The sequence below is a fragment of the Thermobia domestica genome, chromosome 5 (genome assembly GCF_964235325.1).
Source record: "Thermobia domestica chromosome 5, izTheDome1.hap1.1, whole genome shotgun sequence".
Lineage (NCBI taxonomy): Eukaryota > Metazoa > Arthropoda > Insecta > Zygentoma > Lepismatidae > Thermobia > Thermobia domestica.
This window is the reverse complement of record NC_137458.1, coordinates 212546143-212618231: the sequence shown is the minus strand read 5'-3', so window position 1 is coordinate 212618231 and position 72089 is coordinate 212546143. Positions and strand designations below refer to the sequence as shown.

The window sequence follows — 72089 nt, the reverse complement described above, 5'->3', positions numbered from 1 at the left end:
AGAGTGCTCACCTCTGATGTGTGGGGTCCCCGGCTTGATCCAGACCGCACCAAGTGGGTTTTGTGGTGAATAAACACTATGTTCGTCGGATTTTTCGGGGTTCTGTCGTTTCCTTCCACTTTCTTCATTCCACCATTTTATTTATTCTCATAATCACCGTGACCTTTAGCCTAGCCGGCATAACCGTGGGACATAAAACACAAAGATTTCATTTCATTTCTAAATAATAGCATAATGCATTCTACAGTGTTCTGTTCTTCGCTAATGTCTCAATAATAGCGTACAGATTGATGATACGCTTGCAGATTGATATACCATAAAATCGATTATTCATGCCCCCCCCCAAAAAAAATGCACCAATATCTGCCAGGTAGTCACTACAAGCAAGATGCTATTTATTTCGTTCAGATAGTGTTCCCCATAAGACGAGACGAGACGAGAAGTAAGGTTTTCTCGTCTCGCCTTCTAAATTTAATAGGTCTCGTCTCATCTCGATCCTCGAAAACTTCTTTCACTCTTGTCTCGAAATTTTATTGTTCCGTTTTGACAATTTATGTTAAAAAAAATATGCCCTATTTTTTCCTTAAATTCATCTGGAAGTTATCATGATCGTTCCGCGTCTCGATTGGTCCACGAATAGTGTGATATAACAACCTTTAAACCATACTTATTATTGGAGTAAACTGTGTAATGACTTACATATTTTAAACGTGGATAAATACTCTTTATTGCTTTCGTACCATCATTTTATCACTTTATAGTTTTTTACATATGAACCATGTAACATCAGTGGCGTATTTAGGGGGGCTTCCGGGCTTAAGTTCCCCCCGAAATCTTACTTACTATAGTAAAGTATATGGAATATCTTGCAGAATTTTCACATTTTCAGACAAAGCCCCCCCCTCCCCGAAAGTTAGCAAAGTCCCTCCCGAAACAAAATCGTAAATACGCCACTGTGTATTTTCTAACATTAAAATTGTGTTTGAGATCAAGACTTGGGTGAATTAGTGCTGATCACGCCACGAGACTCGAGAAATTTCTCGTCTCAAAAGCGAGACGATAATTGTTATATTTCTTGCCTCGTGTCGAATTTAGAAAGCTATTTCTCGTGTGGTTTTCGATTTTATAATCAAGACGAGACGAGAAATTTCTGGATAAACATCTGAAAGTATTTAACTTGCTTATCCTTGGAATACCAATATCGGGTCCAAATGATCTAGACCCTCAGAAATATTGTAACATTTATTCATTTATTTATTTTGTATATTACTGTTACGAACACGCATGAAATGCCATGTTTTATTCTTTCATCTTCCCAGATATTTCTTTTAAAGTTTTATTTTTTAAAGTTACATTCCTTATTTTGGAAAGTAAAATATTGGGTTTAGTTTTGCGTTTCCTCTGACGTGTCCCCTTTCTTCACCGCGCAAGAATCAAGATTTAGGATCAAAGATTCCTTACTGTTTTGCCTATTCCTGTTTCGCCTTCTTGCCTCTCAGCAATATTTATCAAGATTTCTACGGTACTAAGATTGTAGGCGAAATAGGAATTCCTGTTCCGCTTATTCCTGTTTCGCCTACTGTTAGAATAAAGGGAAATTCTTCAGTTGAGGATTTTTCTTGGGGATTTTAGCTTTATATGAATCCAGGTATTGATTTAATGCAAGTCACCGAAAGGAAGTTGAAACCAGTAGACGATCTGATCCAACATTATCGTCTGCTAGAAGAATTCTTTTTCCATTTAATGTTCGTGTCCATCTTCCTTCTAAAACAAGATCATCTAATGAATGTGGAGTAGGTGGACCTTGTTTAGCGCGTGTGTTGCATAATTTACACTTAACACCATTAAATGTTGGGAAACAGCAGCACTTCTTCACTTAATCCGGCTTGGACAATTACCTCCCTGTAATGTAATTTAAGTTGATAAGTTTCAATCAATATCTAGTTTACATTGTTATGAAGTTACCTTTTAAATATTATAGTTTTTATTTTAAGTCACATTTGTTAATATTTCATATAATACAGAAGTTGTTTCCAATCTATGGTGACGATTTCAACCTGCACTTACCTTAAGAGAAACCATGTCACTACCATCGAGAGTGCTTTATTTGGTAGCCCTACATCTGTGCAATTGCCCAACAGCGAAGTTTCCACTGAAGGTGACTGACACGTTATGTAATCATGTCAAACCACAACCACTCTCTCTGACAGACTTTCCGTAGCCCTTCAACGGTGTGGGCTCTCCTGTGAGACAAAGCCCATTTCAGGAGATCGAAGGCGCAAAAGTCAATCGGTGACACATCACGAGATTTCACTAGAATGTCTGTGAGTGGAGTGGCACGAATTCCAGTTTCTGCTGTCATTTGTTGCGGCGCTGAGGATGAGACGGGTTGAGCGAGATGTGTGACTTGACGCCTTGTCTTGATGCACCCACACATGATTCTTGTCCCTCCCGTTGAGATGCGGAATGTCATGGCAATAAACGGATATCAGGATGTTAGTCTCGTAATATGCCGAATTCACCTTCGTATGTTTGGCTGCACGATGTATGGTCAGCTTGCCCTGGTACGAGTATCTAGCAATGATCATGAAACCTGTGCCGAAACTTCCCTTGCATTCAGTGAACAATCTTTGAAAGTCCCTCGCACCAGTCGATCGATTAAAAAAAAAAAAAAAAAAAAAAAAAAAAAAGTTAGCTTGTGACAGTCATCCAGATAAACACATCGCTCGTCCAGTGTAAAAAAAAATCCACTTTTCACTGGCCACGTACTTCTCATACAGCTTTGGACAGTTGGTGCGACGTTCCTGGATGTGTTTGGGCAAGAGCTTATGAACACCCCCCTTCCGTCGCTTTACAAATCTCAAATCGTGGTGAACGATGGTGTGCACTATCTTCAGTGATGTCTGTGGCCGGCTCGCGATACTTCTCTTTGTGGGTGGATTATCCCAGGTGACCAGAGACCCGAATTCTGGCTCGTGTGCGGCTAGTGGCAGGCCGGGGGTTGACCTGTTTTTCCCCATAGGAAGCGTCTCACACCTCGCTTCACCTGCTCCTTTAAACACCCGTGATATGCCATTTCGGACACAGTGAATCCACGCTCCTTGCACAATTTGATAATGGCACTATAACTGTAGTTCACGTCGAAAAACACATTTATGTAACCCTCCCAAGATGATCTTATTTTCGGCGGGATTTGTCCCGATAAGCTCTTATCACACCTGTGACACACAGCCAATGATTCAAGGTGCCCATACGACTGGCTCCTTCCTTCTCTTCCCTCTTGGTAGTGCTGCACAGTGTGTAATTTCGTCAGCATAGATATGAAAGAATCTCTGTGCAACAAAAATAAATGGGTGAGTAGGGTAACTATGAAATTCTCATCACTCTTACACTTGGCTATTCCACTGTTCGTTGGTGAAATCTGACAAATCAACTCTACACTTATTATATACGAAGGTCTGTGGCTTGCATTACGATAGCAATAACCCCCCGAAATAAGAAAAAATGCCACTGTGGTGTGCTTTACAACAAAGAAATGAACGTACGTGTAAATCTTTGGAGGTGGTTGAATTGGATTCTCGAGTACTCTGTTCGTCATTTTATCCATTAAACGTCTGGCTTCAATTGACGTTCTTCGCGGCACGTGCAAAGTTTATGGGCTCATCTCCATAAAAAACAACAGTGACTTTGCATCCGAGTGCACAATTCATATAAGTCTTCTCACCATTATGCCTATTAATCCGATATAAATAACCTTCATATTCAAACAGTTTGCCTCCACGCTTAGTGTTAACAAAGTTCGACATATCTTTGAGGATAAACACACTTGTTACAAAAATATTTTCACAAAACAATCAGAAGACAATCCTATCAATAATTTTAAAAGACGTGCGACACGGGTCCAGGAAAAAGCATAGGGAATTTCTGAGCTTCCACAATTATACGACACACACAAAGTTCAACCCAAGACTAACACATACATTATATTCTTGGTGGCTCCTTAAAAGTTTCGATTCAAAGGTAGACATAATCTGAGATTCTGATTTGTTCTCTCCCCAATGAAACACCAATCAGAGTGCAGTATTAGTTTCGACTAACTAAGATGATTTTTGGTAAAAGTGGAAGTATGTACATCTACTTACCCCTTTGTTCATATTGTAGTTGTTTTAAAAATCGTGACTACTGATGCATTTTCGTTAATATTAAATTATTTTACTAAATAACTTAATTTACATTAAAAATAAAATTCCCAAGAAAAATCCCAAACCCAAAAACATCCCTTCGTCTTAACAGTGGGTAAAACAGGAATTCCTGTTTCGCCTACAATCTTGATAACGTAGAAATCTTGATACATTTTGATGAGAGGCTAGTAGGCGAAACAGGAATAGGCAAAACAAGAAGACGCCAGGATCAAAAATGATTGAAATAGGAAAATAGGGAAAGTACACTCTGTTTGACAAGAAGGCTTGTTATAAAATACAAGTAAAAAGATGTGTAGATAGATAAGTTTGTTTCATTTCTGACAATAGCCAATCTTGCCTCTCGCAATCCTTTCTTCTTCCGACCATATGATCAGGGTGTCAACTAATATAACTTGGAAGATATGCATTCTCCGCATTTTTAGATTAACAATCTTATCTCATTAACTTGTTTCCCTCCCCTACCAACTTTTTGAAGATCAGTGGAGAACAATGGTGTGAATGGATCAGGTATCTGCACCTCCACGAGCAAGAAAAGATACCCTGCTGATTCTCCAATACCCGAATTTGTGTATACATTTACAGCGCTGTCACATTTCTTTGTAAAAAAGTAATATTAATGAACTATAAGAGCTAGATTAAAAATAAAAAAAGTAGTATTGGGGTAGGTTAACATCTGGAGAAATTTTGAACTGCATAAGACAAATAGTTTTCATAATACTTTGGAAAGAAGTTCACCATGTTATTACATAGGGATTGATGATCTCAGCTGAAAACGTTAGACACGGCCTTAAATTGTATCCACAATTCTCATACTCTAATGGTGCCCCCTTCCCCCCATTCCCATCCTTACTTTCATACTAGTGATGCTGTGCACTCTACGAGAAAGTTTTTTGTCCTATTGTTATTGGAGACTTTTATCAGCTTATCCTTTAAAACTAATGATTACATTTTATTAAAAATCAGAGAAGCTCACGATCTTGAAGAAGCATATTTTGTTCTTTAATCGTAGTTAAATACATTCCCTTACTATTTTGTTCTTTAATCGTAGGTAAATTCACTTCTTACTATTTTGTTCTTTAATTGTAGGTAAATTCACTCCTTACTATTTTGTTCTTTAATCGTAAGTAAATTCACTCCTTACTATTTTGTTCTTTAATTGTAGGTAAATTCACTCCCTTACTATTTTGTTCTTTAAAAATAGGTAAATTCATTCCCTTACAATTTTGTTCTTAATCGTAGGTGAATTCACTCGCTTTTTATTTTGTTCTTTAATCGTATGTAAATTCACTCCCTTACCATTGTCTGATTTCAATCCAGCCGTACATTCCGTGTAGAAAAGTCTCATAGAATATATATCCACCATATTCAATCAAAATCGAATAACTTTTATAAAACAATTGTGCAACATATTTTCTAATTTTCAGAAAGAGAGGAGGGGGAAATTCCTTCCTCCCGACTTATTCTAAATCCAAGTATTATGGATGATTGCGAAGCCTCAAAAAATTTATAGTATCACATTCAAATCGAATATTTTTCTTTAACGAAAGTTAACGTGAAACCTATTTCATTTTAATTCGAAAGGGGGCGGAAATTAACCCCAGTATTTATTCTTTATTGATTATTATTCCATGTAGAGGGATCATTGGGAAGCCTTAAAGGAAATATGCTCAATATTACTACAAAATCAAATATATTTATTATGAAAAATATCGCAGAATACACATTTTGATTAAATTTGTCGAGGAAAATTATTTTTGTATGATATTAAAATAGGGACACTTCAAAGTTTACGGGAACTTACTCGTTTTACCAGGGTGTACTTAGTCAAATTTCAACCACAATCAATAGGCATGACTGGGATGACGGAAGAAAATATAGTGTTTTATCAAAATTAAATAATTTTTACTTGGCTTATAGTGGAAAATTGTTTTGCATGTATATGTGCAAACGATAGGGTTATTTCTGCAAGTCGAAGGACAATACACACCAAGCTTCATTAAAATCAAATAATTTTTGCGAGAATTGTCGTGAAACAGACGAACAGACACACAAATACAATGAGAGAATGGTAGAAACTCAGCTACATTTTACTTCAATTAAAAAAGTACTACTTGGTGAAATATTTTTATTGTATATTGAATATATGTAGTAAGTCCGGTAAAGATGAACCACTTTTTATCTGCCTCCAATAACTCGAATAATTGTGCATAGAGTACGTTTTTCCGCACGAAATCCAAGAAAGGACTTTCTGTAATCATAACTAAAGGTTTTTAGGATGAAAAAAGACATATTTCTACCCGACATTTAAACTTGAAAAAATGGCTGACTGGTTCATCTATCCCATATTACTATGGGTTAGATGGACCGTGCACTGTGGAAGTGATGAATCATATACAGAACATAAACAATAAATAAATAAATAATTTGAAACAGTTTTGCGTTTAAATATGTTATATTAATAAAGTAGATATTATACAGCTGCCAAGTTTTTACTGAAATCTAATATTGATATCATATATTTTAATATTGATTAAACTAAGATAGAAAACCTAAAAATGAACTTTCTTTTTAACATGGACTCTTAAAAAATGCAGATGGCAAGAATACATAAGTTTCATGTTTTAAGAAGAAAAATAAGTGCCATTATCGTACATCGTACCGTACATTACATCTTGTTTTGTATAGTTAAAAATTGTGCCACACAAATCACAAACATTCTCACATTTCGAGCAGCCATCATGTAACCAGCGTTCACACAGAATACGTTGTATCCAGTCACCTTCTCTTCTTGCTTCATTATAATTTTCGCAGTATCCAACACACACGTTTTCATGATACTCCTCCATATAATCATTTTCAGCATGTATTATCGATTAATCATCATCACTGAATGAAGATAAAGATATGATCGGAATTTTCTTCTTGTTTTTTGTTTCTTGTCTTTTGTGATCAATTCGGTGCATTTAAAATTCCCCTTCCTGTTTCTTAGTAAGCTGACGTGTTCCTATGAGGCCCATCTCTCCCACAATAGCAATGGTTCATCTATCCCAAGAAGGAGAGGAAGAAAGGTAGTTTACTTGTTGTAGTTTTTGCACGCGGGAAACTTCATTGTTTTCATTAACACATCATTCTTTCATGGGAAAATGAGCTAGTAAGAAACAAAACCGAAGAAATCTACATCAAGAACGTTGAATATTGCTTTCAATGAAATGTGGTCAAAGAAATTTTGACATATCTGAAATAAGAAAAAAAATCTTGTCTACTGAAGAAATGTGTAGACTTCTGCTTCAGAAAAACACACGGTGTCTTGCATATATCCGCCACGATACTACACCAATATTTCCGCTCCACTCTGGTGGATAATTTATGGTCCTGGTTGGTCTCACTCAGAAAGTCCATCTCTACTGGACTTACTCTACATAAACCCTCACAACTACGATATTGTGTAGTTAGATAACGGGTTGCGTAAGTATGGAAACCACCTTAAATAGTCGTACATTGGTTAGTTTACTAAATTGTAATTTTGTACGTTCTAGAAAATGAGCAGAGAAATTACGGGGCAGAAGTATATTTAAGAGGCCGTGGACGCATGCTTTTCTTTCTTTCTTTTGACACTCATGGAACATTAAGTCTTTTTTAAAAAAAAACGTATATACACCACCAAAATTTGAGTTCCCTAACGGTGAAGTACTTAGGAAATGTCATGAATAGAAGTATTTGCGACAATTTTATTGCTTCGTAATTTGACGACTTCCTGTTGCATTAGGTAACTATTGACAGGCTGTCAATTCACACAGTGATAAACAGTGTCTCAGTGCACTGAATACTTGGTTTTATTGTACTTCCTGACTACCACACCTCAGAACTAGTATTTTGAAAGAAACGTGAAGAAAGAAATAAAAGACACAAGTCTTTTGCTGGAATAAGATTTCTAGTATTTAATTACCTAAATTATGTAACTAAATAAAGTGTGTTTCACTATCATGTACGGAACAAACGTACAACTGTTGCAAGATGTTTATGTCATTTACGTCACTGTGAGTCACAGACGACACAAATGAAATAATAAACTATCTGAGGCAAGTTATACCATATTCAGCCGAGTCCTAATTTACAGGGTGGCCAAAAAGTATGTATACAGCCCTGCATTGATCAAGTATGACATTTTAGTTTATTAAGTGAGTCAAGATGGCGGAAGATGGTTGTGTTGGTGTCGTATCTGCTGAAGATTTAACAAGAAACCTGGTGATCTTGTGTAAAAGGTGTCGAAAAAAATGCTGTAGAAACGTTGATAATATTCCTAGTTTGTGTGATACCTGTGTTATAAAGATTAATAACAAAACAGAGACAGTAACAAGGTCAAAAACGAAACGAGGGATGGGTACAAATATTCCAGTAGAAAATGCTATAGCAGAACGATCTTGCGTAAGCTGTGTACAAACAAAACAGGAAGTTTCTTCTCTACAAGAAATAATAAATATTTTGATGAATGATGTAGAGTCGTTGAAAGGCAAATTAAACGAACTTCGAAAACAACGAGATGATAAAAGTGCTGAAGTGCAAGGTCAAATTCATAGAAATGGCCAGTGGTCAGAAGTAGTAAGAAATAATCGACTTTCTGCATGTGTATCAAATGTAGAAACTAGTAATAGGTTTGCTATTCTCGATGAAGAACAATGCATAAACAGTAACAGTGACGTAATTGAAACAGTAAATTATGGCAAGTGTGAACATTCAAAGAAGTGCAAGTGTTGTCAACAGTCTAACTTACATACGAATTGTAAAACAGCAGTAGCTCCACTAAGTTCATCACCAAAGAACATACAATGTAAAGTAAAGAAAAACAGTGAAAGGAAGTTTAACTCAGTTACAAGGGTACAGGAGAACATTAAGGGAGCACATGTGAAATCCGTTAGCAATATTAGTGCATCCAATAGAACACAACAAAACATTCTTTCACAGAGTGACAGTCAAGAACAATGTACCGGTACTAGAAGTTTCAATAAGTCAACAGGAATCTCCTCTCGATCAGAAGAAAAGAACAGGCAAAAAATGCTACTATTGGGGGACAGTCATTTAAGAAACTGTGCATCTATTATCCAAGATTGTGCAAATACTGGCCTTAGTGTGAGCAGCATTGTGAAACCAAGTGCACCCTACGAATCTATCGTTGAGAACGTTCATAAACTAACTAGTAATCTCAATGAAGACGATTGTGTTGTGTTGACTGGTGGAACTAATAATAACCTAAGCCATCCACTAGAAACCCAGAATGTGTTAGTATCTTTAGAAAGAGCACTTGAAAGCACAGGTAAAAGAAATATTAGAACAGTAGTATTGTCAACACCCTATAGGTATGATTTTCCGCATAGGCCGAATGGTAGTGTAAACAGATCAATATTTGAATTTAATATGCAGGTGAAAGAAATAATCTCTAGAAAGTACAGCCATGTTAAATTTGTTAGTTTAGGTGCATTGCGTAGACAGGATTACACTAGTCACGGCTTACATCTAAATGCAAAAGGAAAGAAAAGGGTCTGTGATTGGATTATTGAGGCAGCAAATGCTTTTTTATAGGTTACGAGTTCTGCAGAAAAACGAAATTTATGACGTGTACTTCACTTCCTCAAAGTAAACATAGAGAAGTTTCCTGTAATTGTTATGACAAAAAAAGTAATATAGGTTATGTGTGTTGTGGTATGTCCTCTTGTATCTCGGATCTAAATGTTGTAGATAATGTAAGTTGCCAAAGTAATACTCCCCTACTAAAAGCAGTAGATATAACTACCGGTAATGTTCCTAATCAAAAAGTAGAAGACGTAAGTGAGTCAAAAAATACCAGTCTCCGAATCCTGCACCACAACGTCCAAGGATTAGGAAATAAAATAATCGAATTAAAAATTATTTTGGAAAATGAATTAAGTAAAATTGATGTCTTGTGTATATCGGAGCACTGGCTGAATAAAGAAGAAATAGAAACAATTTCACTCACAGGTTTTAAACTATCTGCGTACTATTGTAGGAAAAATATATCCCATGGCGGTATTGCCATATTCGTCAAAGAGGACTTTCGTATCAAAATTCTAAGAAATACCCTTACATTGAACGTTGAGAAAACTTTCGAATCTGTAGCACTTGAATTTTGCGATCATAATTTAATACTTATCTGTCTCTATCGCACGCCAGACAGTAATGTCAATGACTTTTTGAATAAATTAGAAAGGCTTATATCGGAATTCTCGTCCTCTAAAAAGTCGTTAGTAATTTGTGGTGATATTAATATTGATTTTTTACTAAATAATAGCAAAGAAAAAGAAGATCTCATTTCGCTCTGCACATCATTTAATCTGAAACCTATCGTCAATACTCCTACCAGAATAGGCAAAACAAGAATCTCTGCTCTTGACCAAATTATAATTCCACGTGATGATTTCGTATCTCATGTTGATGTACTAAACCTAGGCTATTCTGATCATAATGCTCAACTTCTCTATTTTTACACAGAAATAATTAATAAGAATACAAACGTGGGCGTGGAATGGTCTGAACGGCGTTCATTTACACCCACTAACGTAGCATATTTCAGATACTTGTTGAAAACTGAGTTGTGGGAGGATGTTTATATTGAATGTAATGTTAACGACCAATTTAATTCCTTTTTATGTATATTTACTCATTATTTTAATATTGCTTTTCCTAAACAAAAATTTAAGATAAATAAATCGGTAAATGTCAGTTCGAAGTGGAAGACTTTTGGAATAAAGGTTTCTCTAGAAAAAATGCGCTATTTACATCAACTATCCCGACGGTGCCGTACTCCCGTGTTTAAACGATACCACAAAATGTACAGACGAGTTTTACATAAGGTCATAAAACAGGCAAAAATGTTAGAGAATGATACTTACATTGGGAAAGCTTCCAATAAAATGAAAGCTACATGGCAAATTATTCGGAAAGAATCTGGGGAACGAAAACCCTCCTCTAAGATAACTAGCGTTTCTTGTCAAAATAAAATTATTAAAAATCCGACTGAAATTGCAAATGCTTTTAACGATTACTTTACGAATGAAGTGGAAAAGCTTATCACTAATAACGTGAACAATAAACTACCTAGCAAACAATACGTTAGTAGACATAACGATATTTTCGAAAAATCATTGTTCTTGCACCCAGTAACTAGTCAGGAAATCTTAAATACTACACTGAAAATGAAAAATAAGAGTTCTTCAGGATATGATGAAGTTCCTGATAAAATTCTAAAGCAATGCTCCTATGAAATTGCTGATATCTTATGCTTTATAGTAAATAACTCTTTTAGTAGTGGCGTTTTTCCTGAGGCATTGAAGCTAGCAGTTGTTAAGCCCTTATATAAAAGTGGCAAGAAAGATCTTACATCCAACTATAGACCAATATCATGTCTGTCTACCTTCTCCAAACTTTTTGAAAAACTTATGTATATAAGACTAGTTAGCTTTCTAAATAATTTTAACTTAATATCTCCTGCTCAAAATGGCTTTAGATCAAATAAGTCTACTGAAACTGCTCTTTACTCCTTTCTCTATTCTGCTTTAAATTCAATAAACGCTAAGAAATATACAACCGGCATATTTCTTGATCTTAGCAAAGCTTTCGATACAATTGATCATCAAATTTTACTTAAAAAATTGCAAGATTATGGTATTAGGGGAAATGCTTATGACTGGTTTAAATCGTATATTTCCAACAGAAGGCAAACTGTTGAAATTAACTGTCAAACTCAGGGAGTAAGCAAATGTTATTCAGATACAAAAGAGTTAAAATTTGGAGTTCCTCAAGGTTCCATCTTAGGCCCTATTCTATTTTTAATATATATAAATGATTTGCCACAATGTTTAGACTCTGCTAAAATTGTTCTGTATGCTGACGATACAAATATTTTAGTAACTGGAGAAACTTACGTTGAGTTATGTAATGCAGTAGATTCCACCATGTCTGCCGTCAGTGACTGGATGGATAGAAATAAACTAATACTAAACACAACAAAGTCTTCGTGCATGTGCTTTCACGTAGTAAAAAACGAGATAAGAAAACGCCCTTGTGTAACAATTAACGGCAAAACGTTGAATTACGTCTCGGATATAAAATTTCTTGGTCTTTGGGTGTCAGATACATTAGATTGGAAAATTCACATTCAAAAATTATCTAGTAAATTGGCTCAAACCTGTTACATGTTAAAGCTTTTACGAAATAGTGTCAGTCAGCATGTTCTGCTCACAACTCATTTTGGACTTTTTCATTCTAAATTGAAATATGGTATTATATTCTGGGGATCTACTGCACTGCTAAATTCCATATTCGTTTTACGAAAGAGAGCTTTAAGGTTTATGACCGGAAGTAAACCTCGAACTTCTTGTAAACCTCTATTTAAATTTCTTGAAATCTTACCTCTTCCATGTTTATATATATATGAACTTCTAAAATTTGTAAGAAAAGATATACAGACAGATACAAGCAGCTTCCGGTTGAACTCAGATATTCATATGCATAATACAAGACAAGCGTCTGATCTTCATGTAGAGTCCTCACGTTTAAAAGTACATAAGAATAGTACATTTCCTATGGCAGTGAATATTTATAACAAGCTTCCTTCCACTTTAAAAAACAAAACATCTGGTTTCAATAAAGCAGTCAAGTCCTACCTACTCGAGTACTGTTTCTATTCTGTAGAAGAATATCTCGCCTGTAGTAAATAAGGTTTAAAGTATATATATTTTGTATATCTATAATGTAAGGTTTTATTAACTGTTTTGTTGTTTTATATCGATGTATGTAAATTAGAATAATGAAAAATTGTACCTTTTTTTGTACATACATTCACACTATTTTAATATTGCATGTAGATCTAAATGTATACATATGTACACATTCAGTGTTCTTATGACGTGTCCAACTCATACGTTCACGTTGTGAACAATTTGTATGAAAAAGGATGAAAATAAATACAATACAATACAATACAATACAATAAGATTATTAGTTTATTTCTTTCTGTTCCAAGCTTGAGAAATGAGTGAGAAGAGATTAAGAACAAATAAATAAAGAAACTAAGTCACTATCTGTATGGAAAACCATAAGTAAATGATATAAAATGCCATGAGCTGATCTGTACGAGACTGCATACCTACCGTACTTTTGGGCCACCCTAGTTCAGCTAAACTTAACAGATAACGGGCATTAATGTCTGTTATTCATAATTGCTTGTCTGACAGCAGTACATAGTCATGTCTTTGATAATTTTATCTGTAAATTAATGAACTGAAAATTCACCAGATGATCGTATGAGGTATGTACCAAAAGTACGCGCTGCTTAAATATGATTCCAGTTATGTCCAGCATTTGCGTGAAATATTTCCATCACTTTTCCACGTAATCTTCGTCCACCTCCACACACTGTTGCAGTATGTGCATCCACCTTTCAAAAGCATTTGCAAAGTCATTTTCGGATGGGTGTGTTTAGACACTGGTATACGACACGACGAAGTATGCGCTACGTTGTATCGAATTCAAATCATGTTTAAGTAGTCCCTACCAGAAAATAATTTTCTGTATGTGAAAACTTGCAGTATGGGGAGGATTTTATTCTTTTTTACTCCTTTATTTTTGGTAGATTCTTGCAACACCGAACAATAATTTTTTTCAAAGATTGGAGGAAGGCATACACCAAGTGTAATTAAAAGCGAATAACCTTTTCGCTTATGGTGAAGCAGACAGACGGACGGACAGAGACACAAATTCTAGTTGAGTCAGTTGGTAGGCATTTGCTACTTTCACTTCAATTACGTGTTTATTTAGTTTGGGATCTAAGCTTATTTTTATATTTTATTAATGGAAATAAATCTAGAACACATACTTTTGATCTAGAATCATACTTGTAGCCCTATACTATTACCTTCGAAAAAAAAAAATAAGAAAAAAATCTAACAGAATTAAACCATATATAAAACTCTAATACTACATTAAATAGCTGTTCCTTCGACGAGAAGAAAAAGTACACTTGATGAAAACTCAAACATGAATCAACTGATTGGTAGGTAAGAGCGTTACTCACTAGGCCATATACCCATATGCTGTCTTCTTACTATAAACTTCAAACATACACCTTGTGTTTTTTTTTCTGTTGTCTTACCATATAACAATTCCTCTGTTTTCTCTGCTTATTACACTATTTGTGTTATATATTGTGTAAATTGCATTTGTAAACAATATATTTTGTTATTTTACCAGGATCCACAACTTTAAAAGTTTTAATAAGGTCAACTGCGTACATTATTACGCGAACTGGTTTTCTCATATCTTTCATTGCTTTGCTTCAAGAGGCAAGAGATACTATTCCGCGGAAAACATGCATTTTCATTTGTGAAGATAATACATATTGACCTTAGGTTGCAATTCGCTCCAAAGGTTCTCAATGCGATTAAAGTCGGTGCTTTGGAGTGGGGTTTCACGCACTTCTGGCAGTTGCAAAACAACCGCTCCCTTACATCAGACACTTTACGTTTGGAGCTAATATCTTGACAAAATTAGAAGTCCTTCTCATTCCCAATGTTCCACACTTTGGTGAAGATTTGTCCTAAGAACTTGAACATATATTTCTTTTATCATAATCTCGTCAACACACACTAACTCTCCAATACCTAATGAAAATACATAACCAAGACTAATTACACTTCCTCGTTTTATACCAAGCTGGAGGTTCTTGGTATTTAGCTCTGTATTTACTTGTCGAAAAACTATTATTCTACCATCATGTCCATACACGTTCAATTTAGATTCATCGGTAAACAACCCACATTCCCACCAAGTTTTGGGCTTGCCTACGAAAGCTCTAGCAAATTTAAATATCTTATGTTTTTTAATTGGATAATATATGGTTTAAGTGAATCCCAAAGTAAAGTCCGGGTAGGAAATTTTTTGTCCACGAGCTTCCACGTTGAAAATGGCCTGAAACAAGGAGATGCGTTGTCGCCATTACTATTTAACTTTGTGCTGGAATACGCCATAAGGAAAATCAAAGATAGCAACCAGGGCCTAGAGTTGAACGGCATTCACCAGGTTATGGCATATGCTGATGATGTAAATTTAATAGGGGATGATGGGAGAACAGTAGAAATAAATGCAGAGATATTATTAAACGCTTGCAGGGACATGGGTTTAGAAGTAAATGCAGAGAAAACTAAATACATGGAAGTGCGTCGGGACCGCAATACGGCAAATTGTGGAGGCGTTAAAATATTAAATAATACTTTTGATAAAGTGGATACTTTCAAATATTTAGGATCAATATTAACAGACGAAAATCATATTCACGAAGAAATTAAATGTCGACTAAAAGCAGGGAATTCGTGTTACTATTCGGTTCAAAATCTCTTGTCGTCGCGAATTCTGTCGAGGAATTTGAAGCTTAAAATATATAAAACGATAATCATGCCTCTTGTTCTGTATGGTTGCGAAACATGGTCGCTTACTCTGAGGGAAGAACATAGACTGAAAGTATTTGAGAACAGGATCCTGAGAAGAATATTCGGACCCAAGAGGAACGAGAATGGGTAATGGCGGAAACTTCATAACGAGGAACTACATAGTTTATACGGTTTACCCAACATTGTTAGGGTCGTCAAGTCTAGGAGGCTTAGGTGGGCAGGTCATGTAGCTAGAATGGAAGAAAGTAGAAACGCTTTCAAAGTCTTGACTGATAGACCCATAGGAAAACGACCATTAGGAAGACCTAGGCGCAGATGGGAGGATAATATTAAGATGGATCTCGCAGAGATAGGAATACAAAGTAGAAACTGGATCCAATTAGCTAAGGATAGAAGTCAGTGGAGAGCTTTTGTGAACGCGGCACTGAACCTCCGGGTTCCATAGGCCATAGAGTTAGTTAGTTAGTTAGTTAGTTATGGTTTCCTTATAGCTATGCTACCATTACACCTTCCCGTATTAACCCCACACAGCACAATATACTAACCAGACAAAATATTGTCACAACCCGCTACTATTTGAACGAAATCGTTGAGCTCTATTCAATGTTCGAAATTTTCCACATTTAGAGCATTCTATTGTTTATAGTTGTAAAGTAACAATTAACAACAACGAATAAACTTACTATTAAAATTATATTGGTATCGGCAACTCATTCCATAATACTTTACAAACACAAGCAAACGAACAAAAACGTAAAGAACATGACTAACGTCCCTCATTATTACTTGCCTGTCCCGAAACTTTCTTCTACTAAAAACAAAAGTCAAACGTAGCACATGCTATTTCGTAAACGAATGGGAGGCGGTCAAAAATAAGTTTAAATTCTTGTTTGTAGGAAGATTCTAGTCTAATTGGTGTCACACACATACCTCTTTCTATTTAAAAATATTGTGTGATATCCAATATGCGGAATTCAACATGGCTATTATAATGTGCATTGTGTACCCTTTGCTTTTCCTCCGTCCACGCGTATCATTATTACTGATCTGTCCCAATATATTTGACTAACCCTGTATATAGATCCACATATATATATACTCTTAAATAAAATTAAAGAGGTGCTCTCCACAGAATATTTTTCATACTAATAAGTACTTTTATACTTTGATCCAGGGATGGAAATGGAATTCCAGAACTAAGGGGACAGTCATTAAAAGATATAGTCTGATCGAGCTGTGTCACAAAAACACAAGTTCAGGAAGATGGGGCACAAGCAAATTTTCATGGGGAACATATTTAAACGATAGTGTTTGTTTTAGAACAAACAACAATCAAACAAAATCTAAACCACTTTTCAAGTGTCCTGTGTGCTACTAATAACCACTGATATTCTTCCTTCATTTGGACGAACACTTTAGCTTACAAGCAGGCCCGTGCTGGCCCACCGGGACACCGGGACGTGTCCCGGTGCGCCCTCTGAAATATCACAGTATAAATAAAGGTACAAGTTTTTAGTAATAAATTCTTACAGTTTTATTGGTAAAGAACCCGTGAAAGGTGCAGTGCGCCCTTTACATTAGGCGCCCTTCCGAGACCACATCAAAGATGAAAGATTTTATTTACTCTTCTGTATAGCACAGTTCTGTACAATAAATACACATAGTTACTATTGGCGAAGAACCCGTGAAAGGTACAGTGCGCCCTCTACATAAGGCGCCCTACGAAACATCACATTATAGATAAGTGGTTTTGGTTATCCTGTATACCAGCTTTGTATAATAAATTTACATACTGACTGGTAGTACAGAACTTGTGAAGAATACAAGGCGCCCTTTACATAAGATGCCCTGCGAAATATCACATTATTTTTTAAAATTTTATTTCAGTTTTTTATTTGTATTTCAGTTTTGTATTATGAATTCATACAGTTGCTATTGGCAGAGAACAGGTAAAGAGTATAATCACTTACAAAAATATTATATATCTATAAAACGAAACAATGTGATACATCAAGAATGGTTCGGATAGTCAAACGTACGATGCATTTATGTAATACTACACTAACACTAGTCTCTAATTTACGATTTTTACGGCATCGAAGCTTCCACAGTCTTAATATGCATCCATATATCCGAGCATATTGATTGTTATTGTGTGTTTTAAAGCAGTGTTAGGATAAGCAGTACCTGTTGTATTTCTGAAATATAGCTGTATTAATTTCCGTAAAATGTGGTCTTCCTGTCACCACGGCACGGCGCGTCCTTAGGTTGTGGATCGAGGAGGAGGCGTCTGGGATATAGAGGTTAGCTGCGAATATACTGAGTAAGCAGTCGCGAACAGACAAGGGGTGATAATCCAGCTTAAGAATTTGGTGTGAGGCTAACAACCTCATCCTGTAAAAAAAAAAAAAAAAAAAAAAATGTTTAGATAAGTTCGCAGAATCCTCGGATCAGAACTGATAATTTGGCACGAACTCAGGAAAGTAAAATCGACATGAGATTTTGAACATGGAATATAAGAAGTCTCTATAGGACAGGCTCGTTAAAATTTGTAAAAAATGAGTTTAGAAATAGAGGTTGGACCTAGTGGGATATCAGGAAGTTAGATGAGAAGAAATGGAGGAGTCAAGTCGGGAAATTTTACGTTATTTTACAGGGAACAAATTAAAAAATTACCAACTAGAAACAGGGCTTTCTGTTCACAAACGAATACGTAATATCAGCAGTTACATAGGTTGAATTTGTTAATGATAGATTTTCTTTTACTTCTCTTAAGGCTCGGTGGTGTAATATTATTGTTTTAAATGCACATGTCCCAACAGAAAATAAGAATGTCGATAAAAAATACAGTTTTTACGAAAGAATAGAACGGGTATTTGATCATCTCCTGCAATACCATATGAAAATTCTGTTAGGCGGTTTCAATACGAAGGTAGGACGAGAGGGTATTTTCAAACCGATTATAGGGAATAAATGTTTGCATAAGGAAGGTTGTGACAATGGCGTTACATTCGTGAACTGTGCAATATCCAGAAACCTTATTGTGAAGATTACAAAATTCCAACATCGCGAAATTCATAAATATACTAGGACTTCATCAGATGGAACAACACATATTCACACTGATCATGTTTTAGTAGACAGAAAAGAACAGTCTCGCACAACTGATGTTCGGTCGTTCAGAAGAGTTGATTGTGATAGTAAGAGAGAGACTATCGTTGAATAAAGGAAATATTCAATATCTTATTATTATTATTTTTAAATAGAGGAGAGTCAGGTGAGAGGGGAGCCAGATTGAAGTGTCGAATAGATTTCCGTTTTAGAAAGTTCGGAGTGCACTAGTGTTCAAGATACTTGGTTGAAATTAGAGGTAACATTAAAATTTCAGCAAAAGAAATATTCGGGCACGCAGAAATACGTAGGAACAAACCATGGTTCAACCAGGAATGTACTAAAGTAGCAGAGAAGAGAAAACAGAAGAAACAGCGTTGGCTACAAAATCCGAACGAAATAACTACGTAAAATTTCATTGTCATCTGGCAGAAAACTTCTAAAACTTTTAGAATAAAGAAACGCGACTTTTGAAAGTTAAAATTAATTAACTTGAAGATAATAGTAAAAACAAAAACATTCGGATGCATCAATAAAAACATTCGGATGTATAAATGCATCAACGAACTTAAGAAAGGCTATCAACTTCGTGCTTATATATTAAAGAAACCTAAAGGAACAGTTCTCACTGATACAGACAGCATCTTAAATAGATGGACAGATTTCTTTCACGATTTGCTTAACACATAGCCAAAAACTAATGCGCGTGGAGAAAGTGAAATGCATGCAGCATGATCGTATATTCCAGAACCTAACCAGAGAGAAACAGAAATCGCTATTTTAAAAAAATAAACACATATCTCCGTGTGTAGAAGAAATTCTGATTGACGTAATTTTAGCTAGAGGGGAAAAATTGTATAGCAAGATACACAAACTCATTCTCCTTATCTGGAACAAGGAGGAATTACCACAAGAGCGAAGGGAATTGATCATTGTTCCAGTTCAGAAGAAAAGCAACAAAACAAATTTAATAATTATCGACGCATTTCTCTTCTGTCGACATCCAATAAATCCTCTTGGACATTGTATTAGCAAGATTGACTCCATACGCAGATGAAATTATTGGAGATTTTCAGAGCGGATTTAGGTAAAATCGATCAACTATCGACCAGATATTTACTATTCAACTAATACTTGAAAACGAAATGGGAATACAATATTTTGGCACATCAGTTATTGACTTTAGACTAGAATAGGAGGGAAACATTGTACAATATGCTTACAGAATTTGCAATACCGAAAAAGGTAGATTAATTAAGATATGTTTAAATGAATCCCGAAGTAAGGTTCGAGTAGAGAAATTCTTGTTCACAAGCTTTCACGTTGAGAATGACCTGAAACAATGAGATGCGTTGTCGTCATTATTATTTAACTTTGTTCTGGAGAACACTATAAGGAAAATCAAAGACAGCAATCAGGTCCTAGAGCTGAATTGTATTTGCCAGGTTATGGCGTATGCTGATGATGTAAATTTAATAGGGAATGATAGAATAATAGAAAGGAATGCAGTAATCTTAATTAACGCTATCAGGTATATAGGCTTAAAAGTAAATGCAGAGAAAACTAAATAAATGGAAGTTTGTCGGGCTCGTAATAGTGCATTTTATGGATGCGTTAAAATACCAAATAATATTTTCTTTGGACAAAGTGGATACTTTAAAATATCTAGGATCATTATTAACAGACCAAAACCATAATCACTAAAAAATTTGATGTCAACTGAAAGCAGGGATTTCGTGCTGTTATTAAGTTAAAAAATCTTTTTTTGTCGCTAATTCTGTTGAGGAATTTGTAGCTCAAAATATAAAACGATAATCATGCCTGTTGTGCTGTATGGTTGCGAAACATGGTCACTGACTCTGAGGGAAAATCGCAGTCTGAAAGTGTTTGAAAACAAGATTCTTAAACCAATATTCGAACTCCAAAAGGAACGGGAATGGGGAAAGGGGGGAACTTCGTAAGGAGGAACTGCATAATTTTATACCGTTTACCAAACATTGGTAGGGTCATCAAGTCTAGGAGGCTCAAATGGTCAGGTTATGTAGTCAGAATGGAAGAAATTAGAAACGCTTTCGAAGTTGTAATTGGAAATCCAAATAGGATAATGACCGTTAGGAAGACCGAGGCGCAGATGGGAGGACAATATTAAAATGGTTCTCGCAGATTGAAGTATAAAGTAGAAACTGGGTTCAGTTGGCTAAGGACAGAAATCAATGGAGAGCTTTTGTAAACGCGGCAATGAACCTCCTGCGTCCATAGGCGTGCTATATTAAGTTGTTGGTACATTTAGCTTCTTTTTATTTGACAGAAATGTTATTACAGGAACTAAAAAGTTTTTCTGTAGTAAAGAGGATTTCGATTCGAGGTTAGCTATTTACGTTAATACTAAAACTAATTTGGTGGTAATTTTGATATAAAATGGCACCCACACTTTCTTTTAAAGTCTCTCGCTATATATATATATATATATATATATATATATATATACATGGGCGACAATTAGGGCAGTTGCCCCCCCCCACTTTTTTGACGTGATGCCCTAATTTATAGTTTCATTTGGAAATGTAAACAGGGCGTCCACACAATTTGGAGAAAAATCTCTGACTTTTCCCTTACTTTCCATGACGAAAGTTCCAGATTTCCCTGACCCACCTGGATAACTTAAAAATATAGAATAAAGAAAGAAACCCCATCCTCCATATTCCCCATAGTTGACCTTGTTCTCTTCCGTTTCTGTTTCTTTCTTTCAATTTTCTTTCCAAAGTAATGTAAATTTACAAATATGTGCATTAGGGCGATATTGATTAAGCCTACATATTACACAAAATGTAAAGTTACAAACGAAAGTGCGCAGTATACAGAGTACTTAAGATATGAAAAAAAAATACACATTATAATACCAATTACACAGCATTATAATATTGCCTATAGTAATAAACAGTTCATACATGATTTTACTGATTATTAAAAAAAAAAATATTTAACATATTTTTGCTGGTGCAGTTGTTAAATGCAACCCATTTAGAAATTTGTTTTCATCCTATCTCGCATAGTTTTCTTCTCATTGATCTGAATATCCTTCTTGTTGCTTCTGCAGTTTAATTTTCTTCTCTTCTTCCTCCAGCTCCTTTAGTTGTTGCTGAATCGTCCGTTTCTCTCTCCTCTTCTCGTCTCCAGCATTTATTTCTCTTTTCTTTTGCAAATACACCTGATATTGTCTCATTGAACTTCTCACTGAATTTATTGATGATCCACCTATTCTCATCACAGAATCATATATGATCCGTTGAGCCACTAGAGACTCTTCTTGTAAGTTCTCAACAATGAGAATTTTATTTATTGTGAAAACACTTTCAAAAAATGCGTTTCCGTGAAAGAAGATAAAACACAATTTCATAACTGACCATAAGTCAACGAAGTTCTTCCCATTTCCTAAGACTAAGTAAAAACTCATCAAGTCCAATACCATCTCTGTCATTGGCTATGAATTCATTCGAGTGTTCCTTAAATTCTTCAGTCTGAGCTTTCACTATGAGCTGGAGGTACTATTTCTTCGCGTTCTCAGCCACTTGTCCAAATATCCTCTTGGCACCATGCAATTCTTCTATAACAGCGTCTACCCTTTTGAGTAAATATGCCAGGATGCAGTTAGATGTGTTTCTCGCAGAAAATTAGTTTCAACAACTATATCAGAGAACACTGACTCCCTCAATATCATCATTAAGAACACCCATTTTACATCCAGTAACAGTACAGAAATCAACCCTATTTCATAAATTCAGTAATTGAATAATGGACCTAAATCGATTTTTCACTGACTTTCCTTAACCAATCTGCCATTTCCCTGACTTCACCTGATACATTTTTACTTATCTGACTTTCACTTATTTTCCAGAATGTGGACACCCTGGTAATTTTTTTGTATGTATTACTGTTTCATAGAAAGAAATGGTGCCATATGATATTTGCCGTTGCGTGAGTAAGTATTGGTTATTTGTCTTCCCGTGGAGTTAAGAAAGCTACAGGAATTGCGTTTTAATTGCAATTAAAAGCAATTAATATTGCAATTGCATATTTCTTTAAATGTCATAGCATATGCTTGCATTACTTACTATATTTCATTTTCTAAGAGTAAAAACATTCATTTAATAGCATGTGTGGAATTAAAAGTATAAGTTGTTCATTTCCCAGTTTCAATATAACTTCTGCAAAACAAGCGTCATTATTCATTACTATGATTAATATAATCCCTTCTATTTATTTGTTCTGCAAATTTATTAAATAATTTGATCACACAACTTTCCAGACAGAATTTTAAGATGTTCATGAGCAAGAATTCAAATCTCTTCTTATACTTTCGTTGTTTTAGAGTATAAAGGGCTAGTACCTACCTGTATTGCTCTTATGAATTTACTTAATAAAATAGAAATACGATATACGGTATTTTAAGTAAAAAGGGATAGTATCCTATTAGTTATACAACCTTTCATCGGTGTTAGGAACAACCAGGAAATCTAACACTGATATACAATTGTTCAGATCATGTCTTGCCCCCCCCCCCACTTTTAACTTCCAACCGCCGCCACTGTATATATATGGGCGCCCTTTGTATGGGCGCCCTTTTAGTAGACTTGTCCACCGCTCTCATTAGTATCCCAGCACGGCCCTGCTTACAAGGGACGTCACCCAATTGTCCGGCTCCGATTTCAATGAAATTTTTCTAGCTGATAGAGGAGATATATGTATTATTTGTGATGACAGAAATTTTTGCCATTGTGCATGTTTTCTATTTTTTATAATTTTTAAGAATTGTGATGTTGTTATTAGAGGTTACTGCAGAAATCCTCCACTAAGCTTTGTAAACGGAACGTTAATGAAAGAACAACCATGTAGATACATATAAGACCTAGAGGGAAGTTGTATGGTAGGTATGGCCTTGACGGCAGCCATCTTGAAATCCGCCATTTTGAATTAAGGTCAAGTTTTTTAAATAGAAATAGGGTAATACGATACATAATTTTGGGCTAGAATTTAACCAGAAAGACAATGGTGAAGCTCGTTTTGAGATACACCCATTTGGGGAAAAGTTACAGGCATTTAATTGTTCACTTACTACGTGCGAAAGTCCCTTACCTCCGCTTCTAACCCGCGTATTAATGGTAATAAGTGGATAAAAGCTTCAGTAATACATATTATGCCTAGAGGGAAGTGATAGGGTAAAGATATCCTTGACGGCAGCCATCTTGAAATCCGCCATTTTGAATTAAAGTGAATTTTGAAAAATGAAAACGATAGCATGTGACACCTCATTTTAATAGCAAATTTTCCCAAAAAGCCAATGGTATGCTTATTTCTGTTCTGTAGTTAACCAGTATGAATTTAGAACTGCTTCTAATCTGCACCAAACGTCCATTATTCGATCTTTCGAAATGACAGCACTCCTGATTTTCACTGCATGTTTTAATATTCCAACTGGCACTTTGCAATTCTTGCCATGGCTCATGTTTTCTAACTTTATTACATTTTTTAAGAGTTGCGATTTGTCAGTTATGAATAGTGTGGGGATAAGCATCCAGCAATCTTTCTGAATTTTGATGATTTGCCATGTAATTATTTATTTCCTATACCTGCACTTCAAAAACTCGTTTACTGACATGAATCATCGCACAACGAAACATCTCCAACGTTGCATTCAGGTAATGCTGCAAACGTAGCTTGTATAGTAGATGAGACGAAAAATCAAATGAAAATTCACTTCAAAAAGTAAAACGAAATATGATTGTAGTGTAAATCAATGGTCTTTTGTTTTATTTTATATTTATTTCTTTATCGTTTATTTATCTATTTTCTATGGCAATTTTTTTTAGTTAGTCAGACCAAAATGTCATTCGTTTTCTAGCGATTGTTGTCGAAGGTTCATATTTGTAAGATTTATAATCAGTTTTGGTAGGGAACTCAATTAAGTTGCACCTCTTTATGAACATATCTGTTTTCATATTATGATCATGGTCCAAACAGCGTGTTGGGAACAGTCATATTATGCCTCTTTGATATTTTCTATCATTGCTACTGTTCCTTTAAAGTTATATTTATTAAAATTACTTTATTGTTTCTCGTTTGGGCAACCTGTATGCAGGGATGTAATGGGACGTATACGGGAGTATACGGCGTATACTCACCTAAAATTTTTGTAGTCCAGCGTATACTAACCTTAAATTTACAAAAGAATAAGAATATATTGGGTTGCGTATATGCCAACTAATGTTGTGTATACGCTATACTTTTGAAACCGATCGAGAGTATACTTACCAAAAATTCTAGCATTACATCACTGCCTGTATGCTACATTTCCTGATAATTTTGTATTCGTATAACGCCAATTTGTTATAATTTCATTTGTATTTCTTTACGTCACATAGGTCCATAGGTTCTTCATGTATTCTCGTTTAAAATAAATAATTACATCGCAAGTCTTCAAAATTCAGAAAGATTGCTGGATGCTTATCCCAACACTATTCACGAACTGACAAATCGCAACTCTTAAAAAATGTAATAAAGTTAGAAAACATGAGCCATGGCAACAATTGCAAAGTGCCAGTTGGAATCTTAAAACATGCGGTGAAAATTAGGAGTGTTGCCAATTTGAAAGATCGAATAATGGACGTTTGGTGCACATTAGAAGCAGTCGTAAATTCATACTGGTTAACTATAGAACAGAAATAAGCATACCATTGGCTTTTTGGGAAAATTTGCCATTAAAATGAGGTGTCACATGCTATCGTTTTCGTTTTTCAATGGCGGATTTCAAGATGGCTGCCGTCAAGGATACCCTTACCCTATCACTTCCCTCTAGGCATAATATGTATTACCGAAGCTTTTATCCATTTATTACCATTAATACGCGGGTTAGAAGCGGAGATAAGGGACTTTCGCACATAGTAAGTGAACAATTAAATGCCTGTAACTTTTCCCCAAATGAATGTATCTCAAAACTAGCTTCACCATTGTCTTCCCGATTAAATTCTAGCCCAAAATTGTGTATCACATTACCCTATTCCCATTTAAAAAAACTTGACCTTAATTCAAAATGGCGGATTTCAAGATGGCTGCCGTCAAGGTCATACCTACCAAACAACTTCCCCCTAAGCCTTATATGTATCTACATGGTTGTTCTTTCATTAACGTTCCGTTTACAAAGGTTAGTGGAGGACTTCTGCAGTAATCTCCAATAACAACATCACAACTCTTAAAAATTATTTTTAAAAAGATAGAAAACATGCACCATGGCAAAAATTTCTGTCATCACAAATAATACATATATCTCCTCTATCAGCTAGAAAAATTCCATTGAAATCGGAGCCGGACAATTGGGTGATGTCCCTTGTTAGTAAGCAAAGGCTGTTCAATCATGCTCCACTGAATTCCACAACTGCTTTGATCTCAAGCTTTTTGGCCGTGGGATCGTTTTTGCTCGGATCATTTTGTCGAGAGGCCCTTTTCAACTGAGATCTTTTAATACGGGATCGTTTTGACTCAGATCTTTCTATTCTCGCCCTTTTGTTCAAGCAGTTCTAACATGGAATTGACCGCCTAATAGGCAGGACGGCGGCCGCCAGTGCAATCAGAGCCAACATGGTTCTTCAAATACTAACCACAGTGAGAGCATGAATACTAAACAATCGATTCCTGAAGATTGAGCTTCCACCTGCGTTATTTTCGCACGATTATTTCTGACATGTGATCATCGCCAAATCATTTTCTGTTGTATCGGGAGAGACTGCAGTAGAAAGCGAATGGAGGGTGGAGGTATTCAGCAATGAGAATAGTTTCTATCTTAGATACAAAGATAGTTCTTTCGCGTTTGTAGCTTTGCACGTGAGAGTGAAAATCCAGCGTGTTCTCATTCCTCATACAGGAACCACATTTCACTTTCTGATATTTGATAAAAGAGGAGAAAATAATCTAGATATTTCGTTCGTCTCTGGTCTTCATTCGATAGAAGTAGTATGTCATGCATTCGTGTTGTCAATTCTTTCCTCCGACTTTATCTGAACACTTCTTGAGACCTCATCTTCAAGTACGATATAGCACGTCCCCATAAAGCAAGACAAATCTTGCATGTTCTTCCGGTTTACGCCTTCTACTCTAGCCTGCTAGAATACGTAATTAAGTCCTGTTGAGCACGTGTGCGGCATTTGACGGCACCTGACCATCAACTCTGGAAACGAAGATCCGATCTCCCACGGCACACAGGCATCTGACTGGCTATACATCTGAAACGCGGTCACTTAGAAGTTGAACATTCTATAAGAGTATTGTAACATGTTCAGGATCTACCAGTGGTGGCGCCTTCTTATTGTGTTCCAACTTTGGGTCAAATTCGTGAATTCCTACTGTATGTTTTTAAATGCGAGTACGTCAATGTAATTCTATAGTCCTCATATAATTTTATTTTTTAGTTAATGTAGTTTCAACTCTATGTAGAATTATGTCATTTGAATGAAACTTCCGAAATATCGCTTGTCCTATATTCTTAAAACAAAGGGAAAAATGCAACTAATATATTACCTACCTTTCCGTTCTTTAGTTTCCTATATATGTATCTTTTAACTTGTCCCTTAGTATCGCAATTTCTTTGAGATTCTTATTTACTACGTTTCCGTTTAGAAAGCTCACAATACATATATTATTCTTTTTAAACTCACTGTACGTATGTAAACTCAATGTATTCTTTCCATAATTTCATGCTACATTTCGTTCGTTAAAAACTCATTTCCATCCTTGGTTTACATTTTTTTCTTTTTGCTACCTTTCTATTTCCATTAAATTTACCTCCATACACATTATTCAAATTTCTCTGTCCTTCCTTTCGTCACCTATACGTCTATTATATATTTCCCCATATTTGTAAATTTTTCCGTATTTCCAGTTCAACTTTTTTACATATTACAAAAGACATTCATTCAATTCATAACCGGAATTTTTCCCATGTGTTGCTCTGCGCAGCTTGGCGTCCGCGTCCAATCCTGTGATAAGGTAGCCCTGACCCTTTTCTGCGATAACGGGAAGTTGAGGAGGTAAGAGTCTCAAAGCGGCGATGGACGATAACAACAATCTTGGAAGTGTGGAGCTGGTGACCACAGTGGAACAGCGCTGCATCGTCAAGTTCCTCCTGAAGGAAGGCATGAAACTTGCTGAAATCTTCAGAAGATTAAGTGCGCATTATGCCAAAGAAACTCAATCTCGCAAATGTCACAAGTGTACGAGTGGTGTTCAAAATTCAAGCAAGGAAGATAATCCATTCTCAACGTGGCCCGTACTCCACGTCGAGCTACTGCAGTCAACGAAACCAAAATACGTCAGATGGAGCAGCTCATTCTGAGTAATCAACGCATCAGTTTGAGAGATTTGAGTACGAAGACAAATAGCGTGGGAAGTGTGGATACGATCATCTACGAACACCTGCACTTCTGGAAAATCACAGTCAGGTGGGTCCCAAAAATGCTACGTTCGGCCAGAAGCAGTGTAGGGAAAATGTCTCATCTCAGCACCTGCAGCCATTTCACAGAGAAGGAGAGCTTCCTTCCAAAGATAATCACTGCGATGAGAGCTGAGTACATCATTAAACTCCGGAGTCAAAACGCTCCAGCATGGAGTGGAAGCATCCAGACTTGCCGCTGCCGAAAAAATTCAAAGAACAAGCGTCCGCTGGCAAAGTGATGCAGACGGTATTCTGGGACAAAGACAGGGTGATATGCGGAGCCACAATCAATGTGGGGTACTACAGCAACCTCCTCCGAACCAAATCAAAGAGGCTTTGAGAAGAAAACGGCCACACGGTGAAAGATTCCGTCATCATCCTGTATGGCAACACGCGTCCTCATAAGGCCATGACAACGGTCAGTTATCATCAAACTTGGGAGATCCTAAACCATCCCTTGTATAACCCTGATCTGTTGCCTTGTGACTTCCATCTCTTTAGTCCCCCGAGGAGCACTTGGGAGGATAAACATTCCACACTGACGACGAAGTCAAAACGTGTGCTTTTTAATAGCTGAAATATCGTCCCAAGGAATTCTATGCCGCAGGGATACGGACACTCTCACACTGATAGGACAAGTGGGTGCCTGTACATGGACAGTACCTTGAAAAAGAAGTATTTGATTCGCATGATGTCTTCCCTATGTAACAGAAAAAAAGGAAATTCTGGTTATAACTTGAACATCCCTCGTATTTTATATTTTTCAATGCAACTTTGTTTCTATACTTTTCTTTTCCTAGTTTTCCAAAATTTCTTCTACAATCTATGTTTCTTAGCTTCTTGATACCGTACCTTTACTCGTGGGGTTCAACATGCTCCCCCAAGTTCCTGTATCGTGGCCCCGTGTAGCGTAGTCGCTAACGCTCTCGCCTAGCAGTTCCGGGTTCCATTTGATGGGGACACTTGATCGGAAAAATGTAATAGCTTTTTCAGGCCAGTCATCCTGAGTGGTTTTCCTAATTCGCACCAGGCAAATGCTGATATGGTACCTAACATGATGGTCCTAGGTTGCTTCCTTCCTTCCTTCCCAATCTCCTGGGCAGTGTGACTACCAAGGAACATCACTCATACGTGATGGGCTAATATGGTCATAGCTGCAGAAAGTCGAATTCCTAATTCCCTAGTTACTTTATCTGTTACTCTCAATTCATATATTTTCTATTCGAAATTTCAAACAAGGCTGACACTTTACATCAAGTTATTATTTCCACTCAATTTTCTCCATGCTGCATCCATTGCAAGATCTTTAATGCTCCTATTGCTTACCTCGTTTCATGGTCACTTCTTTTGAGAATTTACTTTTATCTTTTTCAATAAATATGCAGTTATGAATATTTACAACCCAAATTGGTATTCTACGAGGTTTTATCTGTTTTCCTTCGAATCTCTAATATAATATTCTGCATAGCATTTTGGAAGCATGCGTTAACAGGCTTACAGATTTGCGATCCTTGCACTTTTGTGAACTCTCAAGGCCTTCTGCCCATCACATAGTTGATTAACTTACACATTCTGTCTTTGTTTCTTCTCTAAGTACTTTCACAGTCCCAGTATTACTTGGTCTACTTCTAAAGGTCTTTTTTGCAAGTAGAATGTGCGTACACAGAAGTGTGTGTTACATACAAGAAAAGACAAACAACAACAGGTACAATTTTACTGTATACAACACGTAAATGAAATAATTTATTCCAGAAAATAAAAGCTGTGAATTATTATTGGTAACGAATGACGTGTTTTCTAGCGCCGCTAAAGTTCGTCTTTTTTTTTTTTTTTTTTCTCAAAATCTGCATATGAGAATTTAACCACAACCAAGTTATTTTCTTTATTCGATGTGACCTATCGAGTGGTATGTCTTATCTCTGGACAGTATGTTAGTTAAACTGGAAAATTTAAGAGTGAATGATGAAAATAACTACATCTTATTTAACTATACTATGTACTGTCATCTGGCTAATGTCACGAAGAAGAGTGTAATGTCAGTATCAGTCTCACTTCAATAAGTAGCTTCGTTCTCATACGCCATCCATTTTTAGATTTGCAAATTAATTAATTTTTCTTCATTTTCTCAAAAACTATGCATGAGATTTTTACACTTACGCATTTCATTTTGTTCAGCTCAATATGATTTATCGATTGGTATGTTTAAAATTTGATTTCGGTGTCGCCCTCAGATTGACTATTTCTTCACGAGCACTGTGAAGTGAAATAAGAAGGCACTCTCCACAAATAAGCTCTAAACTTCGGGTTCGACTCCCGGCGAGAGCACAAAACCTTTGATAAAAACCTAAGTAGTGCTTTGGATCCTCATTAACCAGAAAGTTCCGTCTTATGCAAAGATGGCCATTTTGTAATCGGGGCTTACCCAGTCTCGATATACTTAATGAGACTCATGCTACCTTAGGCTCGTACTCGGTTCCAACTTGCTATCCAATTTTTGGGCTTGCTTGTTTGGTTATCTCAGGTCTCATGCAGTCTTCTTTTCGTTCTGACATGGGACGTTAAACTGCAGTCAGTCAGTCAAACGAATGTAGCCTAAATATTATGTAGCAGGTACTCTTGATAATTTACGACACTTACAACGTAAGACGAAAAAAAAAAAAACAGTAATAGTACTAAATTAGTTAATACAATACAGTCAACATATACAACTAAAGGAAGATTGTAGTTTTAAACCATAGCTTTAGAAAATTGATACAGCGAAACGGTTAATGCTCTAGCTTCGCAATTATGAAGGCTCTAGACCCGAATGATGCTGCCATCCATTTTAATTTAAGACTTTTGAAGTGTGCAAAAGATAAATGACATGTTGGTATCTTTAACATTTAAATCTTGATCATCGCTTTAGCTCTTTCGTTACTAGAATTATTGTTTATTAACACAGTTCCGCTGTAACCTTGAAGTCATTTTACATTACAAGTGTTATGGCATGTATTTGAAGTACCACAGCAGTATTTGCTTGGTGATGCCAAGGAAAAGCTTCAAAAAATTCGAATTCGTGTAGGATTCAAGCTCGGAACCTCTTGATTGCGAAGCGATAACGCAATCACTTATTTGTCATTCGGCTAGTTTGAGGGGCCGCGGTAGTTCAGTGGTACCATTCTGGTGCATGGGGTCCTTGGTTCACTCCCAGCTCGCGCCAAGTGAGTTTTGTGGTGGACCAATACCGTGTGCGTGGGTTTTCTCGGGGTTCTCCCGTTTCCTTCCATTGTCTTCATTTCACCATTTCATTCATTTCTCATTATCACAGTCTTCTTTAGCCTAACCGGCATATGCGTGGGACGGAAAAAAGATTTCATTTCTTAAACTTTGATGCCCCTTTTCAGCACTGAGACTATGTAAGACATGGACAACACATTAGCTACAAAGGACGTATACGTACTTCCATGTAGACTGAATCTAGGACTTTCACATCGAAGCCAAGAACACTATACAAGAAAGTCATGAACTCATTGCATTCATTCTCCTGGGTCTCTTCAAACTACCGTTGACATGATAAATTGAACATAATTATTCTGGATGTTTGAACTGCCGAGAATTTAACACTTTCTAGCAACTATTTATACATTTAAAATAATAATTATTTTGATGTTGACCTACTGAAACAAGCTAAATCCAGTTGGAGTGAACTAGATTTATTTAGCGGCCTATGTTACAGTTTCTACATTTTTCACCGGCAATTTTATACTTAGTTTTCCACTTCCAATAAGCTGCGACTTTCGTTCGTTCATGGGGTTCGGTTGAAGTCTGCTATCTGCTGATGATACCAGGGAAATAACACCAGGTCCTTTGTTTAAACAATCAGTATAATGCCAAGTGTCTTAAATTGACAATAAAATTAACCAAACTTCAGCTGTTTCAATTCCTTGTGGTGTGTTCTGGCAATTTGCAAGAGCGAAGAACTGTGGTCTACCTTGCCTTTTTTTTAAAGTACATGATACTATTTATTAGAATAACACGATGCTAGGTTGAAATTTAATATTCCTTTTCGGCATCAGACGCAAACTACAATTTAAAATGGGATCCTAACCGCTGTTCATGATCCCAAGTACCTGCCACCGAGAATCGAACTCGGACCATGCGCGTTAGCACTCGGCAACATCTACTCCTGGCTACCGTTCTCTTATTTTCACTTTACTGAAATTTTCCGGGACAAGCATATTTTCCCGAACTAATAAATAGTCTACCTGTAGCTGCTTTTGTCTCTCTCTCTCTTTCATGTATATCTTCTAAGTGGATCTTGGAGAAGCTAACAACTTCAATCCCACTAGCCGTGTTCCCTTTACATTTCTTCTGTTCAGTATAAATTGTTCTCTCCATTACCTACAAATGAACTCCAATCATCCATGTACTTATTTTCTCTTCCCGAACTTGTCTTAGCACTTCATTTGCTTCCGTCCTTAAACAGTTCTATTCTTGCAGTTCCTTCTCTTGATTCTGAAGTACTTCGTAATAGAGGTCTGCACGGGTTCCGTTCAAGCCCGCGGGCTTACAAAGTATATATTACTTCGGGCCCGGGCCGTAAATTTTCAAATATACAACCATATTTCTCGGGCCTAACTTTGTAAATATACTGTATAACGATATTTATTAGATCGTTCTTAATGGAGAACTTTCAAAGCACAACTGCAAAATTAAACCTCTAAGTGCTGTAAACAAAAATACAATTTTGCGTTAAGTTTCTGTAGTTCGGGCTCATTTGATTATCACACGAGCTAGGGCCTAAATGCTAAAACATATTACGGACTCGGGTCAGGCCTCACATTATAAATTCACGGGCCGGGCCGTGCTCGGGCTAAAAATTTCGGCCCGTGCAGACCTCTACTTCGTAACCATGCGGCTAATATATGTGCTTTCACTCTCACTCACAAACATTATATATATATATATTATTGTGAGTTCTCCGGTTCAATCCCCAGTAAGGATACTTCCCTCGAATACAAAACCCCTGTAGGGGATGCGAATCCCACTTTAACCAATGAATCCCGTCCCTTATAGTTTTAGTGTTGAAATGGAGCGTTAAAACGTAATGATCCACTATTTAGACATCTCATTTCACTTATTCCTAAAACTAATTCTTTCCATCTCTCTCCTGTGAGTTAAGTGTTTTCTACATTGCGGTAGCGATATCATACTCCTCCAATCTCTGTATATTTTCACCTTAATTTCCATGTTTTTGTGAAATTATGTATAGTATTCGCATAGTTAAAAAATGTTTACTATAGAATATCCTTCCATTCCGGTCTTCCATTCCTTCGTATATTTAATTACCTTTCGTGTTTTACTTTCAGCTATTCAGTAGTAAGATCTCGTGAGGCGTACAATGGTGATGTCAACCGGCTCGGCTCAGGTGAGCCACCGGCTCGGTTCGGCTCGGCTGGGGTGAGCTGTTTTCTCGGCTCGGTGGTGACTGAGCCGTGAGCCGAGCCGCTCGAGCTGTTGACAACACTAAAGTTGATAACTACGTGCTACGAAATGTTAAAACAAAAGCCCAATTTTCGAAGTTGGATTACGTGAAGACAAACAAAATGTTTTGTATTTGAGTTTGTAATAACTGATTTGTTAATCAATCTCTTAAATCAGTGGGCACTAGTTGGATCTCTGTTGTAAGTATCATTCAAGAAACTAATTAAATAATAGTACAAATATATACAAGCCGGTGACTGAGCCGTGAGCCGAGCCGTTGACAACACTAGCGTACAAGATGAAAATACTGGCTTATTAACTTGAGACCCCTTATGTAGACAACCGAAATTCACCACACCGCACGAATGGCTATTCAACCATTGATGAAGATGTGATCAGAATTTTTCTTGCTTGCATCAGGAAATCCCTCGCACTCTTATATCTCTATTGTAGCATATATCAATGTAATTACGTATATATTCACACTTCATTGAATACATGTTGATTGAAATAACACCAACAAAGAAAAATTTTATTTAAATGTTACATTCAAACGCTGGGTTTTTCTGAAGAATTATTAAAAGTGTTCTCAAAACTGACTTAGTGGTTCTAGAGAAATCGCAGACATACAAACTACCAACAACAAACCTGGACACTTTCCCATAGAATGGATCCATTTCAGTAAGGCATGTGATCTCTACATCACAACGTCGTTCAAGACATGGAAATATACAGTTCAGAATATAATGTCTCACAGTGTAGAGTTTACTAACTTTAAATAAGAAATGTCACTGTTGGATGAAAAATGTTCGATATACTGGCAATGGTCCTTATTGTCAGGAAATGTAAGATGTTGTAGTATTGGAGGAATGCTACCTGTATTGCACGACCCAAGAAATATAGCCTGAAAAAAAAATAAATAAATAAAAAAAAAAAAAAGAAAATATTATAACGTTGGGTCTGGAAAAATCGAATCGGACATTTTCACACAGCCACTGTGCATAAATCCTATATAACGGCATCCAATCAAAAATTGTCCCCACTAGTATTTTGTTCACGTCTCATATAGTCCTGGTGTTGGAAAGGGACGCTAATCTTGATTCAACCAACGAATCTTGAACGAACGAGCTAGTGTTTTACAGCATCGCTAAACAAGGCAATGGGAATTACCTCTTTAAAGTGATGAATCAAGATTTATACTTCTCCATTCTGATGAATGAGTGTGGATGCGGCATCTTCCAGGATACCTGCTGCCAAAGTGTATTGTAACGACTATAAAAACATGGTGCCAGTGAAAATATGGTGTAAGAGTGCTAGTACTGATATAGTATCCGATCACTAGAATGGGACAATGATTGATTGGCAGTCAATGGAGATATGAGTGGCAAGGTTACACGGCACAATAACAGCAGAAACCTTCTATATCATGGATAACGACATTCTTCCAAATTCAGCAAATTTTACAAGATGTTTCTTCCTTAACTAGGGAACAGCGGTCGCACCAGATACGGCCAAAATCCTATCGAATACATACAGGATAACTTGGAATGCCAGATCAATATAAGCCGAGGCTTTTAAACATTTGTGGCCAACTTTCATAATACACGATAAATAAAACAGAATCTACAGTCCTTCAATATCCAATGAAAAGTTAACATCATTCAGTGACTGTTACGATTACGGTCCGTGGTGAGTCTACGAGGTACTAACTCATGTGTTTCTCGAGTATGTGTCAGAATACTTTTACTTTTCATAACGTCCAATTACTTTTCATAACTATTGTATTTACATACATACACAAACGTTGAATACAGAACACAGTTTTCTAGAATTCAGTTAATAATGACACTCGTAAACATTTAGCGTGTAACACTGACTTTGGAAGCCGAATTTTAGAACTGCTATAGCACAACATTAGTCTTAAAAAATGAATTAGACAATCTACGAGAAATAAAACAACTAGGAAGACTTGAAAATGTAATATATATATATCTATATATATATTTGATAACATCTCACATTATGTTACAAATAATACTCAACTTGACAGCAAGAAATAGTTTTTCTTGTTGATATCGTTTTAGAAGTTAAATTCGTCGTGATATTACACTATCAATAAAACTTTCCCACGGAGAAACAGCCACCAGTTTTTCTCTTGAAAAAACACTGAACTTGCCACAGATCTCCAACCAAATCTCAAGTAAGGGCAACAAAAATATCAACAAATAAAAGCAGTGTGAAGGATTAATATCCATGTATAACATAATAATCAAGTGTCAAAAAATAAACATTATTTTTTAAAAACCATTACTGCACTTCATATTCGAGATGCAGAATTATGAGTTATATTTAGCATCATTCACACATTAAAAGTACTTAAAATCCTTTTGTTAGAGGACTGTAATAACACTGCTCTCCCTATACAAAGAAATATTCCATTGTACTATTCTTTCGAAAGTATGAAATTTACAGAATATTATGTATTGCATAAAACCTACGATTTAGCTAAACAATATTGTAACAGAAATCTTGAGTTATGGTTAACTAATCGCATTTCAGAAATTCCAATTCTCTGCCGTTCAAAATACAATGTGAACAGCACATGAATTGACAGTAACAAACAGAAGGAATGTATGACAAATGTCAGAAAAATGCAGATGAAAATGTGTATACGATCTAATTCATTTCGAAATTATGTACAAATATTAAAAGCGATGCAACAATTTACCATGTTTCTGTATTTCAACTTACTTTCATTAACTATTAACTGAACTACTAGCAAGAGAGCATGGATTTCATTCAATATACTGGCACAAACAAATCACAAGTACTAACAGAACCATTTCAAGTACTATCTGAATAGCTCAAGCTATGTTACACATTGAAATAGGAACTAAAAAAAAGTGATCAGTCAAATATCCCAATACAAGGCAGAAATTGGTTCTGCTATTCTACAATAGAAATCCCACAACCAGTAAGGTTCGTAAATTATCAATTAATGGAAGTCCCTAATGTTGTATTACAATATCAGTTCTAATTCGTATGCTGAAGGATCACTTTTAAGAATCCTTTGACTTTATATCGGATCTCAAGAGATCCAATTGAGCAATATAAAACATCCATCGCTTCTACCGTACAACTCAAATAAATCCAATCGAAAAACTCTTACACATTAAAAAAACAATGAGTAAAATGACTACAAAAAACGACTCAGACATTCATTGCCCTCACCACAGTTGAATGCAAAGTATTAAGGCATGCATTCTCTTCCTTGATTTAAAAAAAAAAAAAAAAAATCTGTAATTTTAATAATCCTACAACTGCAAAGTTCATGTGACTGGTGAACAACATGTAACAACAAAATCACCACACATTTCATTATATTAAAAGTACATAATTGGCAGTATAAACATATTCTATGTTTGTGTGGCTCATAGACGCATGGAACATAGGCGGCTATATAACGCTCCGTCCTCGTACAAAATTCGGCACTTAGATTTCCAATTGAAACTGTTCTTGATCTTCACCTGGTTCTGAAAATAGAAACAACGTAATGTCACAAAAATATGAAATCATAACAATATTTTCTAGCAAACAAACTAGTCACGTTTCATAAAGCACTCTTTACAGTAAAAACACGCTGGCTGTCCTCCATTTTACTTTTGTTAAAAATATTCAAACCTGAACAGAAATCGTGTCAATTATTCTGTATATAATTGCTCTTTTTTCAATAACTACTGAATGGTGCTAAATTTGTAACAAGTGTGTGAAGTCCTGCCTTCTAGTAGAATGAAGTCTTCAATTCTCAAAATGGCCTCTGGACAAAATCTGTTACAAAATTGGAAAGTATTCTCATGGTTTGTAGGTCATTACATATCGTTCCTGTTCGTTAAAAAAAAAGAAAAAAAAAATCTTGATTACATCAATTTACTTTTCTACCTATTGAAGATATATACAGTGAGCAAAAAAAGTATACGTCTCAAAGCGCGCACAATATAAATCGTCTCATATATTAAAGGAAAGAAGACTATCGCACAACAATACGCTCATAGGTTCGTCTATATTTCCCAGGATAAAATAAAGGAAGAAACAAAGATTACAATAAAGAAGAGAGACGTCACATTTATTGCCAAAAAAGTATTCGTCTTGTATCTATACCTGAAGCAAAACATTCTTCATAACGCGTGTCTTTGGGTAGTATAGCTGCGAGCGCTTGTGTCAATTGGTGAACTGTAGTCAAAGAGTTGGTTGGTTTTTAGTTTAGCGTCCCTTTCAGCAGCGAGGCTATATGAGACGTGGACCTACTGATTAACGTGGAATCCGAACCACATGAGCTCCCGCCGGGAATCGAACCCGGGTCTCCCGACTGTAGTCAAAGAGTATGTGTGTGCTGCTATTGGAGTCAACAACGAATAGAAAGCAACCAGTCGAAGACGAAATGGGCCGGAAATCAATAGAAGCAAGTGAACAGGAAAGACGAATGATGATACGATTGTTTGGTAAGGGTAAATCCTTTAGTGAGATCAGTGATAGATCCCTATGATTGGTCAGCCTATTACCACCATTAAGATTTCATAAGACAAAAACATACAAGAATCTATCGAGATCTGGGCGTCCATCACAACTAACGCAGCAAGATAGAAGTCTCATCGTACGTAAAGCAGGGTGGGAAAAAACATGATGTTTTTAATAAAAATAATTTTTGTTGATTTTTTTTTTTATTTAAATCAAAGCTTTCTCCTCGTATAAACCAAGTCGCGAACTGGAGAAAATATATTAGGAATTAATATTATATTAAATGACAATTATGCCATTTAAGTGAAAGTATTTTGGTTTAATTTTGAATTAATCCCCAATCGTTAATCTATTTCAATCCCAAACAATATTTCTTAAGCATTAAGGAAAAAACGTACAGCAACGTTTATCAACATGCACTTTTCTTTTCACGAAAGTTACTGATATTTGGCAGAGGTATATTTATAAAAAAAATCGCAACTAACCAGCGGCACGAAATATATGTAAAGTACATAAATTTCGCAACCCGTGGTTCAATGCCGTTCACGAACACTCTCCACTGACTTCTATCCTTAGCCAGCTGGAACCAGTTTCTACTAAAAGGAATGTCTTACTACTTTGTATTCCTATTTCTGCGAGATTCATCTTAATATTGTCATCCCATCTGCGCCTAGATCTTCCTAATCGTCGTTTTCCGATTGGTCTTCCAGTTAAGAATTTGAAAGTGTTCCTATTTTCTTCCATTCTGGCTACATGACCTGCCCACCTGACTCTCCTAGACTTGTTGACCCTAACGATATATGGTAAACCGTATAAATTATGTAGTTCCTCGTTATGAAATTTCCGCCATTCCCGTTCCTCTTGGGTCTGAATATTTGTCTCAGGATCTTGTTCTCAAATACCTTCAGTCTACGTTCTTCCCTCATAGTAAGCGACCATTTTTTGCAACCATACAGAACCAGGGTGTCTACCAGTCAGGGAAAGTCAGGGAATTTGCAGGGTCAGGGAAAGCCACTAAAATAGTCATAAATTACAGGTAAATGAATTGGTTGGTTTGTACGCTTGTAGAATATTGTATAAGCATATAAACAATGATGAAAACTTAGTTCACTTTAAATATAAGTTGGGGGCGCGGTGGCTCACTGGTAAATCGTTCACCTCCGGTGCTTGGGGTCCCTGGTTCGATCCCAGCTCGCGCCGTGTGGACTGTGGAGGACAAACACCGTGGTCGTGGGTTTTCTCGGGGTTCTCCCGTTTCCTCCCACTCTGTTCATTTCATTCATCCCTCATCACCGTCTTCTTTAGCCTAACCGGCATAACCGTGGGACGTAAAACTGAAAGATTTTATTTTCATGATTTAAATATAAGTTACTTTTCATGAGTTACACTAAGAAAAAAAGAATGACAGAGTCAGGGAAAATTATAATTTTGTCAGGGAATTTGATTATGCTTGCTTGGTAGACACCCTGAGAACAACAGGCATATATATTTTAATCTTCAAATTCCTGGACAGAATTCGTGACAACAAGAGATTTTGAACTGAGTAATAACACGAATTCCCTGCTTTTAGTCGACACTTAATTTCTTCGTAAATATCGTTTTCGTCTGTCAATACTGATCCTAGATATTTGGAAGAATCCACTTTATCAAAAGTATTATTCGATATTTTAACGCATCCAAAATTTGCCGTATTATGATCCCGAGGAACTTCTATGTATTTAGTACATAAATTTCGCCTAAAGTTTTATTTTTTATTTTTTGTTTCGGAGAGGGGATCGGGCCCCTCTAAATACGCCCCTATTATCTGGAAACAAACAAATAGACGTGGACACAAAGAATTTTTGTCTTAAATGTCCATGGTGATTTCTCCGTTGGAATAGTTAACGATTTAAAAACCCTATGTTACGAAGAGAAGAGAGCAGGATTCATCCGTTACCCGTTTAAAACGGGATTTTCCCTAATCATCCTCTACATGATACTCGTTTCATACTGTGCTTACATACATTTGAGTCACATTGTATTATGATTATTATCTTCCATAATCGAAATAACAGAACAGAAACTACTTATTTTCACTTTAAATTAACTTATTTCGGAATTTGATTTAAATCAACGATTTTTATTTAAAAACTCGTTATTTAAATCTTTATTAAAATCGTGATTTAAATCTTTATTAAAATCGTGATTTAAATCAGACTGATTTAAATCAATCCACCCTGACGTAAAGTTAAGAATAATTCGAAGCGAGTGCAACACTCATAGCTGCGGAGCTCGAACAGGAGTCTCCAAAGAAAGTGTCAGTCCAAACTATTGAAATGTCCTCCATGAAGCTGGATATGGAGCCCGAATAGCCCACAGAAATCCATATATCAGACAAACCAACAGAAAAAAGGGCCAGGAGTATGCAACATCACACAGAAACGACATATTCGACTTCTGGAAAAGGTTTTTTTTTTTTTTCTTTCTTTTTTTCACTGATAAAGGCACATTTCATTTGTTTTAATAAGATGGACAAGTTCTGATATAAAGGAAGAATTGTGAACTTGAGGAAAATAATTTTACAGCTACAGTGAAGCATAGAGGCGGCTCAGTACTTGTGTGGGGGTGCATGAGTGCGTACGGGGTTGGAAAATTGTTTCATTTTGGGAATAATGGATCACACAGCATATATCAACATCCTGAAGACACATCTTCTCATGAGCGTTGAGCAGATGGGCCTAGCAGGGGATTACATATTCATCCAAGATAACGACCCGAAACACACTGCGTTGAATACGAAGCTGTGGCTCTTATACAATACTCCGAAGTGGATGGAAACCCCTCCACAATCACTAGACATAAATCCAATTGAGCATCTATGGCACTCTCTGGAAACAAACATACGAAAACATCATATTTCAAATGATACTGATCTTTAAAACGCACTGTTGTCGAAATGGAGGAAAATTACCAGCGTAACAAAAGAAAATCTAGTTAGATCAATGCCAAGGAGGTTGCAGGAGGTCATACGGCGAAAAGAAGAACCCATAAAGTATTAAAAGTTGGGGCACAACGACCCAAGCTACTGTAGATGAATAGTATTTCTTAGTAGACGAATATTTTTTTTGGCGTGAAATATGTTTAGTTCATTTTATTTGTACGTTTTCATATGCTTTGAACATGAAATAATTTCATTTCTATGTTTGGTACATATAAATGTAGTGTAATGAAATATCTGTGTTTTGTTCTTACTTTTACTATTGAGTTAAATGCAAATTATATTCGTACAAACATTTCAGTTCTGGCCGGACGAATACTTATTTTGCTCACTGTAGATGCATTTAAATGTACAAAATCTGTGTAGAATTCTTAACGAACCGGAAGAACAAATAAAAATTTTCAAACAAGAAGCACGCTGTTTGGTGAACTAAAGATTTCATTATTTTTTCTTTCTGATGGGGTTCTACTAGAAGACAGGAATCCCCACACGTCACTAATTTAGCAGCATTCAACAGTCACTGGAAAAAGAGGTCTCTGCAAAAACCGAAACAGTTTGAATTAACCTCTAATTTAAGGAATGCAAAGTAAGATTTTCTTTATTTTGGTTATTCTGTGTACAGTTTCACTCTTATCAACTGAAATACTCGGGACAGCACTAGTCCCACGAAATTCAATGTTCACAATTAAATAAATAAATAAATAATTCCATTATCGCATGTAATACCGTACTGTTGACTGTAGGTATCTGGTTTGCAAAGATGGTAATATATTAGCAGTTTTTTTTTTCTGCCTTCATGACTATCAGCAGCAACAACAATGGCCACATAAAATCATGGCGGAACCTGAGGCTATATGATCCTTTTCCACATGCTCACTTTTTTAAAAATAATGTTTTCTGGTTAGGGTACAGTCTCCTGGCAATATATATTTCCCAAAAATCAGAAAAGTAAGAAAATAATTTACCTTGCAAATACAGAAATGTGGCACACAGTTATTTATTTTGTCGCATTTTTACGAACATATAAAGGTTCAGAGAGAAAGTCCTATAACACAATGTTCACTTCTTTCTGTAGTTTTTCCTCAATTGCTTTGATAATTGAATGGTATTTCATAAAATTTGTATTTTTACGTCGCATAGCTACGCTTTCTAGGCTAAAGGACACAATCATTAATAAAAGTGAATGAGTATTTTTTTTAAATGGTGGAATGATAATGTGCGAAGAAAAAGGAGAACCCGTCAAAACCTACGAAAACGAAGTTTCCACCACAAACTCGCGTGGCTCGGAATCAAGCCAGGTGTAAAGCGCAGCTATATTTTGCCAATCAAAATATAAACACATTCTGTTTTGGTATTAATATGTTAATTATACACATTTTATTATCAATATGTATATTTCTTTTTATATATTTATGGTGTATTGATGTAATATATATACGCTTAACTACACATGACTGGTCTTATCAAAGCATGTTTATTCATGTGTTATTGTCTATGTCTTAACAGTATTTCATATTTGGACCCAATTCGAGACCTGGTAGCCAAACTATTATTAATTTTCGTCAAGATGCATGGAAAAGGATGAAAGACACTGCATATTTGGAAGGCAGTAAACAATAAGTGGAGTTGATATTCTTGTAGGAAAGTCGCTAACTTGTCGCATGAAGTCTATTGTTTCTGATAATGCGTTCTTTCTTCGCACAAAACCGACACAAAACACTCACAAAGAGCTACTTTTTTGCAAGTTTCAAAAACATGTTGCACCTTCAGATTGTAAGCGTCAGTATGCACGTTTTCCTGAAGAGAGTCTAGAATGTCTATGAACAGATCATGCTCTGTTTGAATATTTACTTGTAGATATATTGGAAGAACAATCATGTGGAGTCTGTATTAAATTTGGAAATCACTCACTCGTATAGCTGTAGTATGATTCCAATCGTGTTTCCTTTCGTAATCCCTTTACTAAAATCTTTATTTTACTTTTAAAATAAAGAAAAACTGTACGTTCTGGGACAGTTCGTAGGGGACACGGTCTGATTGGTTTAACAGCGGCTGCATTGCCTACTGTTGTCAGGATATAAACAGCAGCATTTCTAGACACTCAAACTTTGTCATGCCCACATCAAGCTGTAAAAAGTAATACAAGGTGCTCGAGAAATCTAACCGTTTCTGGGAGGTAGCACTTCAATTCAAATGAAGTATTTGCAATATCAAAGACAACACCGTAAGTCAAAGAAATCGACATAACCGCCCTTCGTACATAAGCAGAGCTGCCATCTCTCCGCGGTGTACCTGAATACATGATGCAACATTGCTGGAGTAAATGTATGTATCGATGCCGAAATGCGTTCACGCAGGTGCGCCAAATCCGTAATCTTCACCTTGAACAGTTCACAGCAAGAAACCTGCAACATGAGCATGTAAGTTTATTGTGAAGCTACGCCTAACAGCGCAGGGAATCAACATAACGTCTACGTGGCACGAATCACGCCTGGAGAAACCTCGGCGTCTTCTCGTGCACACTTACTTTGGAGCAAAAGACTTTGTCGTTTCACAATAAACTTACATGCTCATGTTGCAGGTTTCTTTGCTCGATATATCAAGCTCGGAAAACTGACTGTGTTAATAAACGAAAGTCGATTATTACCAAATAACAAGTTCGGATCAAGAACGTGTAAGTTCGTTGGCGGAAAAAAAGTGTACACACTGAGTTTCCTCAGCAGAAAACCGAAAGATTATTTCATTCAACCAGTGAATATGAATAAATGTAAGTTGAATCTGTTGAATAAAACCACGAAGTTACCGAAAGTGACAATAAGTAAATCGTCGACATACAGTAAATTATAGATAGGAACCTGGATCTTTGATAAAACACCGTTGACAGTACCAGCAACAATGTCACACTAACAACACTAACTTGTGGGACACTATTTTCCTATAAAAATCCGTCCTCAGTGTGCGAAGAAGCTTAAACTTTCAACTCAAACCGTCAGTAATATCAAGAAGAAATTAGAATATAGCCACAGTTTGGCATCAAATAGGGTTGGAAAATCTGATAGACCCAAGAAAACAACACCGAGAATGAACAGAAAATTAATTAAAATAGCAATTAACAAGAGAAGAGCATCTTACACAATGATTTCCAACCAACTTGCAGCAGAGGGCATTACCATTGCTCGCAGAACAGTAAATAAGAGACTATTGGAAGGTGGACTAAAAGCATATCGTCCCAGAAAAAAGCATCGCCTTACTGACACGATGAAACAGGCTCGTAAGGCCTGGGCAGAGGCTCACGTTGACTGGACATCTGAGCAATGGGAGAAGGTAAGGGATTAAAATATTCATGTAAAACGTTAATAATACAAATGATTAAAATTGTGCAAAATATTAAACTTTACTTTCAATTTTAAGCCTTGCAGACTTCTACGTCATTAAGTCTACTCGTTATTCAATTGCTTCAATCACTTTCTTCAGCTGTTCCACGCCTTATTTTGTGTTCTGTATTGTTGCAGAATGTGTTTTCTGACGAGTCTACCATTGCAGTGCTTGACGATCGTGTGCAGACTGTAAGAAGGCGATCAGGTGAGCAATTTACACAAGAATGTTTAAAAAAGACTGTAAAATTCCCTCAGAAGGTCATGGTCTGGGGGAGCCATTTCTGTGCATGGAACAAGTTGTTTGAAGATTGTTGATGGCACCATGGACCAGTATAAGTACATAGAAGTACTACAAAGACGTTTGCTACCTCAAACAAGGGACTGGTTTGCGGATAGACTTTTGATTTTTCAACAGGACTCTGCCCCGTGTCACACGGCAAGGTCAGTGAACACCTGGTTTGAAGAAAATGGTGTAGAAGTGCTCTCATGGCCTGGAAATTCCCCGGATATGAATCCGATTGAGAGTTTATGGTCTGTATTGAAAGATGAAATACATGTTCCCATAACGATCAAAACAGAACTCATACAACGTCTTATCAAAGTATGGTTTCATTCAAGGCAGAAAGTTGATCACTGGAATGCCCAGACGTGTTAAAGCACTTGTTAATGCAAAGGGTGGACAAAGTAAATATTAAAATAGTTGTTTACTATTGACGTACTCACTATTTGTGAATAAAATTGATTTGCATTATTATTTGTTTGTTTAAATGTTGTTTATGTAGATTTTTTTTTCAAAAATCCATAATTGTGCTAGTACTATATATATATATATATATATATATATATATATATATATATATACACAGAGTGGTCCATTTTAATCTTTCCGCGGAAATATCTCGAAAACGGTTGAACATAAATGAACCAAACCAAAACTCAAATACGGAATGCTATGGGGCACACCGAATGCTGGTGTTACGGTGCCTCCTAGGGCCGTCCTTCATGGGGGCCCGGGGTCTAACTTTAAAATTTTAAATGGAAACATGAGGCAAGTGATACCTCGTTCAATAGATCTTTAAAAACTAAAAAGCGTTGTGGCAAAAGATTTTTCATATCGGTCACCGCATTGAAGATGGCTGCCAAGACATGATGCCTGTATCAGATAAAACGTCCAGTACCCTAATATAAAAACGGTTGAACATAAATAAACCAAACAAAAACTCAAATAGAAAATGTGATGAGGCACATTGATTGATATTGCCACGGTGGATCCCAGGGCCACCCTTCACGGGAGCCCAGGGCCCGATTTCAAAATTGTATATGGAAACATGGGGTGAGTAATACATCGTTCGACATATCTTTAAAAACTAAAGAGCGATATTGCAAAAGATTATTCATATAGGTCACCGTTTTCACAATAACCACCAAGACATGGTACCTGTATCAGATAAAATGTTCTGTACCACTAATATGAAAACGGTTAAAGACAAATGAACAGAACAAAAACTCGTATAGGAAATCACAGATGCTATTTATCATTCCACTTATCGAGAATAATGCAACGGAGAAAAAGATTATTAAAGTATAATTGACATAATGGAAAAGAGGAAATGTAATTCTTAGAAAAATTATCTTTTCGATCTCCCTCCGTAACTGGGTAAAGCGGGAATGAATGGTAAAATCTCAAATGAGAACCCCAGTTTTACTTGCAATAGGTATGGTTTGTCTGAAACGCCATTCGATTTGCCCCATTAATTTCCTATTTGAGTTTTGGTTTGGTTCATTTATGTTCAACTGTTTTCACATTAGTGGTACTGGACCTTTTGACTGACACAGGCAACCTATCTTGGCGGCTATTTTGAATACGGTGACAGATATGAAAAATCTCTTGCACCTTGTTTCCATTTCTGTGCCCCTTGTTTCCATTTCATCACCATTCGATTTTCCCCAGGGGATTTCCTATTTAAGTTTCTGTTTGGCTCATTTATGTTCAACCGTTTTCGAGGTATTTCCGTGGAAAGATTAAAATGGGCTACCCTGTATATATATCCTGCTACTTCTCTTTTTCTGAGGGTATCGTGTGATTTTGCATCTTCGGTGTGCTTTAGAACAGATACATTGGGTGGTTATATTAATTACAATATATTTAGTGTATCTATGTAATGGTTTGAAACATCTCCGTTAAGTTTCATTTTAACTTGGCTGGTATGAAAATACTTCCCCTCTCTCAACGGTTCACTCACCTTTCTGTTTCTGAGGACTTGGTATGATATTCCCGTTTTCTTTTGGAATGTTTTCCTTCTTCGGAAGATTCACACACGACAGATCTGGAAGATTCTTTGGAGGTGTACGAGCAATTGGAGAATTCCTTAACTGCATTAGTAAGGCCCTATCGTATACAATTCGTGTTCCTGAAAAGAAAGAAAGAAAGAAAGAAAAAGAAAAAAAACATTAAATCTTTATATATTTATTTATAAATTTTTCACTTAATATAGAAACCTTCCTATGTTATGCTTTGTATAGACTTCTTGGGCCTTATGCAGAGTCGTTTTGAGCTCTGATTAAGGCAATATTACGTGGTTGACTAACGGATGGTTATCAAAATTGTAGTTAGAGTCTCTGATTAGGACGTAGTATTTGACGAAGCTAATCACATGTGACTAATTAATCTAGAGCAGAGGCTAATCTTTTTACCCACGGTTTAGCGTGCGACACATTTCGTACTTTGCATTTTATGTATTTTCATTTTTACAGACTACGCATGCGCTCATCTACTTTTCCGTAGTTGCCACATTTCTTTTTCTCACCCGATGCATTGGGATTATATAAGTTAATCATACCCAAATCAACTTTTTAGTTGTACTCAAATAGACTCTGAATACCAAAAAGTGCACCCTCCTTAGTAAAGAGCTAGTATGCCAGTAACTAGTCTGTGATTAACCCTCGATTAACGAATTATCTCTGAATACCGCCCCTAATGTTTAACGTTCCTCACAGTTTCTCTATTATTTATTCTGTTCTTGAAATTAAATTAGTACACCCATCGTGGAGATCCAATATGAAAACTCGGAATGATACAATAATTTATGGAACAGGTTTTTATCATTCATTTAATTACTTTTTCGTGCTAAGATCATAATACAGTAAGTTCCCAATGAGAAAGGAGACTGACATTCAGATCCAACGATCTTTCTCACCATTTAATTTGTAGGATCACTTAATAAAATCACAAATTAATAATTGAAAACTTAACACCGATTTCCTTTATGGATTCTCAATTATTTACGGACTTTTCCCACTAAGTGTTTATTTTTCTACGGAACAAGTAGAAGACAATTCACGTCTTTCAGAAAAAACATTCAGATATTTTGTTATTTTAACCATTGGTATTTATGAATCTCAGTCCTCTTATGCATTTGTAACTTGATGGCTTTTACAGAACAATCGAATTGAAATTTCTTTTAAAGTATTTGCTCTATTTTTGTCTTCTACATCCAAAGAAGAAATCTTACTGTTTCGGAAAAAGCGATAAAATCTTGTAATAGAGAGAACGGAACATACCACAACTTAAATTTTACACTCAGATATTACATACTGTCTCTTTTCTTTACTACATCAGTAATGGGCTTATCACATGATACCACTAGAGGCACCAGGGCACATGCTAGTTCCTACGTAAAGTCTTGACCCAACTGCGGTAGATCCCATAGTTTTGGAGCTATGGACCTTTAAAATTCAGTTTTTCATGTTTTCGGCAGCCTGAACTCCGAAAGGAAGCATTTGTGCACACCCAGGTTGATATATATATATATATATAATCACCTATTCCCGTGCTAGTCAGACATCGTATGGCCTGATTTCAGTGATATCAAACACAAATTTTTCGAGTTTTCATTGCAATACCCTCTGTCAGAAGGTTGTTCAAAAAAATCTGAGTGACTGACAAAACGAAGGGGAAAAGACAGAAACAGAGGAAACTGAAATTAGCATTCGCTTTTTAAAGTAAATTTCAATCAATTACCGGTATACCGTAAGTTGTACGTACAATTTTTGAGTTTGCTTGGCACGGTGAGTTAATGAGTTAGTGGAGGACAACATTATGTCCGTAGCCTTTTTGCGTTTCCTTCTGCATTTTCATTCCACCAATTATTTCATTTACTTTCAATTTCATTAATCATTCGCCTTATTTAGCCCTCGGCATGACCGTGGAAGTACAACTAGAAATTTCATTTCCTTTTAAATTAAGAGCTCAAAGTAATATTCATTTTGTGTATATAATTAACAATGATGTGGGGATTAATATGGATTTAAACACTAAACTCACTCACTCACTCACACATTATAAGATCTCACAAAGAACATTTTGATTTGGTGAACTCAATTGCTGAAAATGATTACTAGCACTGGATTTAACACTAAAAAAGTGGAAAAAGACGGTGTTTTGTGGCAGAGTGCATACAGGACGGAGATAAGTGAGGGCAAAGTGCGAAGATAGAACCTAGAAAATGTATAGAAATGATATGTTAATTTTGAAACGAGTAAAGGGATTGAGGTCAAATGTCGGATATGAGGAATGCATGCAGAGGCCACTATTGATTTCAAAATACGGTGTGCGTCAAGAGCCATATATCACGGCCTCTTTTCCGTACATTCTTCTTGCGCTAATTCCAATATGGCGATTTTTCAGATGTTCCCCCTGATTCAGATTACGCCTATTCAGTGGAGCTTTACATGTATTCCTCATATCCAACATTTGACCCCAATCCTTCAACTAGTTTCAAAACTAACAAGTCATTTCTAGACATTTTCTAGGTTCTATCTTCACACTTTGTATTCAATTATCTCCCACCCTGTACACAGTCTCCACTATACATCCTTTCTTCCTCTTCTGTTTCTTTTGGTGCTGAATCCAGTGCTAGCAATCATTTTCAGCAATTGAATTCACCAAATCGGAATGTTCCCTTGTCAGAAATCAATGAGTTTAGGAATTTGAAATAAACCCATAATATAAATGCACAAGTATGCAAATTCGATATCAACAACAAAAACTTAATCTGTCACCAGATATCTGAAAGCGTAGCATCTAAGAATTTACACTTAGCAGACAATTTTTCAAAATCCAAACCAAATGAGATCGGTGGGTTTTAATTTTTATTTATTTCTTTGATTCGATGGATATACAGGCACGAAATTTGATACATATGAGGCTATATACTCATCTGTGCAAATTTTTAAAAAATCGTTTCGAAGATATGAATGGAAAAGGGGAAATTTTCATTCGAGTTGGATGGACAGGCATTAAATATGGTATATGGGGTATTTTGCTTTAGAGAATACAAATTCATTTACATGAATGTACCTTTGCTACTTTTACTGTAAGATTACATACTTTATGTGCTTCAGTCAAAGTCTGTAATTCATCAATTCAATAAAGCTTTTTTATATATATATATATGAAAGTTTTAATGTTCGCAAAACGGACTTTTAAAACTTAAAATGTTAACTTTTTCGGGGTCTCTTCATGTCAGCAAGTCTTCGTTTATATTTATTTTCTTCACTACAAGTACTAGCACAAAATCTTACGTATGTTACTAATCACTTTAGGACATAAACTTTCGTATTTATAAATACACTACTGTTTTATTTCAAATTATTTCTTGGCCTGCATATTATTAACACACTATTAAAATCGCCATCTTCAAATTGACCGATAATTTAATCCTCCTTAGTAGGGTTCCTACAAGTTTTGAGCAAAAAGATTCCCTGACTCTAAATAGAAATTCTATGGAATCGACCTCGTCCTCTCCCTCCAGCCGACCGTTTCTCACCAACGTGGTAATTTTCCTTCGATATAATGGCTGATTACTATTGTTATACATATTCATTATATATATATTCCGTATTAGTAAAATTTTGATTATATAATAAGGACAGCAACAAATACCATAATATCATAACTATGAGAGAAAGAATAAATGTTTAACACAATCTTGTTCAGCATCTTGACAGTTTCAATCTGCACCATTGTTTTCTGTGCTGAACTTTTTTTTTTTTTCTTCAGCTCTTTTATTTCTGGATCAATTACACACTGTTCTTCCTTACTCTCCTGATGTATATGTTTAGTTTCTTCTTCTAATTCCCTGAGCCTTGCATTCAATGTCCTGTTCGCAGTTTTTTTTCTGTTCCCTTTCATTCCTCTTGATCTTTTTCCGATACAGATATTCTTGATAGCGTCTTCGTGCATTTGAAACATAACCCAGACGCTGTGACACAACTGTTCCTCAATATGTTCTCTATAAACAAAAAGACTTATTTATGGAAAAACCACTTCTTGACAGTTGCGTTACCGTGACAGAAAATCATGCAGATCTTTACATGCCACAGCTGTTTGAAATCTTTCTTGCCCATGAGAAAGTTCCTGAAGGAAATATTCAGTTTCCTTATTTTTTCACCGCAAAACTGAGATTTCCTCACGCTTCTTTACTCCCACATTACAGAATAAGGAGTAATGTTTCTTGGTACTTTCAGCTACTACATCAAAAATCATTTCTGTCTCGTCAGAAGTGATCTCCAAAGCCTGCAAGAGACGATCTGCTGCAAATCCAACATCAATAATTTTGCTTGCTATCAGGTTGTCAGATTTGCTGGTATCAATACGATAGAATGATGTGCCCTCATTTTTTCAATACATCTGATTTCACATAGTGGATCACAAGATCTCTTAGAATTTGATGACTACCCTCAAGATAAGGAGTCATTGGCTTTGGTGTTTGGAACTTTTGAAAAAAGGTTAGTACTCTTCGGAAAACAGCTTTCAAAAGGCCAGCTTACACTTTAGAAAAGAAACACTGACAGCCTTTCTCAATGATGTAACTGACTCCGATTTTGATAGCTTTGCTTCATTTAGGAACTTCACCACATGGTACCAGATTTGCAGTGCTCTTTGAAGATACTCCACATTTTCTAGCCATATCACATCACAATATTTGAATGGAAACAAAGACCATCTTGTCACTTCAACGAACAATCCTCTACGGGCTGGTGACTCATTGAACAGGTACCAGGAAGATCGCAATATGCAAAGTATCTCCTAACCAACTGAATCAATGCCAGTCTTCAATGGACCATGCACAATGTGTAAACATTTGCAGAACATGTTTAAGAAATAGTTGATCAATATGATTTTCTAATTTTTTGGAAAAATACACGTGCATACTACAAAACTAAATGAAAGAAAGCAATAAACGCAGAAAGAATACAACAAACACGGAAGGGCCCTCAATCCCATTTAGAGAGCTTAAGCACACACCAACCACCCCCTGTGCTTTAAAGAACGATGGCTCACAAGAAAATCTTGTGAGCTCAATTTTAACAACAAAAAGCAATTTCATCAACTGAGAATTCAAATATGGAAATTTTTATTTTTCTAAAGAAAATTCATTATCAGATGCAATTCTATGATTTAAAAGAAAATTCTACAACAATCAAGCAAAAAGTACTTTACCAGGTCTTTTCCAAGACCGTGAACTCATTTCCCTGACTTTCTAGGTTGTAGGAACCCTGTTAGATTCCTAATTAGATAGTGGCGTGAGGTTATTATACATTCTACCAAACTGTAAGAAACGCAGGTGAGCCGGACTGTGAATCAAACATTAGCGTTAAAGCTATACGAATTGTTCATAGCAACCAGCCAGCCATACAAATCACGAAACTAGAAAATAATATGAAATTTCTAATCTTAGGAAGACTGGGGTTACGCCATGTTAATCCATCACATGAGTGATGACGTCCCTCGGCGATCACACTACCCGGGAAACTGGGGAAGAAGAAAGGAATGGGGAAAGAAGGAAGGACGCAGCCGGGGATCATTATATTAGGCACCATCCTGGTATGAATGAGGAAAACCTCACTCAGAATCGCTGATCCGAAAAAGCTTTACACTTTTTCGACTGAGTGTCCCCAGCGGAAATCGAACCTGAGACATCTTGTATGGAAGGCGAGAGCGTTAGTGACTACGCTACGCCAACCTTAAACTGGTTTCATTGTTATTTATAAATCCATGTCAAGTGATCCAGAAAAGGAATAAATAGTTGTTTGACAATTTTTAAAAAGTCTTATTTTTGATGTGCAATTACCTTACCATGTCGTTAGTTCAAAATAACCATTATTTTAATTTTAGTAACTTTAGGTTTCGAGTATCAGCCATATGTGTTTTGGAAAATGCGCCATTTGGTGGTGGTGTAAGAAGTTACCGAATCGGAAGTATCTCAACCGAAGTTGTTCTATAGATGTGGAACAAAAATCAAAATGGTAGCAAACTGTACGCTACAAGACTATGTATTCACAGTTATCGTCCATGAATTATATAGCAGGGTGAAAAGTAGGTTTGCAAAAGTAGCTCACTGTTGTTACAAGTTCGGAGTTAAGCAGACAAGTTTTACAAGATGAGCTTTTCTGGATAAAGAAGTCTGATATAGAAGTGCTCATTCACTAAGTTTCAACCCTTAGACGTGTTCCCCTTGTTTTGTAGAAATTATTAAAAATGCAGAAAGATGAAAAACATGCGTACTTCACATGTATATATTTCTGGTGGGAGACTTGATAAAAATATACAATTCCTATCAGGTCTGTATGGTATTATTACATACCAGGGTTGGCAAAAACCATGGTTTTTATTGAAAAAAAAAAAAAAAAAACAGCTTTTTGGTTTAAATAATTTGCTCTATGCATTTATATCACATATGGACAGAAATAAGTTTGTTTTGCCTTGGCGTTATTATGTAAAATACCGGGTTATGTTGGAAAGGGCCACATAACCTTAAAGCGGAATCCAAATCTCTTCTCGCCTTACATCCGAGATAAATTGTCCTCTTCCTGAACTCGAAACCGGGACTAATTGGCCACAAATGCGATACGTCTGCCGACTCACGAAGGACTCATAATAAAAATACGTTGTACTGATCTTTACATATTTGTTAATATAATTGTCAAGAGTCATTTCAGAAGGACAAGATAAACAGCTGCACAATTGAAACCATTATAAAGAATTACATATGGACAATTTCAAAATACTGTAATAGTCCAAGTTTGTTCACAACAAGTTTTATTAGTACAAGTTGAAGAACTACAACGACGTAATTTGCATGTCAGCAAGAAAAGTGAATAATGATACGAATTATTTGAGTCCATTTTGGCTCTGACCCATTTATACATAAATACTATCAAAGATACTTCTGATTTCAATAAATGCCTCTCGTGGGGTTTGTACGACCCCTCCCCCCAAAAAAGTACGGTATTTCTATATAATTTATCAATAGTCAACATTATTAAAACGAAACAATATTTAGAATTTTTCTTTGATTGTAATTGCATAACAATAATAACAAACTATATAAAAAAAAATCACAGAAGAAACACTTATAAACTTATATTTTAAAAAGCAGAAACTGCTATAGTAGTATAATCTCTTTGAGTTATAAATGGGGAGTTAGGTCTGAAGATTTTAAGAACACTTACACCTTTACGAACATTTTTCGGTTTTTGGTTTATTTTTTTATTTTTTTACAGCTGGTTTAAACCAGCCAACTCTGTTACATACCAAACAATTAGGAGTTTCAGATTTAACTATAAGTACCTTTATTATTAACACAAAGTTACGCCTACAAATAAGCATAGGCAGAAGTACGGATAACCGAGAGTTTACTGTATAGACGTCAAAAATCAATAGGCAGTGGATAAATAACTCACACAGGGGTTGAGTAAAACATACAAGAACAATGCTGGTTTACGTACCATTGAAACAGTGTGTTTCACAAAAAGTTTGGATATTGCATCACAAAACTTGGAAGTGACAGTGACACTGACCAGTCGCTGTTGAAAGCTCAGTGGGTATAAGCTTCCTTAAAATTTTCTTGAAAGTTTGAATGAAGTTTGTGTTTCTGGTGGTTCATAAAAATGAACTTTCACGTCATCATGTTCGATGTTGACATCTTCAACAACTCCAATATATCAGTTTCATCATAAATACACGCAACGGTGAAACCTGCTTGAAGGAATTGCAAGGATGCTTTTTTCATATTTACTTTGTGATAGTCAGTAGAAATTGAAGTGCGATAGCATCTAACTTTTACGCCACTGAGAGGTACGCTTATGTTCAAAATGATTGTCACATATCTATAACTGTCTTTTTGTAAGAATATAATTTGATAATGATTTTGCAAGGTATTTTTAATACTGATACTATGTGTATAATCGGGAAATATATACTTGTGCTAAATTCCATAGGAAAAGAATTATAAACACGAAAATTAAAATGAGTAAAACAAAATTTTGCTAAATGGACAAGAAACCTTTATTATTATTATTATTTATTTTATTTTATTTATTTATTTATTTTTTTTTTTCTTATTTACTGCTCTTTTGACATGAAATTTGCCACATACATGTCTTTGCCTATTATACAGAACATTATAAGAAATACCGGGAGAATTCGTTATCAAATTATATTCCTACAACATATTGATAGACATGCGACAATAACTTTGGACATGAGTGTACATATTTATGATATAATTGTATTTTAGGAACAGGTAAAACAAGTAGCAAATCTCTTCTGCAGTTCAGCTTCATGGTTGATCACCTCCTCACTGCTGACACAAATGTACTGTATATACCAGGAATATTTTTCACACAATAACCATACATATCTTCTGGGGATAAAATCTGATCACCGCTTACCATCTGTAAACTCCTTTTGGTTACTATCTGCCTTGTCCCTCCTATCCGATCAAAGCATTTTTCTCATGACAGGACATAAAAAAGTGCCACTCCTCTTTAAGAGTAAAATCGCCTTTATGATTACACAAATTGATGATGTTTTGCCTATTTGTATAGTGACTTGCAGCCCTATCCGTGAAGTATATGATATGTGTCACTAACTGGACATAAGCCTTAATATCTTCAATCGGATGTTGTAAGGTGTGGACTGCTGTGGAGGTATGCTCTAAATAATTACTGATAATACACAGACTTCTAATCTTTACATCACTAAACAAATGACTGACGTGTTGCCTGTTTATTCGCCAGTGAAAAGTTTGAATCTCATATCGAATGACGAATGAGAAGTTTTCTGAAAAATCAGCTAAGATAATGCATTCATAGCGTAGAAGACCCAATTTTTGTCTGGAAAAAAAAAAAAAAAAAAAAAAAAAAAAACTAAATTATACTCTAGACACACAGTGCTGTGACTTGAGATTTCTGAGTTTTGCTGTAAGGTCCTCAAAAAAGTCTTCTTTTGGTTTCACTAGGGCTTTGCGTGTGAATGTGTTAAGTTCGCCCAGTGATTTTGGAAGTTGTAGTAAACATTAAGACGTGATCTTTTGCACACTTGAACAACTTCTGACGCTGATTCAAAATATGTTACTAATTAGCCATTTACACATACTTCAGTATAGATATAACGTTTGAAAGCTAGCACAAGAGTTTCTGCCCAATTCAGGGAGCCCATATCGAACACAACAAAACTAAGTCGTGAATAAACCAATCAAAGCTTAGAGGCATGAATTCCACGTCCCCATTAACCCCGAATCATACTCCACGTATAGCGTCGATGTGTTGACTCAATTCAATTGCCACTGTCCAGCTAGATTCAAAAGTATGTGCGAATTTGTGGGTATCCTTGGGCAACAATATCTCAATTATACCCTCTCTTGCCCGTTGGAAAGGGCATGCTTCAAGCTTTAGAGAAGCTATATAATTTAATTTTAGAACTCTGTGTCTTAATGAATAAAATATCTATCAAAAGGTTTGTAAAGTCAATCACTGACAAAATGTTAGACCATTTTGAAATGTTCTGTAATATACAGAATGTACTGGAACCAGAAAATTATAAAATGTGCTAGAACATTTTCTAATACTCTAGCACATTTCATAATATTCCAGTACATGACAGAATGTTTTAACACATTCTATAATGTTCCAGAAACGTCGTTGTAGCAGAATGTGTTCTTATTGTTTATTTTCAGTGGTTTAACATTTAAAAAGTTCTAGAATATGTTTGAAAGTTTAAAATATGTTAGAAGGTTTGTAAAGCAAATTGAAAACATTTATAAACGTTACACTACCTATCAACTGGCTATGCTACTACCCATATTCGTTAAAATCTTGTAGTGATCTAATAATAAGTTTCTTGCTTGTGGTAACGTTGTAGATAGTGTCTATTACTAAATATTTATTTGCGCTTCCTGCGAATCAAGGCACACCTGTATCCTGCTGTTTTGAAAACGTAGGGGGCACTAATTGTCATAAACCATCAACATTTTATTCCGATATAAGTCAGCTAAAGCCAGTGAAAGAAACGTTGCGGGTGGACAAGGTCTGACCTTGGAGTCAGCTGGGTTACTACGCAGGTCTGACCTTGACTTTATGAATGCCGAAATTTGTTCCTATCATTATACTCTGCTGCTAATCGAATTTCAACCCCTACAAAAGACCTACAGCAACCCATTTGCGAAGGAAAACCATACAGTCAAGAAGGGTTTATAACCGGTCACCACTTCTACATTCGATAGGCTGAAGCTACTAACAATGTTTCCAAGCCAAGACAGAAAATTTGTACCAACTGTAGACGGAAACTACTCAAAAGCACTTAGAACCTCAGGATGAGCACGAATCAGAATCTACTGAAGGCATGAATGATGCCTGCTAATAGCAAATACTTCATTCTCATCTCTTAGGGAGTCACCTCTAAGCTTTTGAAGCTTCAACGAATTGGTAAAACGGATTCAACGGATTACTTTACGCGCAAGTCAGAAAGGCCTGGACAGCATTATTCAGGTAAATGCAGCAACTGCTGGTGTGACCAAAACTAATACTGTTCAACTATAAACCGAGTGCCAAAAATGGAAGGAGATGGACATCTTTATTGAAGAACTAAAAATTCAACTTCAGAGTTGTCATTAATAGAAAATTCAGATTCCGACCTGATTCCATGTAGCTGGACTATAGCAAAAACAGCTGAAGAATTTGCTGTTTCAATTAGAATGATGAACGACGCTAAAAACTTAAACAGTGGAGGCTGGAATTTTGGCAACATCTATGAACAGGAAGAAGAAACAGTTCAATGAAGAAATTGAAAACAAAATATACTAAGCTCGTTTGAGGATAATGAGTTTTCTCGCCTGCGCGCAGCCAAAAAGGATACATTGCAGTAAGAATCAATGGTGAAAAAAAAAAAAAAAAAATTAACGTCTGTTCCTTTATAACTTGAAACGTAGTGTTCAGAGCTTGTTGTGAGCAATATGGCAATCTACTCAGCTTTTCGAAATTTTGCGATGTACGACCAAAGTGATGAAATTAGTGCTTCTGGAACACATTCAGTATGTGTGAGTGCAGTTCACCATGTGAAACTGATGTTGGTAGCTGCAATATCAATAAAACTGAATAGTTTGGAAGCAAAAAGCAACGCTACGAGCAATGGTCAGAAAAAACTCAACTTGTCTTCTGTGGGAGATATTTTCAAAGATTATGATCGAGACGAAATTATAGAACACAAGCGATTGATCCATACTCACAAGAACACATTGCAGACATGCCATGCACTTGTTGAAGAATTCAGAGAACTGGTTTTCAAAATTGTCTGTTTGACAAGCCATTAATGTCTCAAAACACCAAGTTTACATCTCACACAGCTTGAAGACAATCTTGCATATAATAAAGGGTCACATTGATAAATTTTGCAGCAGTCCTATTTAGCCAAAAACGGAACTGATTATTCAGTATACTGCACAATTTGCAGTATACTATAACTTCCGATGGGTACTCATGTAACTGGGATTCTACGTAGTTTCTTGTGTCATATAGCCTCGGTGCTAAATTAAAATCCATCTAGTCACGTATATTACACAAATCTTCGTTGCCTTCTACTTAATAAATACTATTCTATTCATTTTAATGAACACTTTGCATCTCTTTAACAATCCCACGTCCCTTTTTGTACATTCAAACTCTTTGTAGAACATTTTACTAATTTCTGATCCTGACATCAGTAATTCAAGATCGATCAATATGGGCTGAGAAGCTAACACCGAACTACCCTGAAATATAAGGTTGGAGCGGAAGTTGGGCAGGAGATAAGAACTTAACCTTTTATATATTCTTTCTGAATATTACGTTGCATCATTGGAAATGCTTTGTTGATAGTATGGTAATACGTGAGAAATCAGTCTAATTGTTTTCCTCAGTAACTTGCAAAAACATTGGACGGTATTTAGTATCTCCTCCAAATTCATCGACAGCTCCGGAACCGGTACTGACTTATAGTAACCCGTTGTAAACTATTACTGGGAATCCTAATCTAATTTAACCTAACCTAATCGAACTGTAATGACTTACCATGCGATTTAGGGAAGAAACCAAATAATACCCGAAACATTTTTTTTTTAAAAATCCAGGTCTATCACTTCCTTTATTTATTGAAAAGCAGAAGAAATCGTTTAAAAATGGGAAAAATAAAATTGTATAACGTAAAACTTACGGGAACAACGTGCGATCTGGCAACCCTATCCGTAAGGCTACTACCTCCTTAGTACTACGTTATGGAACAAATTATCTCACGTAAATCCTAACTTTGGAAAATGGCTATCCATTAACAAGATAAGCCTATTTCTGGCCCTATGATTAAGTTTGGCAATATAACACCATTTCATGGCCATAATATATAAGCTGATCTGGTCTCAATCTATACATATTGTGATATTCCTGAAGTGATTAAAATACTTGACTCTACCCGTATTATTTTTAACAACTCTTCACTGTATCTAAACTTGATTCATACCACAAGAATTTAGAAGATACTTAGGCATGAATTCCGTTAACTTCCGCCAGCTTATAAAGCAAATCTCAGATAGTTTTGGGTTAGGTGAGTTTCGGTGCGGCTAGGCTGGTTCAGATTAGTTCAGTTTCGATTAGGATCTGTTTGGTTTTCCATGATGTAAGTAATCACGGCGGGACTTAACGAACTTTAACCCAACACCTAAGCCAGCACAGCACATTTTCGGTTCACTCGAGCACACAGTTCTACCAAATAAAACATTTGAAGGTAAAATATAATGTGAAACACTTTTTGTGAGCGTGTGAGATCAATGTAGTGTAAATATAAGTAACTGCTGCCAGTGCACAGCATATCGAAATAAATTTTGAATGGTAATGAAAGTATTGTAACCTATCCTAATAATTATCAGCTCTAACCTAATCAAAAAAGTAATAAATTCATAAAAATTTGGTAAACCGTCCGTGCAGGCTTACTTTTGGCGCACCACTCGAAAAGTTGTTGAAAAAATATAATTATTTCACTATAGATAAAATTCAAGGAGGCCAGCAGAAGTATTTACTGAAAAATTACGATTACTTTACGATGGCATAAAAACTAGTGCAAGAAACATAAATCAGCCTGAGCTACGTGGTATCCAAGAGTCCAAACAGGGCGAAGCTAGTGGGGCCACACGACAGCCCGGGGTGCATCCAAAAGGAGCAGGCGCGTAAGCGATGGTGAGATACATATAAGCGAGGATAGTGAAAAGAAGTCGGTTTTAGCAATGATACGAGTTTCAAAAGCACTTGTCATGGTTTTTTCACTAGTAACTCTCCATTTGTAAACATAAAATATAGCCTCAAAACACAGTGCTGAATTACACCGACGGTGGAAAATAGGGGTTAACTTTACGTATACCAGCTGAAGCGGGCATTCTACTCAGAAAAGAGAAATTACACTCCATTAATTTTATGAAACTGGGTCAAAACTTCCCTAACTTTAAGCTAACCCTCCCTACCCTACTTATCCCTATCTTACTCTACTCTACCCTATCCTACTCCACTATACCCTTTTAAAGATGCCCCGATTCTTTTTATTATTTATATCAATGACCTCCCATACAACGTCGGTTCACCCTTCGTTAATAGTTATTTATTTGCTGATGATCTCAATATTTGTGTTAACTCACGAAAAAAAGACTCAGTTCAGTCTATATTAAACAACACCTCAGATATTATTAAAGACTGGTGTACTTCCAACTTGCTTTGTATTAACTCTGATAAGATCAAAGACTTGGTGCTTACCTACAATAACAAAAATTCGAATGCAGAGCTTAAAAAATATTCCGCTTCTTTTTTGGGTTTTTTAATTGATAATCATTTGAACTGGGACGACCATATCCTTAAGGTGGAATCTAGAGCTAGTAAAGGACTTTATCTTATTCGTAAATTGAGATTGTGCATAAGTTTAAAGGTACTTAAAACTGTTTATTATGCGCAAATTCACAGTCATTTAAGTTATGGAACGATACTTTGGGGTCATCAGTCCTCCATTAAAAGCCTATTGAAAATACAAAAGATATGTGTAAGATTAATGCTCGGTCTCCCTAGTCGTGCACATTGTAGGTCAAGCTTCGTTAAATTAGGAATTATGACAGTACCTGCAATTTTCATATACCAATGTTTGCTTTACATTAAGGAAAACAATCATATTTACAATGAGTTAGGGTACTCTCATACTTATCAAACTAGAAACAGGAACTGTTTAGGATTATTTAGATGTGAATATAGTAAGACACAAAAGACCTTTTACTATATGTCAGTTAAATTTTATAATTTTCTACCTATATCTCTAAGAGAACTTCCATTTCTAGCTTTTAAAAAAGAAGTACAGAAATTACTTATTAATAATTGTATATATAGTGTTGAAGAATTTTTTGAACTCAAAATTGATAGTTAAAATATTCGCGTCTGTTATGTAGTGATCTTTGTTTATATTATGGTATGTTATATATGTAACCAAAATTTTCAACTTCTATTTCTGACGATTGTAATACATCTGATGTTCTCAGATGTTTCTGCAATAAAATTTATTATTATTATTATTATTATTATTACTTATCGATGCGCAGATAGAAGATGCACTGTAAAGTTTACCCGAAAACAGCATTTTACACACGCACTCACTCACTTTATCCATCATGAAGCACTTGTAAAGATTTTACACTAGTAGCCCTACACTTGTAAACTTACAATTACAGTTATATTACTCTGTATTTAGTTGTCGCCTGCGGAAATTTGTTCATTATGTTTTTTCATGCAAAGTATTCAATTGTACCTGTCAATCTTTTAAAATGTGGCGCAACAAAACTACACCAGCTCCAAACCGGGCTATCGTTTAGCTTTGGGGGGGCCCAACTTCTTTGCCATATTCTATTCCGATTTGGTCGTTTTATGGTTTCATACGTTAAATTAGGATCCGTAGTATTAGTAGTAGTAGTTAGAAGCCTCGCAATGGTTCGTTGGGTTCTGTTCGGATCGACATAAAATGGACTTGCACTTAACTGGCAAGGTTGAAGAACACAGGTCACCCTTCCCATTTAGATGTAATAGACAGAAAACAACGTGCCCCGTGGGGCTCTAACCCGCTTTCACTCGCTAACGCTCGCTCGGCAATACTATGTGAATTAAAGGCTTAAGTTTAGAGTTGCCCCTCCAGTCTGAAGGTGGCCTTGGACTTTGCAACATACAAAAACAGTGCTTAAAGTATTAAAAATTGTTGCATTTCACTTAACTTCAGTACTCCGTGGGCTTCATAATAAATTAAAAGGTTTCCTTCATCATTTTTGCGCATCCGTTACACCTGTTCGCCATATTTTACAACTACCATGCTGCTGAAACCTTCCGCATCCGGCAAATAGTACTAACTTCCACATATCTTTTCTCGTATTAAACATAACTCTCTTGCCGAACTTACATTCCTAAACATCAAATAAAAACTTAAAATTATCATTTCTTACCTCATTTCTCCTGTAAATTTTCCTGATTTTTATAAAAAGCGGAGGGGTAACTCTAAACTTAACCCGAATTAAATATTAAAGTTTGGTACAAAAAGGAACCAACCTAGCTACTAAACTATATGGAGGGGACCTGTATTCTAGAACCTTCCCAACACAATATCTTTACCTCACGTAATCAAATATGCACATGGCCTTCGGTGAAAGTAATTACCCGGCAACCTCTTAAGTACGGGAGTTCGGATTCCACATTAAGCAATGGTTCCACCTCATATAATTTCGATTATGAAAACGGACATAGCACTACTCAATCAACCAATCAATTTCATTTATACTTAATTTTCTTTATAGCCAAGTACACGAGAACTTCTGATATAACTAAATCACACAAAGTATTAACTATGTATTTGATACGGCAATAAGACATTCAAATATTTCAAGTACATATATCACTACCTACCTATCGGTATAGAAATATTTGAAGTGCAAGGTCAAAAACAGTGTCAATGGTCATGTTAAGATTTGCTTACATGTTTCACTTAAGGATACATTAGTTTCATGCCAATAAAAAGTATTTAAATCCGTTATTCCTCATTTAGAAAATCGGTCTATATGTATTTTATAATATCCAAAATCGGATTTATTTACATCCAATTGTCAGGCATTTCTGTTATTGTTCGCAAAAGCAAGTCACATGGCTTCATTTCCACCATATTGATAAAACACTAACTAGTAAACAAAGTATTTTTAAATGCTGTAAATATATAAATTCCTCCTTGATAACATTATCCAATATTTTCTAACAAAACAAAGCAACTATGTGAGTAAATGCAAATCTGTAATACATTACCTCCTGGTGTTGTGGAATACAAAGTTCCCCCAGGTGTAGTCGAATAATCAGCAGGCAATTGAGACGGATCATTAATAACAACCCTTCTTGATGGAATAGCCTGGCTTTGAGTAGCTTGTCGTGCAACTGGTGATGCTGACATCTTTACTTTTTCACTTGATTAAGAGATTAATTAATGCAACAAAAACCCTTCCAGTTTCGACTTCCCTTCACTATTTTCCTTCCACCTAGTCCCTCTCCCACAAAGAAATCACACGCCTCCAATCAGTCTTTCCTCACTTACTCAGTGGATGAACGAAAACAGACACAACTTCCGAGTCACATGAAATACTTGTAACAATTAATGTAATCATATAATGTAACACAATGTTTCACGAAAATAACTTAATAGTAGTCAGTCGTTCATGCAATTTTTATCAATAATTGATTTTTTCTCATTTATCTATTTCAACATTTACAAGCTTTTCAATGACTAGTATAGACTGTGCACAGTTGCTTGCTATTCTGCGTAGTAGTTGGTAAGTACCGTCTGATCAGTCAAGGCTACAAGGACGTAAACTTACTCTGGTAAACAAATAGGCACGTGGTTGCGCGATTCGTGACGACACGGTTCGGAGCTGCTGAACGAGATAATTTTGCTGTGCTTTTCTTTGTAATGACCCGAAATCAATACTGAGCTTATCAAACTGATACAGTAGTAACTTGAGTGATCGTGAATTTTCAATATATTTAAGAAGCAATTATTATTATTATCAGTTAAAAACGTAAACGTGTAATGCTGATATTAAAATTCCACGCTTAATACGTAAATAACAGTAGGATTATTTGAGTAAGATAACTACTCAGAACATTTTTTATATTTTAATTGAAAATATACTCGGCGACTTCACTCCCCCTCCTTAAAAAAACACCATATTAGCATCTCATTGTATTTGGAAGAAGGAAAGTTGAATTGTCAAACAAAAATGCTTCCCGGAATCTCGACGATTCTTACTGAAATGCTCATCTATGTTGGGAGGGAGAGGTGTCCTATTCGTTCCCAGATCATATGAATATGAACACTTGGTGAACAACGGCAAGCGTATTGGATTTCTCGCAGTTCTCTTATTTCTCCCAATTTATTTATTCTACTATATCTTTTATTATTCGTTTCCTATTTATCATCCCTCACTTTTAGTATGTGTGACACAACCGTGAAGAGATCGTGCTATTTCAAATAAGCTCCAAATGAGAAATCTCTCCCCGAAAAGTTTTATGGATGAGAAAAAAAGAAAAGGACAAGTTTTTATATATATATATATATATATATATATATATATATATATATATATATATATATATATTACACAAATAGTGTATGCCAGAAAGAAGCGCGCACCCAGAAACTTTTGTCGCTTGGGATTCAAATTTCGGAGGAAGGGTCAAATACTTCAAGCCACTACGTCTGTGTAGTATTTAACGGGTATTATTCTGCATTCGAAAATACGATAAGTAATTGTATAATACTTCCACCTATATCTTCAGAAAAAAATGATAGAACTAGATTGTTTTCATAAGAGAAAGAGTACAGACGAAGTGTAAGATCAAAATCATATCCCTGTTAAACAAGTATAGTTTTTATTGGGAAAGTGTACAAATATATGTGGAGTTAACAAGTTTTTTGGGGGGTCCGAATCTAATGGAGCCTCGTGGATGCGCCCCTGGCCGAAAGATATTTTAATTTGGTTGACTAGAGTTTCATGTCTTTCTAGCACCTAGGTTTTTTGAATGGACTAAACCACTATTCGGGCTCAGTGGTAAAGCGTTCACCTCTGGTGTATGGGGCCCTTGGTTTGATCCCAGCTTGCGCCAAGTGAACTTTTTGGTGGACAAACACCGTGTACCTGGGTTTTCTTGGGGCTCTCCGTTTCCTCCCACTTTCTCCATGTCATTCATTTCTCATAATCACTATCTCCTTTAGCCTAGCCGGCTGACTTAAACTTAGATTTCATTTCATTTCATTTAAACCACTATACAGGTTCGTATCCGACGCAAACACCCACCAACAGGAAATTAAGTTTGTGCCATCGGGCATAGAAAATACCCATCTAACCACTTTAGCAAGAAAGGATACCGAATGTTGAAAGAGAGAATACGCTTGTAGATACTAACTGGGTCTTATTTCTCAAAACTACTAGTCTTGTAATATTAGTGTAAAACTTTTCAAAATCAAACATTTTACAATTCCGTATACCATAAAATCATGACAGATTTGAGATATCAGCTCTAGTATTTAGAGAAATACTGGTTTACGTGTTCGCATATTTGTAATAAAGAGTTTATATACATATTTCGTCTTCCTAACTTGAGGGGCTCATGGTCACTCTATTTCTCTCATTAATTTTTAATACCGTCCCTTAATTAAAGTAGTGTTAAAACCTAGCTCGAGGTAGATACTAAGTATGTTCCAAAATCAATTTGGAAATTTTCAGCCATTTTCCTGTGATGCGATCACAAGCAACACAAAACACTGATTTCAATACGGAGGGGAAATAATAGAAAATATCTCTTTGGTCTTAAAAATTAATTTTAAAACGCTGGACAAGCTTCTTATTTATTATTAATAATGAGTTTTATACCGAGTTTTATCTCCCTAACTTCACTGACTTACATGATACTCTATTCTGGGTAAATCATTTGAATCACCCTTCCACTTTTACCTCCCTTAGTATACACATTAAAAAAAAAATCCTATTCATTTCTATCGCAATAAAAGGAGTTTCCTCTCCAAGTATCACGTTTCTACATATATTAACATGGCCGGAATTTTCGGTGAATCGCTTTCATTCTTCCATATAGTTGTACATTTTGTTCCCTTCCTCTTCAACAAGTGAAATTTTCGTAAACGTTATAATATTTATTTCCTTTATTTATCATTCATAGTTTATATATCGAATGTTACATCTTCAACTTAAACGAACCATCACATTGGATACTTATCTAAACAAAGAAAAGGAAATTTAGACCTTATACAATCGATCTCAATTTTCCCTCTTAGGAGCAGAATTTTCCATCGTCTGTCTCAGTTTCATAAGTAATGTGCAAGTTCCTTTAGGGACACAAGTAAAGGACAACAGAAAGAACATTCAAAGAGAGTGAATTGACATAGACAAATATATAAATGTAGTATTTTAATATATAGAATGTTGGAGAGAGTTTGTGGCAAACTTGGATAAATGATAGATGATACCAAATGCAAATATATTTCATATAATTCCATATCCGAGTACGCCTCATTGTGGGTCCGCAAGCCTTCGAAGTTGCCTGCTTGTAATAGGTTTTGTCATTCTGATTAAAGCAAAGCGCCTGAAATGTCCATCAACCAGCTATACGTAGCTTCTCTACTGGTTGCCTTTCACTAGGGTATCAAGGTCCTAGGAGCAATATTAAATAGAGTCAAAACGACATCTAAAATATAGAATAGCAAAATAAAGACTTTTTTTTTTTAATTTGAATGAGAACTGGAAAATCTACATAAAATTTGGAATCGACTGGAAAAAACGGCACGTTTGTAGCGGTTGTACTTTCGAGATCTCATTGTCAAAAAGAAGTGGAGACAAACATAAACATAACACTTTAATATGCAGAATATTTCCAGGGCATCCATAAAAAGTAGAGTAGAGAAATAACGGCCTTTTTTAAAAATATATTCAATTAGAACTGAGTAATCTACACAGAATTTGCAATCGATCAATGAAAACGGAATCTTTCTAGAATCTATGGTTCCCTAGAACTCACTATCAAAAGGATTGGCCACAAACATATAAACTTTTCTCAACCACGAACGTATAAACATAACATTTTAAATTTAGACTAGCTAAACCTGCGCTCTCTACACAGTGCATCATTCGCATAAGAGCATAAATCTCCTTCTCATTCCTCACAATATATGTACATGTTCCTTTACACACACAAGTGAAAGACGTCTTGATAAAAACATCGGCAAGGGGTATCATAAAGGGCAGATTTTTTCGATAATTTTTTCTCAATATCTCGCACCGTTTGCAAGATTTGAGCCTACTTCCGGTTGGAGTTTCTAATTCATGTATGACCAGTCTTTCCTTTCTTCTTGCATGCAGTATGTAATAAGCAAATACATTACATATACAATTAATTATAATGTCAGTTATATATCGTGTTCATTGGGCAAAATACTGAAAAAATAAAGATTTATCTTAGACTCGAGAAATGGTTATCCTTCCTTTTTCATTACTATTTGGCCATGAAACAAACGCTTGAGACATATACAACCTCAATATACAACAGTGTGGTGTTGGAATGTATAACGCATAAGATATGATGCTTTAGTTTTTTTATTGTTATTATTATTTCAACGCTTCCAGTGTAGCCTAAAAATATAATAAAGAAATAACGGTCATGTTTTTTGAAATATTCAATTAGAACTGGACAATCTACGCAAAATTTCCAATTGATCAGTGAAAACGTTATCTTTCTAGAACCTGTAGTTTCCAAGATCTCATTGTCGAAAGGATTGGCCACAAACATGTAAATTTCCACAGCATATAGTTTAAAAGAACTCGGAAGATGGAAGCACAACTCACATGCATTGATTTTAGAGAAGTCTTTTTAAAATACAAAGGCTTTGAACAATAAGTTTATATCATAAACTTTATGAAAAAGATATAGTTAACTAATTTAGACTATTTAAAGTACAAATACTTAAAATGTTTGTCTCTGTTAAACGTGAAATTACACATAACTGTAAATGAAAGATTTGAAAGCTAAAGTTATAGGTTGGAGCTCAGGCGCTTTTAAATGTTTTTGAAACCACATAAGGATAACACAAAGGCAGAGTCGTACCGCCCAATACAACTTACGTCTACACTGGGAAAGATACTTGAACGCATATTAGTTCGTCGCCTACATACTCACTTCTTCCACAATCACATTCCTCTACTGCAAACTGGTTTTCGCCCTAACTACAGTCTCAATGATAATCTACTCAAGCTTACCACTATTCTTACCAACCACTTCAATAGCATCCGACCTTCCTGTTTATTGTTATTTGATTTGGAAAAGGCTTTCGATTCAGTTTGGCACGATGGATTAATTTACAAACTTCATCTTCTACGACTACCATTCGCATATATCAGATTAATTTATCACTATCTTACCAATCGCATAGCATATGTCTGCATTAATTCATCTTTATCTTTTCCTATTTTCCCACTTACTGGTGTACCCCAAGGGTCAGCGCTATCGCCACTCCTATATATATTATATGTTCGAGATTTGCCTGTTCCTCCTGACTCTATCCACGCCTTTACTTTTGCAGATGATACTGCTTACCTTGCCTGTGGTAAATCTATTCAGCATATCAATAGCATACTTCAAGAGGCAATAAATAAGTTCTGTGACTGGTGTAATACTTGGCGACTCCGAATCAACTCCACTAAAACACAGGCACTTGTCATCATACCATCAGGACGTACCAGTGGGGTCCGACGCAATAGATCTCTTTTACATCCATAGCAGGCACACGCAGTTCTGTCACACGTACAGCGAGGTATTTGGGTGTAATCTTTGATGACCATCTTTCATGGCGTTGACATCTTCAGCATCTCATATCTCTAGCGCAAAATAAACTATATCTTCTGAAGAGATTAGTCGGTACTTCATGGGGCCTTCATCAAGAGACTGTGTTACATACTTACAAAGTCTTCATACGACCATCTATACTTCATGGACACATCGCATGGCTTAATGCCAGTAACAAATTCTACACCCGCCTCCAGATAATTGAAAGACATGCATTACGCCTGGCATATCGCATCAAACTGCCTAGTCCTACCCGGCTACTATATGATCGTATTCCGTTTCCACATCTTCTTCTTCATTTGGAAAAACTGCGTACCAGATACATCACTACTCGCTGGAGGTAAGGCCATCCCATCCTTTGCAGTAGTATATGTATAGATGCTGAACAAGACGTTCCACCCCGTCTACAACCTACACCCCTTCAGCATTTAATTACAATGTATGTTCATTCCCATCCTGACGAACACATAGACGACTATCTATTAGCATATCAACCACCAGATTTATCACCCAACATCTATCCATCTTTTGCGCCTTAATTCGCAATAACAAGGGCATCATACTGTCCCTCATTATGTGCCGAGTCGCCCCGGCACAAGAAGATAACCCTTCATCTGTCTAACTAACCAATATCATTGTGTTGTGGCGTCTGGCTTGCACTGCATCTTTCATCCCATCATACATACACAATGACAAATAATGAACATACGTTGAATGACGATTATTAATCAATTGATGAATAAAGATCCTCATATAATGAATAAATAAAGATATCAAATAAATGAAATAAAACCTCTTTGTCCTTCCACTTTATCCTTAGTTTCCCTATACAATTAACTTCACTCCCAAGAGAAGGTATTCCCTTCTACGGGTTTTGCATGGTAAAAAAAGGCGCTTTTAATTATACTTACTTTGGGTTAAGCCTAACCTGTCTTAAAGCAGTTATTGCACCTTATGATGAAGAAATATTGCAACACGTATTTCTGAGATCGGTGCAAGTACGCTTTTTACAGGGTCGACAAAAGGATTTTACGCCTTTTGGAGGGTTAAAACCTATATTTTTGTTTTCATCTCATCTCATTTGTTGCTAGCGGGATCCGATCATCACCTGTACCTTTGCATACGCCTCCATCACTTTTGTAGGGCCGTTGACCCGCTGCACAGGCTATCACCCGTGGTCCCCCAGCCGAGGGATCAGCGTTGGCGCACTAGGCGGGAATTGGACAACTCGGATCAATCTGTTGACAAGCGCCCCCGTTCTGGGTCTGCTCCTGAGACAGCCAATCTTGCCGATGACGAACAGGATCTGATTATGGACACGCAACCATCTGTTAGTGAACCAACCGCTCCTCCTCAGTCTTCGACTACTCCGATCTACAATTTTCTTCTAACTAATTTTGACACCAAATTCAAAAATTCGAAACATATTTTCCAACAACTAGTCAAATACGTTCCACGCCTGGAAATAGCCGAAATTCGCTTCACGAACAATGTCGTCATACTGAAATCGACAAATCCAGATTTTCATCGCCATGTACGTAACAAGGCCTCCTTCGAAATTTTTGGCAAAAACGCAAACATTTCTGTTCTGCAACCAAAACGTCAGGCCCAAGCTCCACCACCAAGGAAACCCCCATTATTATCTGTGGTCATCAAGGGTGTCGATCCCGAGATAACAGACACTGAGGTCGAAGAGGTTACAGCTGAAGGGGTCAGCATTCAAAAATGCATTCGAATCCGCAACAATACAGGCGCTACTTACTTAGTTCGCGTTATGACCAGCGAACAACAGGCCATTGATGACTTGCTACAGCATGGAGCCTACATTTTCAAACGCCGTCATAAGGTAGAGCCTTCTCGTACACCTCCGCCACTCCCGATCCGTTGTGAAAAGTACCAAGTTTATAATCAACACCTGACAGCTAACTGTCCTAACAATTCCAAGTGCGGCTACTGTGGTCAAACTCACCTCACTAAAGATTGTCCTAATGGAACAGCACCGCCACAATGTAATACCTGTAACGAAAAGCACCCTACTTACAGCCATAAGTGCAAATCCAAACCTCCAGCGGAGCCTACGAAACCGGAACCAGTTGTGCCTTTACGCACTCCCGATGCTCCAGTGCCCCCACATAATTCTCTACGTGAACCAATTACTGTTGAGGATATGATTCGCTTTTTCAGTCTCACGCTTCAAAATATCCATCCGTTCTTGCGAACCCACATTGTTGCTCAAGGCATTCATGCGACCAAAGTGTTATATCACCACGATGTCAAGGCGACTTATTCCGGTCAGACTGTCCATTTTCAAATCAATCCCGTCACAACCCAAGTTTAATCGTTTTTCATCATGGATAAGAGCCTTCTTATAACGTTACTCTACCTAAATATCCAGTTGTTATGTACCAGGAAAGATCTTCTTACTGCTCTTTTACGTGAACATCAGGTACATAGTTTTCTATTGAATGAGACTTTCCTGACACCGAAGCACTCTGTCTATTTTCCAGGTTATGATTTCACCCGCCACGATGGCTCTCCAGGGCAACGAGCAAACGGGGGAACGGCTATAGGGACCCAACATAACCTACCAAGTCGAATTATTACTTATAACTTTTCCGAACCTCTTCCGTAACATAATAGCGTTACTATTTACTTTAAAGCCAGACCAATCACTGTAGCTACCATATATATTCGTCCCCATGTTCGCATACCAACTTGCTTCTTCACTTATCTGGATACTACCTTCCGCTATTATATTATCATGGCTGATATCAACTACCACAGCAGAAGTGATGCTGAGAAACGTGAATTTTGTAATTTTATCAACTCGCATACGAATAGCGAAATTTGCGCTATACCTAGAACAACCCGTCCATCTTCAAATATCACTCCTGATGTGGTCATTGCGTCTTCTAGTATCATGCCGTATCTCGAGATCACTGTTCTTGATTCAATAGGTAGTGATCATGATCCTATCAAAGTAGACTTGCACTTTCCTAGCGCCAAGAAACCACAATCGGAAGCTCTTTGTACCCAGCCAAATTTTGACCGAGCTAATTGGATAGGATACCGAAAGGAATTAACGGATATGCTAGCTGATGTTCCACTTCCAAACGATATCCCATCATTTGACGCTACGCTAGGCCAACTCACTACGAGCATTCAAACCACCAGTGCACTCTCCATTCCTGTTACCACCAGAAATCTCTACAGGCCTAAATTACCCCTTCA

General features: G+C 36.2%; 1 protein-coding gene across 1 annotated transcript; it reads right to left on the bottom strand.

Moving 5' to 3' along the window:
- Nucleotides 1-35680: 35680 nt before the first annotated feature.
- Thor (eukaryotic translation initiation factor 4E binding protein thor) lies at nt 35681-63778 on the bottom strand. The gene is made up of 3 exons (XM_081759666.1): nt 63261-63778; nt 46829-46996; nt 35681-37249 (listed from the first exon to the last, which is right to left on the bottom strand). Exons 1-3 carry the CDS (start codon nt 63400-63402, stop codon nt 37209-37211), a joined length of 351 nt encoding a protein of 116 aa, XP_081615792.1. The 5' UTR covers nt 63403-63778; the 3' UTR covers nt 35681-37208.
- Nucleotides 63779-72089: the final 8311 nt, after the last annotated feature.

Excerpts from the sequence above, each read along its gene's own strand:
- Thor (XM_081759666.1), bottom strand. The coding sequence starts at position 63,402 with ATGTCAGCATCACCAGTTGCACGACAAGCTACTCAAAGCCAGGCTATT. Across the intron at positions 46,997-63,260 it reads GTATTCCACAACACCAGGAG|GAACACGAATTGTATACGAT; the intron begins GTAATGTATTAC and ends CTTTCTTTTCAG. Across the intron at positions 37,250-46,828 it reads AAGTCCTCAGAAACAGAAAG|AACCAGGTGAAGATCAAGAA; the intron begins GTGAGTGAACCG and ends TTCTATTTTCAG.